Here is a 71609-nt window from a genome sequence, read left to right as displayed (position 1 = left end):
ATGTTGCCCTCCAGATGTTCTTGGACCACAGCTCCCATTAGCTCCAGGCTGTATAGCCAGTGGTCAGGGATGATGGGAGTTGTAGTCTAACAATCAATCAATCAATCTTTATTACGGTCCAGAGACCCAACAAATCGTTACAAAGCAATGCACAATTCAGACAGCCTACCTCCAGGTTAAACAAGCATTTTGTTCAGACTTGAAGATAGGGATCGTTGGTTCTTGCAATGTCTAACAACATCTGGAGGGCCACAGGTTCCCCACCCTTTTCTAAATTATGCACCCATGTGCTGTAGATGGCATCGCCTTGGAAATGGCATCTCAACAGGGTTTCCAACAAGCAGGGAAAGGGTCATAGCATTTACATTCCCCAGAGGATGGGAAGGGCCATAGCTCAAGGCAGAGCAGCCATAACTCTATAATAGAGCACCGGCTTTGCATTCAAATGGTCCCAAACTCTATCCCTTAAGGTTGTATAGAATTCAGAAAGATCTTGCAGTCCAGGCAGCACCTTGATGACAATCTACCAAGGGCCCAGTGTCCCTCTATCACGACTGCCCCTCTTCCTCCCCATGGTGGAACTGATTCATTCCTCCATCCATGACACTCTTCAGCATTGTCATGTCTTCCTCTCTCTGCCCCCTTTTGTGTGGGAACCTTCTGTCCATCCATCCTTACTTTGATAGCAGACATTTAAAAGATGCAGGAGAGGCAGAATAAGAAGGTGAGAGCAGAGCAATGGTCTATTTAACTGTTTATAACAGTATTCACAGAGTGTATAGAAGCTGTGGTTTGGCCAGACTCCCTCCTAAGGAAGAATTTCATATGGTCTGGAACACAAGGGTGTTGGCAGGAAGGTTCCCCCTATCCCTGAATGGCATCACTGATTAAACCAGGGTTAGTCAACACCACCATATTGGCTAACTCTGGTTTAATCAGTGGTGCCATTCAGGGATGGGGGAATCTTCCTGCCAACACCCTTGTGTTTCAGACTGTGCTTGCTAGGGCTGATGGGGGAGTTGTATTCCAGCAACCCCTGGAGGGTACCACATTGGCTACCCCTGGATTAAGGTTTGTTGAAATTCATAAACCGAGTTTGTGAGTGTGTGTGTGTGTGTGCATTTGCATGCATGCATGTGACAGAGTCTATTCTTTAGAGTCATTTTCTTGATTGAACTAATTTACCTTGAAGGTTAATGTATTCTAAACTAATTCAGAGATTAATAACTGCTTAAAGATATATGAAAGACATTTTGATGTATACGAGACTAGTGTCATAACCTATTTTATTATCTCTGCAATGACTTTGGGAGTTCATCTGATGAGATTTAGGAGGAAATTTGATTGCATGATATTCAGAATGACAGGTGCATAGAAGGAAGCATTTTCTCCCCTCTCGCTTTTAATCCTAGATTCTCGCTCCTGTTAGTATCGAGAGTGAAGAGGTAATTCTATTTGCTTATATTACATTTTCTACTGAATAAAATTTGTTTATTCACAAGAGGACAAATGCTCTCTCTCTTCAAGGATTTCAATTATTATTATTTTCTGCAGGATGTTTACAGAAGTCAAACCAACAATCGCAAGTACTAAAAAGGGAAAGTGAATTCTCCATCTTGAGGTTGGTGTGACAATGACAGGTCTTTGGCCCACTGTGTGCATGTTTGTATTGAGTTAGCAGGGATGGTGAATACATAGGAACATACTGATCCCCACTGAATTTGTGTCACAATTTGTTCGGAGACAACTTGAACACACAATGCCTCCTTAGATAGAGTCATCAAGTCCTATTGACTCCAAAATCAGGCCAAACTGAGATTTGTGGCTTTGAGAGATGTGTGAGCAGTCACCTGGCTGCCCTCTGCTTCAATGAAATACAAACTTCACGGGTTGCAAACTTGAGACATTTTTGTTCAGCAGGGTTGGGGGACTAGTCCAAAAGGAAAGGGTTAAAGACTCCATGTCCCAACTCATTGCCCTGATGAGACTCATATCAAAAAGAGGGGTGGACCATCAGAAGACTAACAATGAATCTCTCAGAATTCCAGTCTATTCTCCCTTCCAGTTCTCTTCCAGGTAAACAGAAGAGTGCTTTTTGTTCCTAGTCACCTGAAAAAACTGAGCCAACAACTGCTTTGATTGAGGTTGAGTCCCACAGCTCCCATCATCTCTGACTATATTGCCCATGGTGACTGGTGCTGATTGGAGTTGTGGTCCCCGGCATCTGGAGAGCACTGCATTGGCTACTCTTGTGATGGGAGATGAAGGATGTAAATCAAATTAGTCAGTGGATAGCTGCAAACCCACATATATAGGCAGGAGGGCCTGGGAAAAACAGCTGTTTATGATGAGGTCCACCTCCAGTCAGTAGAGTGTGAAACTCGTAATCTCATGGTCTTGGGTTAGAATCCCATGCTGGGCAAAAGATTTCTGCATTGCAAGGGGTTGGAGTAGATGGTTCTCATTGTCCCTTCCAACTCTACAATTCTATGATTCTATGATTCAGTCCAACACCACCTGCCTGACTTTGGTACACTGTGATATGTTTCTGGTCACCAAATGTATTTGGGCTCAGTATGAATTTTCCCTCTCAGATGAGCATATTGGTTTAGGGCAGGGATGGGAGACCTGCAGCCCTCCAGATACTGTTGGGCTCCAACTCCCATCAGTCCCAATAAGCATGACCGATGGTCCAGGATGATGCATGCTGTGGTCTCACAACATCTGGAAGGCCACAGGTTCCCCATCTCTGGTCAAGGGCCTGAAGGGGTGCAGGGGAGTCTTTAGCATATGCGCTGCCGGGGTGCAAAGATCCACCCAGCACCCTCAAGTCTGACAAGTGCCACCGCTGGTGCGGCGCGTCTTTGATAAATGAGCACACAAAGTTGAAAGTCCTTTGGTGAAACTGTAGGTATACAACTCAGTAATACCTGCGTATATATGTATTTTGTTTTTCTAGCTTGATCAAAATTATTTAATATTTCATAACAGGTAGATAGTTAAGAGCTCAGGCGGCAGGCGCCCCCCAGAATTCAGCGCCCGGGTGCCCCGCACCCCTTGCACCCCTGGGTAAAGACGGCCCTGAAAGGGTGTTTGGTTTGGTTTTGCCTACACCACATTCTTCAGGATAAGTTATTAGGTTTGGCAGGATACTTGAGTATAAGCAGAGGCCATGCAAGTTAAAGAGGAAAAGTGGGAGACAAACAAAGGGAGGCACTTTCGGAGAAGAAGTTGAGTACCCTCACATCTACTCATTGAGGCTGCAAGGCTTAGAAAAAGAGTTCCACTCAAGGCCTGTCTGGCTCATCATCAACATGAGGGGGATGTTGCAGGGGGAATTCCCCCAGGAAGCACTGGCTTGGTGGGGAACAACTATTTCAGGGTAATGACAGGGGCAGCCTCTCTCTTTTTTGGAAATAAAATGGCCCTTTGTGCATAGAATTACACAGGAAGTGATGTGCACCATTTTTAAAAGCAATTTGAACCTGTGCTGTCGAGGTGCCATCCTTTGAAGCTGCTCCAAGCAGATTTACACTATTAAAGCAAGGGAGGGAGGGAGACAGAACAGCTCTCCATAGACCTTGTAAGTGCTGCTCTGTGGTATATGGGGTTGGCCCCAGAACTATCTTTTTTAAAATCCACAAAGAAGAAGGACAGGGTATACTTTAAGATGTCCACATGTGGAAACAGTACAGAAGAGACTGGGGCAGATTTATCTGTCCACAGCCTAGACATGTACTCACCAGTTTTGCATCTGAAGGCTGATCTTTCTTCTATTGAATGTAGGTCTTGGTGCTTAGTTTTCTGATTTTGCTTAAGCAAGCACATCAATAGGTTATGTGTATGTTCCTTAGAAGAATATTTATGTGAGCTCATGATCCAATGCCTTTAACCGTACATTACAATTATTAGGTCTTCCTGTAAAGTTTCTTCAAGGAAACTTACACTACGAGTTTCTCAAGGCCAGGTGAAGACCTCTCTCTTCTCCCAGGCTTTTTAAAATGCCACGGTTGCTGGTTTGTAAGTACTGCATGCTTACTGACTTTAAGCTGTTCTGTGGTATTATGCTGATTTATATAAATTTTGTGCTGGTGTTGCTTTTCTACGATGCGTGATTTTAGCACTGTTGGTTGTGTTAGCAGTCTATTGATTTTAAATTTTTGAACTTCTCAGAGGACACAGTTGACTGGGTGGCATAGAAATGCCTAACTAAATATGTAAGAACCCCACAAAATGTCTTGTATCTTCATTACTGGGGTCGGGTGCAATCTTGTCTAGGGTTCGCCTTACAGGTCAAGCTTTCTCCCAGACCTGTGAACCGTGACCTTCTATAGATGTAGATGCCACAATTGTAGCAGTCATTGGAGCAGGGCAGCAGCACTTACCTGACCTTCCACAGAATCATAAAATCATAGAGTTGAAAGAGACCCTGAGGGTCATCTCGTCCAACCCTCTGCAATGCAGGAATCTGAGCTAAAGCATCCATGCCAGATGGCCATCCAACCTCTGCTTAAAAGCCTCCAAGGAGGGAGAGTCCATAACCTCCTGAGTTTGAGTTCTACTCCTCAGAGCAGGAGAAAACAAGCTTGCTCCCTCTTCCATGTGACAGACCTTAAGATATTTGAAGATGCCGATCATGTCTCTTCCCAGTCTTCTCTTTTCCAGGCTAAACATACCCAGGTCCTTCAAGCGCTCCTTGTATGGCTTGGTTTCCAAACCCTTGACCATCATTGGGGTGGACAAGGTGATGGCTAGGTCAGTGTGGTGCAAACACGCTGATGGGGGTGCTGGATTGAATCTACTGGTGTGTTTTCACCATGTTTACCTCACCCCTTTCCCTGCTGGTAAGCCGCAGTGGTGATTGTACCTGGGGTACAATTGCCTTAGCAATTGTAACTGTGTTGTAGATGCACAGGGAACCTTTTGCATGGAAAGCATGTTGTCAGCTACTAAGTTATGGCATCTATTAGCTCTGAGCTGATCTCAAGCCCTGACAACATCCACTGCCTGCTGTCATGAATCTTTCCAGATGAGAAAGTCTAAACTCAACCATTGTTACACTTTTGCACTGCACTGCAGAGGACTTCAAGACCCACACAGTAACCTTTCCTTAATGCAGAGCTGGGCTTCTGTCTAGGACACAAATGCCAATGATCACACCACAATAATGAATGTCAGAATTGCCTGGGTATCTGGTGTCAGCCCAGAAGCATGAATAACAATTTGCATTCTTTTGACTCATAAATGTGTTTTGGTGCAGCTGAGCTGTCAGGGTTAATTTATGTGTTTTCCCCCTGACAAGTTCTCATTTGCAGACTAGTTTACAGTGGTTCTGCTTAAGGAGGAAGCAGGATGATCACCATTTATTTTCTGAGCATGCGGCTGAAAAATTGCCAGGGTATAGGAAGACTGCTTCTCTGTCACAAGAAATTAAGCTGCGTTAAGGCTTCCAATTTTGTTGGTCATCTGAGCTTAGTTTTTATTGAAGCTTACATACACACCGTTGGAGAATTTGAGACCCGTTCTCAGAGAATATTTGGCAAAATGTCTCCACCCTCAACTTCTGCAAATGGTGCGGAGAATTTTGAGCAGAACCATGGATACAACCCAGAATGCAAAATAATATTCGAAAAGGAAGCAATATTTTGGAGGAAAAGGTCAGTCCTCTTCTTTTCACCCACTGATCCCTGCATACACCATTAGGAATGAAAGGTTGTATTCATCGCTGCCATGCCACTCACACATCCAATGTCTGCTTGCAGAAAGGAACATCCCCATCCTCTCCTTTGCAACCCTCTCTCTCCCCATAAAGTTGGCTCTAGGGGTTGGGGACCACCCTGAGCAGACTTGGAGAGGGGGAACACACTTGGAGAGGAGGGGAAGGGAAAGTTCTTTGTGTTAGCAAAATGCCTCTTGCACAGCATTGCATACAACACTATCAATATTCTGAGCCAAAATTTCTCAGAAGGTGTTCTGAGCCATTTCAGTTTTTGTCCCCCCTCAAAATGGCTGGAGAATTCTGCCTCTCTAGAGGATGTTTGGCAAAATGTTCCCCTCCAATTTAACGTGCAAATGTGGAGAGTTTGGGGGAGTCCATTTTCACTCATTCCTGAAATGAAAACCTGAAATTCTCATGAGGTTTTCCTGCAGGTTTCCTATGAACACGCTGCTTGGTACCATTAATTTCCAAACGGAACAGTGTCTGGCCCCAAAGCCCTTGAACGTATTTCCCTGTAACTTGGCAGGCTTCATCCACCCTGGACATTTGTGTAAGAGCTGAATCCGAGCCAAACTGACAATTCCCCCTTTCTTCAAAGAAGTTGGATGCCAAACTACTTTGCACATTCTAAACCATCACACTAGGTCTCCCAGTGTAACCGATGCACAACAGAGATGAGTCTTTTCAAATTTATCTATAGCCCTTGTGAGTTTCTGTATATTATAAGCATGTGGGAGGCACATGTCTCGTCCACTCTTGACCAGCATCTCAAGGTCTTCAGGGGACCTGTAAGCAGGTAGCAGCTGGTTCAGCAGCACAGGTGGGCCTGTGTTGCTGACCTGGCTTCCTCGCGCCATGCACCACTGCCAGCTACTGAGAGATCCAAGGCAGCAGGGAGCTTGGGGTGGTGCAAACACAGTATCTGGAGCAAAAATTGCCATTACTTCATGTAAGGATGTTTGTCTGATGATGCTTACAAACCTTCTCAGAGTCAGGACCTCACAGGGCCCCTGGCTTCAAGAAGACTTGTATCCACAGTGAGACAAACATCCTTACAAGTCCTTGTTGCTGAATGTAGCAAGGCTAATGGCCGGAAAGACCTTGAACCTCCTACTCCTTTTCGAAAAGTGGATCTTATAATGAAAGACGGAGATGCAAAGGGCATCTTGTGCTCAGCATGGCATTGTGTATGCAAAATCTTCACAGAGAAGGCTGGAAACAAAATGACTGCATGGCAGACACAGAAGGAAGCACTATTATGCGCTGCGCAACATGGAACGAGATAGGCTTTCAGACATCCACACAATTAAAGTAAACAAGACTAAAAATAACCCCAGAGAGGGAAACAAATTGAGCAGAGAATATGATTATATCTAATTTCCATGGACTTCATGTCATCTTGCACTCTCAGTGTTGCTGCCGTTTCAGCGGAATAATAACTATGTTGTTCCTGTCTAATCATTTGTTTCTCCTGTCCCAAGGAACAAATTGAAGCAGGAATAAAATGGGGCTGGGAATGGAAATGATTCGAGTCTTCTCGCCAAATCAACTGCCCAGGTCAGACTGAGGATGTGGGCTACTGTGACCAAATCTAGGCATGTTCTGTAGCCCAGAGATGCTTAATACCGTGGGATGGTGCAGAGAAAGTAGATAGAGATGTGTTTTTCTCCCTCTCTCAAATGAAGCTAGGTGTCAGGAGATTCAGGGCAGATGAAAGGAAGTAATTTTCCATGTGGCACATAGTGACGCCATCAAATTAAATTGCTTTGAGTGGGAACTAAGCATAAGAAGATGGGTCAAGGCCAGTGGTCCATTCATTCCAGCATCCTGTTCTTACAGTGGCCAACAGATGCCTGCGGAAAACACACAAGAACATCCTGAACGCAACAACACTCTCCCCTCCTGCAATTTCCAGAAACTGGTATTCAGAAGCATTACGACCTCTGACTATGGAGAATAAAGGTATCAATGGCTTCTAGTCATATTACCTCCGTGAATCAGTCAATGGGGAACAAAGTGAGAGAAGACTATCACTATTCCTTACAAATCCCAGAGTTCCCTGTGAAGAGGAATTGATGGTTAAACCACTCAGGGAATTGTAGCTCCAGGAGGTGGAGCATAGGGGCCTCCTGGCAACTTTCAGCACCCTTAACAAACTACAGCTCCCAGAATTCTTTGTGGAAAACAGGGCCATCTTACCCATAGGTGCTAGGGGTGCAGGGGACCCGGGCACCGGGCTCTCAGGGGCACCAGGCCGAGAGTCTGGGGCCTGAGATTTGAGTCCAGAGAAGAGCCCGCCAATTGGTCAGAGCCCCACAGCAGGCTCTTCTGCTGCAAGTTTGGGGGCGACAGAGCCAGCAAAATGCTGAGGCAGCCAGTCGGCTCCGCCCTCCTGCACGCCTGGGACTGGGCAGCCGGGGTGGGCGCTGGGCGGATCTTTGCACCCCGGCACCGCATATGCTTAAGACAGCCCTGGGGGGAAAGCCATGACTGTAAAAAACAATCTGATAAAAGCACAATAAAATTATGTTTATGGAAATTCTGCCTTACAGAGTCCTCTGTGTTTCCCGGTCTCTGATGGTCTGCTTCTCCTATAAGCATTCAGTGAATGAGTGGCATGCATCTCTGGCTTCTGCAGATTTGAGAGATTTGAGGTGTAGCAGGGAGGAGAGTGGGCAGCACAGCAAAGTTGGGCTCGAGCTGGTGAGGAGCCCTTCTGAGTACCTTGCCTTTGGCCAGTTCCTGTGCTGCTCTACTACTGCTAACCAGGTGTGGCTGGAGGTATTTAAGCAGAGGATGAATGGCCATCTGTCAGGGATGCCATAGTTGCATCCTACATGAAGCCAGTCTATCAGCTGGATCACCTCCAGGTTCCCTTAGAGGTTAAAAAAACCCCTATGTAATACTTCATAGCTCCATGGATGAGTGGCATTTTGAGAATTCCCCCCACCCCAATAGTCTACAGATTTAGTTATTTCCTAAAAGGGAAAGCGGAGAGCCTTGAAAGCAAGTTGCGGATGATCAACACAAATTGAATTTCAGATGAGAAATCATGAACATTCGCTTCCGGACTTTACTCTTTGAGGAACGCTCCCCTAATCAGGGGGGAACTGATCGATAGCATCCGAAGCAGTGTGCCATGTAGCATCTAAACACAACCTAAATATTGGATATTTGCAAGGAAACAGAGAGGAAGGAATGAGGGGGCAATTTAGCCACTCATCCTGAATAATTAACCTACCGGAGAAAAATCACGCTTGTTTTCTCACAGCCAATTTGTGACTCCAAATGTACCCGGTAAACTGTGCCCCATGAATTATTTATCGAGTTCTGATAGAAGGCTTTAAGCAAGGAAGCTCTCCTTCATCTGTGTCCGTCGAATCGAGATGCGCTAATGAAACGGCTTGTTGTTTTGGAAAGCCGCTCCCCTGAAGGTAGGAATAACCTTTAGTGGCCCCTGTCGAGTGCCGAACAAAGCATGCCTCCTCCATCCCTTTTGTTTCGCTAGAGTTGGAGATACTTCATTTTGCCTTGGATCTGGGCCAAGGTCTGGGGAAGAGCTGTTATGGGGTTGCCATTCAACATAGCAGCCCTGCAGGATGAATTCTTTCTCTCTCCACTCAAATGTGTACTCCAGCTTACCTCATTTCTGCCGAGACCATATAACACTGGTCCTGAAAGATCTTCATTGGCTGCCAGTATGTTTCCGAGCACAATTCAAAGTTTTGGTGCTGACCTTTAAAGCAAAGCCCTAAACGGCCTCGGTCCAGTATACCTGAAGGAGCATCTCCACCCCCATCATTCAGCCCAGACACTGAGGTCTGGCACCAAGGGGCTTCTGGCGGTTCTCTCACTGCGAAAAGTGAGGTTACAAGGAACCAGGCAGAGGGCCTTTTCGGTAGTTGCGCATACCCAGTGGAACGCCCTCCCAACAGATGTCAAGAAAATAAACAACTACCTGATTTTAGAAAACACCTGAAGGCAGCCATGTTTAGGGAAGCTTTTAATGTTTGATGTTTTATCATGTTTTCAATATTCTGTTGGGAGCTGCCCAGAGTGGCTGGGGATGCCCAGCCAGATGGGCGGGGTATAAGTAATCAATTGTTGTTGTTGTTGTTGTTGTTGTTGTTGTTGTTGTTGTCTCCTTATGCTGTGCGCTCCTGTGGTACATAACTGACTGCCAAGCGAGGGCAGTGGGACACAGTGCAATGGTGTCAGAACATTGGGCCGCTTCAGAACTAAGGGTGGGGAAGAAATTGGATTTGGTGCGCATCTGAAGAAGAATCTACCCAAGTCACACTTTCCAGAATAATATGCAAACTGAAACACAGCCAGCCATCAAAATTTACACTCCTCCAAGATTTGCAATGCAGCTCTCCACCCAAGTAGAGTATACAAAAATGCATACATTAAGGAAAATGGCAAACATGCATTATACTCGGGGAATCAGCTTGCAAAAATGGGTTATATTTTGTCCAAACTGCACGTAAAAATGTGTTAGGAGAAATTTGCACTAAAATGCTGGAGAACTTTCATGAGGATTAAAAAACCAACCAACAACAATAGTGCAAATTGCTGCAGAAACATGAAGATCTGGAATAAAAGGCTGGAAAAAGTAGAAACTGAGAAAACTGTTGGAATGTTGCATGTGAGAGTCAACTGCATGCCAGCAAATTCAGGTCATGCAATTGCAGTGGATTTGGTGTTTTTACACAACAAAACCACTTCCTAATTATTTTTACTCAGCGGCAAAGCAAAAAAAAACAAGCCCACACACTTCACCAAGGGTAAATGTGCCACAAGCCACACACAAGCCTTTTCCAAACACAGGGAGAGAGAGAGAAAGAGAGAGAGAGTCTGTGCTTCCAACTGCAAAAATTGAATAACAATATATTCCAGGCTTCTGGTTCCAAATGCTTGATGGCACAGCTAGTTACTATGAGATTTTCCATATTTCAGTGAAACGGGGTGGTCCCAGGGACCAATGAAACAGCTTTCTTATTTTTCATTTTATTTCTTCACTGTGTTCTTCCAAATGTGCCAAATTAAAAGATCTGGAATCCACAGCCTGATAAATATATGATGTTGCTGCTTGTTAGCACAACTCTCTCTTAATTTATTATTACATTGAGATCAAGCAGCTGTTAGCAGTGCTTAGCACCAATTTTGCATGCATTGGAAGGAGACGTCCATCATCCAGTGGCAGTTTGCATCTACTTGGCGCGCTATTTTCAGACTTGCACAGTCCCTTTTTTCAGGCGGTATGCCAAGCCATTGCATGTAGTTAAAAGAGAGAGAGAACACCCCACAACTGCTCACATCCACCTTAAATTCATCATTTTTTAAAAAAAAAAAGTTAAAGGAGCCCTGACAGTTAAGTCCAGTCACGAACGACTCTGGGGTTGCGGTGCTCATCTCGCTTTACTGGCTGAGGGAGCCGACGTTTGTCCACAGACAGTTTTTCCGGGTCATGTGGCCAGCGTGACTAAGCCACTTCTGGAGAAACCAGAGCCGCGCACAGAAACTCCGTTTACCTTCCTGCCAGAGCGGTACCTATTTATCTACTTGCACTTGACGTGCTTTCGAACTGCTAGGTTGGCAGGAACTGGGACCGAGCAATGGGAGCTCACCCCGTCGCGGGGATTCGAACCGCCAACCTTCCGATCGGCTCAGTGGTTTAGACCACAGCGCCACCCGCGTCCCTAATAAATTCATCACTGCCACTGGCTAAAAGCTTCCTTGCTGCCTAATTTTCCAATCATTCTGTCCGAAGTGACAAACATCCAATCAACATGCACAAATTGGATGTCCCTTTATGTCAGGAGCATAAATTTAGCTTCAATTGCTAGTGTTGGACACCGGATGACATCAGGACACCTATTTACATCTGTTTGATGATTTTGCACACTTAGCTCTCCTACTTAAAAAAGAGAGCCATGCCAGGCATTGGAGCCACACCCTCCGGCAAGAGCTGAAATGGTGAGGAGGGCTATAAGAAGGTAACAGCCCCTGCTGAATTAGACCAAAGCCTTATCTAGACCACCTTTCGGTTTCCCAGAATGGCCAACTAGATTATGACGACGATGACAATCAGTTGGATTTCTTACCTGCCCTTCACCATAAGGTCCCAGGGCAGATTAACAATATAAACATACAATATTAAAATCAATTAAATCCGAAGGACAACTGAAATAGATCCTGCAAGCCTTTGCAAAGAAACTTAATACCTCAAGGTTGGAAGGATAAATACCCACCTTTGCTCCTCAGTGCTCTGAAGATCTTGCTCCTTTCTATGTTCAGATGTGTATCTTATGCGTGTCCATCTCATATCAATATCTGTTTGGACCAATGGAGTGCTTATATTAATTTATACCCTTAGGTCAGGGTTGATGGGTTAGCTTTATTGTTAATGTAAGCTGACGCTGTTTCTTTTGGTTACATTTCCTTTTTTTAAAAATGAAAATCAGTTAAAACAACTTACAATTTGAATGGGGTAGATACCAAGATGATAGATAGACAGACAGATTAGACAGCTAGATCCTGGGCGTCAAAGGCCAGGATAAAGAGATGCATGTTCAGCATATACATATGGGAATCTCACAGGTAAGGCATGAGTGAAACAGCCTTCTCCAGTCCCAATGACTGGTGTGCTGGAGGTCCCACCTATCTATCACGACTAGTTGCCATTGAGACCATTATCCTCCATGAATTTGTCTAATCCCATTTTAAAGCCATATAAATTGGTGACCATCACCACCACTTAGGTCATTGTTAGGTCAAATCCCATTGTTTGTAACCATACACTGTGTAAAGCAGTGCTTTCTCTTCGCTGGTTCAAAAATCACTCCGGAGGATAATGCAGGACAGAATTGCTAGCTATGCAGTTAAAGACTGTGTTTGGCTCTCTGTTCACACATTCATCTAGTGCCAATAATCTAGTGTCTAGTGTACCCAAGAGATTCTAAAGCATGTGTGAAGTAGGCCTTTGTACCCACTGAAAGTTTCTGCCTTTTGAAAACATACGTCCAAAGTTTCTCCCTTCCGTACAAAACTTTTAATTGTGTTATTGGGCAGCAGAGATTGAAGAAACACAACCCAGAATCAAAGTGCACATCTTATTAGTTTACCCCCGAGTGCTAATTTTAAAACAGGCCAATATTGAGCCTGCTGTCTTTGTCCACCACTTTTCAAGCATTGCCTTTGCATGTGGCGCTTAATAAGCCTTCTTTGGCACCAGCTTATTGCCCTGGTGTTTCCAAAGACAATTATGTTGTGTTGTTCAATGATTAAAGAAAAGGTCTCTGCTGGTTACTGACTTCTTGCTTCTGCAAGTGGGTGAACTACAAGCGCGCGCGCACACGCACACAAGGAGAACAATAAGTTACCTGAACTATTTTGAGATATGAACTCACATACACATAATGAAGTCCAAACTACATGTGGCATGAGGCCCCCATGATAAGATCTCTCAACAAATTTCTTTGGTTAAAAATAGCCAGAGGAGGAGGGGGCGAATTTGATCAGAGCACAAAGTGGTGTTTCATTTTTATTTTTCTCAAAGGAGACCAGGGTGGCAAACACTTACATGATATAAAGTACAATTACAAACAAACCATATTGAAAACATTTAAAATCTGTTGGTGGTAAAACAAACCTTACCTACAGCTCATGGTTTGCCTGCAATGAGATAAACCATGAGCAAAAGATTGGATGTATCACTAAGCCGAACCATGACTTAGCTCACAGCAGCATGGCAGCGGCAAGATTGGAAGAGGAGCAAAACAGCCACAATCTTCTCTCCAGCAAGCCATAATACATTTGCTCATTCGTGCTGAACCATAGTTTGGCATAGGGTTATGTGCACAAATTGGGTCACTGTCAGAGCGGCCAAAGCTGCTTCTTCCTGCCATTTTCACTTCCATCAGCCCATCCTTGTCTTGCCGAGACAGTAAAGACCAGGTCAAAAACATGCAAGGAGGCTGTAAGCAAATGTTTCTGCACTTTCCTAGTGGTCCAAAGGACTAATATGAGCCAGCCACAACAGCAAATAGATTGCTGAACCTCAACTGGAGAGACTGGAGTTCCAAGTCTCAACCTAGTGGTGCAGGGCCCCACTCAGCAGAATAAGCAGAAGGGTCCCCAAGCACATGAGCTGCCTTACCTTCTGAAGTACCTTCTGAAGATCAAGCCTAGGATCTAAAATTACCTATCTGCACCACCAGCTCAGCCAAGAAAGTGGCCTTGGGTCAGACACTACCTCTCAGCCAAACCTACTCATCACCGGGTTCTTGGGAGGCAAGAGTGGGTGGAATGAGAGCTCCCTGGAGAAAGGACAGCCTACTACATGAGTCTCTCATTTCCTGTCTGATAGCTCAGTCAGTAGAGCATGAGACCTTTAATCTCAGGGAAGTGGGTTTGAGCCCAATGGGCAAAAAGATTCTTGCATTCCAGGGGATTGGACTAGATAGCCCTAGGGCTCCCTTCCAACTCTACAATCCTGATTCAGCTGACAGAATGGTTTGAAGGCACACGACGCAGCTCAGAGCCTGCCAAGATGTTCGCTAGTGAAGAACACTAACAAAGTAAATGGCACTCTGCTCTGTTCTTCCCTGTTTGCCTCTTGGCTTTTGAAAATCGGGTTTGGAGCCGACTGAAATAATCTGAACCACTTTCTGTTGTAGGGGCAAGATAAGTATGTGATGTTCTGCTGCAGAGGTGAGCTAGAATCCAAGAGCAGATGGAAAGCCCTGCTGGTGGCACAGAAGTCAATTATTCTGCTTCCCATTGTGACCAACCGGTTAACCCCAGGAAATCCACAAAGACGACATGAGGGAAATTACGCTCTCCTGCTATCACTCCCTAGAAGCAGGTAGTCAGTGGCTTCCTGAACATGAAGGTTCCATATCACCCTCTTGAGTAACAGGCATTGACAGACCACCTCTCCAGTAATTTATCTAGCCCAAGCCCCTCTTCCTGCTGAAATGAATTTGTGGTTCTTTGGCAAATACGGCAATTTATTCTGTGGAAATCTCTTTGCCCTGTTCTCTGCCTAGAGATAGCTGGCATTCTAGTGCCATCTTCTGGGCAGTCAATAATAGCAGTTTGCTTCATTAGCCACAAAGGCACAGAAGACTTCTCAGGGTATGTTTTTCTCGTATACAAATGTTCTGGGATTTTCTACGCTTATGCTAGGCACTTTACATGTGGTTTTGAACATCATGAAAAAAGACTGCTCCGTCCCCCATCCCCCCCCCCTTGTGCTTTACTTAAAGACTGTAGAGGCCTTGCTTTTCCATTTTTAAATGGCACCTGGTAAATCAATAGCCATGGTGTAAAAGTACCATAAGTGATAGGGAAGAACTATTTGACCCTACATTTTTATAACACCAATGCTGGATGTTGCAATGCAATTAACACATTGAAGACAGGAGATTCAGCGCAATTATTAATGGAAAAAATGCACTTAGGGGTGTTTATTCTAAGTGCTAAGATATTCTCTGGTGGCAACCAGGTATCCATAGGACTTCATTGTCTCAGTCTTCACAACCAGCATAGTACGTCAGTGTTATGAGCCCCATATTGTAAACGAAACCCTAAGATCAGTTTATCCTAAGCTCACAGGCAAGATGACATTTGAGCTGCCTGCCTCCTGGGTCACAGCTCGGTCCCTCTGCCTCTATATTCCCATTACCATTAAATTGAAGGTGTTCAAAAATAATGATTGCCAGAAAGAAGACTGATCATTGAGTCTACAGAGTGATTTCACACCATCCCCTTGTTATACTACATTATTTTTGGAAGGACATTTTAAGCACAAGACGCAATAAGTTTGTTTGACTTTTATTATCATTTCAATAAGCCTTTAAGCACCCAACCTTGATAATGCACCTGCGGAATTTGGATTTATTCACTTAACATATATAAATAATGATACATTTGCAAAATAAGAATGCCGTCTTTAAATACATGAAACAGACAAGTGAATGCATTTTTCCTGAAAACGAACAAATATGTGGGGCTTCTCAAAAGAGCAGAATAATTAGTACAAAAACAAAATACTATTTCTACAATATTTAATTATCATCTGCCTCAAGATTTATATTGTTGCCGAACTTTGCATAAAGCTGGACTTTGAGGTCTGATAATACTCTCTGGATGGATTCTACTCGCGACTCCAAAGCGCCAATTTCTTCCTGCAGGTTTTTCTGAGAAAAAGAAGAAGAAAAAGTAACAACCCCAAACAAATCATAAAAAACCACAACTGCCTAACATCCAGTTCTCAGAAGAAATCTATAGATTTTCTACAGGACCAGCTATTATAAATGACAAGACACTGTAAACAAGCTTTTTGGAAACACGTTAATCAGGATTAGGGGTTCAGAATATTATTATTTTTGTAAAAATCAGAATCAGAGGGAAAGCTTCCTAATCTGTCCGAGCATAGACTCTAGAGCTTTTTAGAATAAAGCAGAAGAAAGATCTGTGCAGCTGCTTGGAAAACAGGATCAGATTGGATAGAATGGGAAACTGTGGCTTAACAAACTCCAGGAGTCTGGAATTAAGGCATGAGTCAGGAGGGAGAATGGAAGAAAGTGGTACGCATTACTGATCTAATAAACAATGGTTTGTAAGACCAAGACTGATGCATTTCAAGTGATCCTAAATGAAATCTGATGAGCTTCATGGAAATCAGTGTCAGCCAGTTTTGACCACTATTCTAATTATAACTTTTTTCAAGATGGGGAGAACATAGCTGGTTGTATCCAGAGTTAATCAAATTGGGAGCTGCAAAAGCTGCCTTCCCCATCCTCTCCGGCCCATGGCAAACCCCAGCCTCCACAAAATTTGGGGGAATTCACCTTCCTGCACCACAGCCCACCTCCATGAGCAGGTCCCCCAGCCCCAGTGGAGTATTTTCAAAGATAAGGAGGCTCCGGGGGGGGGCGGGAATGTGTGTGGGAAAGTCAGCTTCCACCAGCATCATTAGGCACGCTTAACTCTGGATCCAATCCAGTGAGTTTTATACTTAAAGCAGGAGCATATAGATTAATGATAAATAAGAAGGCAAATGTATCAATGTCCCACTGAAAGGTATACATACTGAGGTGTTAAGGACTGGAGTTCAGGGCCACTAAGTTTTTCCAAATCCTGCAAACCTAGTTTTCCATAAGGTGGTAAACCTGTGTGTATGAACAGTACCACTTTAAACTGCAAATGGGGGCTCCCAATAATGATCTTACATGTGAAAATATTGCCTCTCCCAGCCTTACCAGGAGATGTCAGGGAACAAACCCGGGACCTTCTGCATGCAAAACAGATGTTCTAATGTGGAGCTATGTCCCTTCCACCTTTGCAATGGAGTAATACATTCAAGATGCCAGCTTAACACCTCAGTGACGACTAGGCTCACAACCTCTAGTATCAGTACTGGGGGAAATGGCTTATCAGGTGCCAGGGAACAGGGCTGGCAACCGGTTGGAGGGGCCCTGCCCCATCCACCTCAGCATCTGCCTGCTGGGCCTTTCAGATAGCCTTACCAAGCAGTGGCATGGGTAGGCATTACTGGAGAAATGAAGATGGCAGGCTGCTGCAGCCTCGCCCCAGCTTGTGGCTTCACTTCACAGCACCAGACTGAGCACTACCAGCCTACTGCCCTAGTGAAAATGGGTAAAGAAAAAAGAAAGAGACACCGGCAACCAGTGTCAGCCCAGAGGGCCCTCCAGAGCACATGAGCCCTGGCATTTCATAGGAAGTTGCCATACACTATGACAGACCATTGACCCATCTACCTTTATGCTGTCAATACTGACTGGTAGCAATTCAGACAGGGCTCTCTCCCAGTCCTACCTGAAGATGCCAGAGACTGAATCTGGGACCTGCATGCAAAACTGATGCTGTGCTACTGAGCTGGATGCATGTCAGCTTCTGACACCAGGCCCAACTTCCTATAAGGCAGCTCCCCATCTTGCTATATTGGTGGGGCAGTATGGGGGCAAACCGGCCTGTTAATATGGATGCTGTGTCTGTCCTATGCACAAAACCTACACAGCAGAAATGTTTAATACTACAGTATTTAATATTATTTAGTATAGTAACAAACAGAGAGAAGAGAAGAGAGAGGGAAAGAGAGAGAAGACTCTTATCAGGTTTTTATCTGCCAGACTCAATGATGCTTCACACACAAATATTTTTTTCTGTATCACTGAGAGGACCCACAGAAGATCCACAAGGAATAAGCACGAACCTTTGCTTCCTCCAGCATCTCTTCTGTTTCTTCCTGTGGGTGGCTAATGAAGACATCTCCGATTTGATAAGGTATCAGTAGTGAATCGTCGTCAAGCATCATGAGGTCATCACATGCATCTTGCAAGTTCTGAAGCTGTTTCTGTGATCAAGAGATCAGTAACTCTCCCATCCAGTTACTAGTAACATACTAAAAACTGTAACCTAGTAATTTTAGCATGCCTGAAGAGTTGTGTACATAAATATATGTGCTTCCTAGTGAACACCAGAAAACATTAATCACAACTTTGATTTTTTTATTTGACTACTATGCATTTTCAGTTACCCAGTTTGACTTGCACTGTGCCTATTCATTCTGCTACCAACGTTAAATAAACAATGCATTTCCAAATAAGTGTGGAAAAATATAAAATTTCCCACTTCACATCACTGGAAGTTCCACTCAGTTAAATGGGACCTTCTACACAGCTGGGCGTTCATACAGTGAACAGATTCCCATCCAGAGGCTTTATAGTAAGGGTACCTTTTTATCCTCTATTTCTTCTTTCAGTTCTGTAATTCTGCTGGTGTTTCTTGCGAACTTGTTAATTTTCTGTTGATCCTCAAAGGTAACATTGACATCTTCTGCTGCCTGGAAAAGACCAGCAGAAACAGGGAGAGCTCAATACACATAACACACAAGACAATCATATGAGTTTTCAATCCAATTATGGAACACAGTGTGCTCACCATTAAAGTTTCTGCTTTAGATTAGCTAGTCAACATATCCACATTTTACCAGCATTATTTTCCAAAGGATTTCAAACCAGCTGGCTACATAAACTCAACAGAAGCAAGACCAGGAAGGAAACAAAAGCACATTAACAAGGAGCACGAGGACATTTGCAGACAAACACCTTGGGACATTAGCATAGACAAAGTGACCATAGGTAACACCTGAGATCACAAAGGAGCCAGTGTAGTATGCTTACTACACTGTATGCTTACTACTACTACAGTGTATGCTTACTACACTGTATGCTTTCTACACTGTATGCTTACTACTACTACAGTGTATGCTTACTACACTGGCTCCTTTGTGATCCCAGGTGTTACCTATGGTCACTTTGTCTATGCTAATGTCCCAAGGTGTTTGTCTGCAAATGTCCTCATGCTCCTTGTTAATGTGCTTTTGTTTCCTTCCTGGTCTTGCTTCTGTTGAGTTGTACTAGTGTTGTACTAGGTTCTGAGAGACCCAAGTTCAAATCCAGATTTGGACGTAAAGTTCACTGGGTGGCCTTGAGTCAATCACTGTCTCTCGAACAGTATTGTTGTGTGAGAGAGAACCACACACACTGCACACTGCCTTGAGTGCCTTGGAAATGGATGTAACATTGGAACCTGACACAAGTAATAAATGTGAAAAGTTAGTCTTGGCTAAGTTAGGCTGCATAGATTTCAAAAGGGACAAAATTAAACTAACTTTGTCTGGATCCAACCGTAGTAAACAGATAAAATAAACAATGCCCTATGGTTTATAATGGGGTGTGTGCATTTTTCTCCCTCAGTGCCCTTTGCATAATTGTACAGTAATCAAGATGTTCAATGCTGTCACATGTAGATTGAATTGACACGACAGATTTCTATGTATTAACTGCATGTATCAATCGGCTTACCAATGCAAGGATACGTCTTTTCAACTCTTATTTACTGTGAATGGTCACTGCTAATAATATAATTAGAACTGTCTATACTCTTCTGCTGTCAAACCTAGACAGCATCTTAAAAAGAGACATCACCTTGCAAACAAAGGTCCATATAGTTAAAGCTATGGTTTTCCCAGTAGTGATGTATGGAAGTGAGAGCTGGACCATCAAGAAGGCTGATCGCCGAAGAATTGATGCTTTTGAATTATGGTGCTGGAAGAGACTCTTGAGAGTCCCATGGACTGCAAGAAGATCAAACGCATCGATTCTTAAGGAAATCAGCCCTGAGTGCTCACTGGAAGGACAGATCCTGAAACTGAGGCTCCAATACTTTGGCCACCTCATGAGAAGAGAAGACTCCCTGGAAAAGACCCTGATGTTGGGAAAGATGGAGGGCACAAGGAGAAGGGGACGACAGAGGATGAGATGGTTGGATAGTGTTCTCGAAGCTACCAGCATGAGTTGACCAAACTGCAGGAGGCAGTGGAAGACAGAAGTGCCTGGCGTGCTCTGGTCCATGGGGTCACGAAGAGTCGGACACGACTAAACGACTGAACAACAACATACTTTTCTGCATTGCATGTCTGTCTGATCGTACCAAATCCCAACACACGCACACACACACACACAAAATGTACCCACAACTCAGGAAAACACTTCCTGTATCTGAAGTGGACTGTAGCCTGCATGCCATAATAAATGTGTTGAGCCTTTTGTTGTTTTTGCAGCAAGAGACTAACATAGGTGCCCCTCCAGAAAGCCCTTCAAATGCACAAAACACACACCACCCAACACTCAACAAGTATGTCCAAAAGGCCAGATTCTTTGTAGGGTGAACACCAGCCTGCTTGTACACTCCAACTTGGGAGCAATTCCTGTTAAATTTATTGAGACTTTCTTCCAAGGAAAAATGCACAGGATGAAGCAGCGAGTCTTACAACGGGATCTGTTTGTATGTACCAAAGAACAGATTTAGCTAAAGCAAGTTTAGCAACATTTACTATCTGGATAGATGGATAAAGGTAAGGTTCTGTACTAAGGCAGGAAGAACCAGCTCCACAAATATATGATGGGAAACAGCTAGAGTGCTAACAGTACACGTGAAAAGGACCTAGAAGGCTTTATGGACCACAAGGTTAACATGAGTCAATAGTGTGATGCAGCAGCAAAAAAAGCTAATGCTATTCTAGGCTGCATATAAGTATAGCGTCCCAATCAAGGGAAGTAATAGAACCACTCTATTCTGCCTTGGTCAGACCACACTTGGAATACTGTGTCCAATTCCGGGCACCACAATTTAAGAAAGATGTTGACAAGCTGGAATGTTTCCAACTAGTGGCTCCTTAATTTAAATGTTGTGAGGGTCCTATGCCCTTTTGAAATGTGTTTTTTGGGGGGGGGGAGGAGGAGGTTGTTTTTATTTTGATTGTGTATTTTGTGGTTTTATATTTTGATTTTATTCTGCGAACCGCCCTGAGATCTCTAGGTATAGGGCGGTATATAAATTAAATTAATCAATAATTTAATAATAAATTGCAGAGGAGGGCAAAAAGAGCCTGAAAAACCAAGCATTATGAGGAACGGTTGAAGGAGCTGGGCATGTTTAGCCTGAAAAAGAGGAGACTGAGAGGAAATACCCATCTTCAGATATCTCAAGGGCTGCCACATAGGAGGCGGGAGCAGGCTTGTTTCCTCCTGCTCCGGACGGTAGGACTCGAACCCATGGCTTCAGGTTGCAAAAAAGGGAGATTCCGACTCAAACACCAGGAAAAACTTTCTGGTAGGAAGAGCTATTCAGCAGTGGAACCGTCTCCTTCAGGAGGTGGCGGACTCTCCTTCCTTGGAGGTTTGTAAGCAGAGGTTGGGTGGCCATGGATGCTTTAGCTGAGATTCCCGCCTCGTAGGGGGTTGGGCTAGATGACCCCCGGGTGTACCCTCCGACTCTAAGCTTTTATGGTTCTGTTTGGCCTCGGGCCAAAGGTCGTTATTTTGGGGGGGGAGAGAGGCTGAGTCCCGAGGCTTCCCGGTCCCGCCGCCTCGCCTGGCCCCCCTCAGCCTCCCTTCACAAGGCAAAGGCCACAACCAGAGGCGCCTCCGTAGCCGCCACAACCTCTCCCTCCCCGGCCTCCCTTCAGCAGCTCACTCACCGCTTTCTTCATGGTGGCCGCCATCTTGGGGACTGAACTACGTCCTCTCCTCTGGAGGGGGAGACGGCTCCCCCACTCGGCTCTCCTCCAACCCGGTTTTTGTTTTGTTTCTCTCCCCTGAGGAAAAATTAAAACATACCCCGGGGTTATTTTGTTCCCTCGAAGGGAATTTCGCTCCCTCTTCTCAAGCTTATCAGAGGGTACCACCCCCCTCTCTGCGGCAGATGTTGGTATCGCCCGGCTTCAAAGGAGAGTCGGAGGGAGGAGGCGAATGCCGGTTGGCCGGCAAAAATCGAAGAGGGAAAGCGCATGCGCCCAATAGGTCCGGTTGCCGCGCGCGGCGAGAGCCAGCAGGTGGCAGAGCGGACACGGGGAAGGGTTTGGGCTTTTGCAGGTTGGGGCGGGAATCTGCCGCGCTCCAGATGTTGCTCCCAGCATCCCTGACCTTGGGCCATCCTGGCAGGGGTTGATGGGACTTGGTGGTCCCGCAGCATCAGCCCCTCTTGGGACAGATCTTTTTCTGATTTAAATTAAATTTCTAGATGTGCATCTGCTGGAGGAGACTCTCGAGAGTCCCATGGACTGCAAGAAGATCAAACCTCTCCATTCTGAAGGAAATCAGCCCTGAGTGCTCACTAGAAGGACAGATCCTGAAGCTGAGGCTCCAATACTTTGGCCACCTCATGAGAAGAGAAGACTCCCTGGAACAGACCCTGATGTTGGGAAAGATCACAAGGAGAAGGGGATGACAGAGGACGAGATGGTTGGACAGTGTTCTCGAAGCTACCAGCATGAGTTTGACCAAACTGCGGGAGGCAGTGGAAGACAGGAGTGCCTGGTGTGCTCTGGTCCATGGGGTCATGAAGAGGCGGACACGACTAAACAACAACAACAAAGATGTGCATCTAAATTAATGTCACCGTGTAGCATGCACAACACTTTTTGTGCAACACTTGTATGTCTTCTCACATCCTCTGTGTTGGTGGCAAAATTCTTTCTTTTGGGGGGGGTCACAGACACATTGTTTATTTTATTTATTCGCTTTATTCAGTGGTCAGTGGTCTGTGATACCTAGCTGAGATTGAAGGTCATTGAACTCAGCAGGCCTTTATTATTTTAAAAAAACAAACAAACATGCACAAGTTTGAGCTATGAATCAATAAAAATGCAGAATCAAAATACTAAAACAAGCTACAGAGAAGTGCAATTATAGGGAGAGAAAAGGTTTGTTAAGCGAAAGATGAAAACGCTGCTGTTCCCTATAGGTGAGAATGCAACAAGAGATCTATGTAGCTGGAGTGAAGCCACTTGCTTCAATTGCGGGAACTTCCAGATTTCCTGACTTGCTTATACGTAGAAAAAAATCCCTAGTTTTCCTTTTTGCTGTAGAGATCTGCAAGTTGCAACCTGGCCCTCTGTCCCCTATGAAGATATTAATTAAACATAACAATTGTCTTTATATAATAATGAATGGTGCTCCCTCCACAATTTTGGTGGGGGTAATAACTCTCTAATCCAGTTTCGACATTCACTTTGTTTTACCAACTAGTTCTGTATTCCATAATACAAGAAAAAATCACGTCAAGCAATAACATTTCACAAAGGCAGCTGCGAGAGACATGTTGTGCCACCAAGCCGTGTTTTCCTCTCATATGAGCCTCAAGCTTTAGGGGAGGGGGAGGGGAGACAAGGTGTGGCTCTGGCTGTGCTGGATGAGCTCACAGCCTTGGCACGGACTTTAGAGCAAATTGGGGAGATCAAAGCATTCTTTCGCAGCAGCATTTCCCTTAACTTGGATGGAGTCCAGATATCTGCACCCCTTTGGCATTGCATACCTTTGCTGGCTACCTCTTTTAGACTCAGTGCCAATGCCCAAATAAACACTGTGGATAGAGACCATGAAACACATGCAGCTGGCTCCTTAATACTCATAAGGAGAGCTCTGCTGGATCACACCGAAGGCCCATCCAGTCCAGTATCCTGTTCTTACAATGGCCAACCAGATGTCTGCAGGAAGCCCATACGTATGGACCCAAGTGCAGTAGGGTTTTTCCCACTTATGATTTCAAGAAACTGGCATTCAGAAGTGTACTGCCTCCAACAGCAAGCTCTGGTGTTAAGAGGATCTGGTTTAGACTTTTCCGGTTTGTCAGGAAACAAGGTCTTTGCAAAATGAATGAAGATAATGAATTCCATGACTAGGAAACATTCCATGGATGGGGATTCACTGTCCGAATTAATTCCATTTCAAAGAGAGACTGGGCGTATTTCTTTGACTTCATTATGCCCACACGTTCACCCAGGAGGGCGACGCCTGGGAAAATATAAACAGTTGCTCCACCAGAGAACTTTGTGTTCTCCCAGCCTCAGTGATGTGGAAAAAAAATGGGCCAGCAATTTGACCGGAGTTGCAGAACCAGTATTTTGCCTCATTTTGATAATTTTGTGTTATGTTGAATTACACTGGCTTTTAGTAATGTTTTGAAACAACTGGGTTTTTTTAGAGATTCTTGCGGCATCTTTTCGTATAATCTTCCATTGTACTTTATAATGTGTTCCACATGCGACATGTAAACCAATTTAGGAAGATTTTTTTTCTTGAAAAGCCATATGCAAATGCATTTGAATAAACAAGGTAGTAGCAGCTATGGAACTCAGTAGGATTTACTCATGGTAGGGCACCTGCCTCATATGCAAAAGACCCCTGGTTCAGTCCCTGGCACCTCAAGGTACAGACCCCCTGCATGAAACCCTGGAAAACTGCTGCCGGTCAGTGTAGACAATACTAGATGGTCTGCTTCCATATAAAGCAGCTTCCTATGTTCCTAATACACTGTGATACTGTGATGCTGTTCCTTTAGGTAAAGGGAACCCTGACCATTAGGTCCAGTTGTGACCAACTCTGGGGTTGCGGCGCTCATCTCGCTTTATTGGCCGAGGGAGCTGGCGTACGGCTTCCAGGTCGTGTGGCCAGCATGACTAAGCCGCTTCTGGCGAACCAGAGCAGCGCACATAAATGCCGTTTACCTTCCCACTGGAGTGGTACTTATTTATCTACTTGCACTTTGACGTGCTTTTGAACTGCTAGGTTGGCAGGAACAGGGACCAAGCCACGGGAGCTCACCCCATCACAGGGATTCGAACCAATCGGCAAGTCCTAGGCTCTGTGGTTTAACCCACAGCGCCACCCACGTCCCTGTTCTTTTACTCAATAGCAATAAATGCCTTTTTGAAAGTGTGTCTAACATTCTAACCACCAGGCCACACCAGCTGGTCACAAATAGGCAACAGCCGGAGCTCATTAAGTCTAGGAGAACTGCAAAGGGAGAGCAGAAAAACAGGTTGCTGAGTCCAACAGCTGGTCCTGCTTTGACTTTTCCAAGGTGACTTTCTGCCCTCGGATGATGACATGTGTTACAAAAGAGCAGCATGGCCAAGCTTCTTTGTAGGTGGCCTGATGAACATTGTTCTCTGTTTTCCCCAGCAGGAAACCCCACATACCATTGTGGCTAGAGTCTTATTGCACTTGGAGCAGGAACACCAGAGGGTCAAACCAAAGGGCCAGAGTAAAATGTGAAGATTAATGTGTAGGCAAACAGGAGAGCTTCCACACTGCACAACAGAGGAATCCAAAGCAGCAGTTGCACTAGTGGAAATTCATTGCTCAGCAGATCCCACCATCTATTGTGCAACAAAATTGCCAGCAAGCTGTGCAAAAACATTTCACCAGCAGGACAAACATACCACCAAGTGGCTTCATCTTACTGCTACCTTGGCTACAACCACTGTAGTACTGTGCCAAAACTTGTACAGTGGTACCTCGGGTTACATACGCTTCGGGTTACATACGTTTCAGGTTATAGACTCCGCTAACCCAGAAATAGTACCTCGGATTAAGAACTTTGCTTCAGGATGAGAACAGAAATCGTGCTCTGGCGGCGCAGCGGTAGCAGGAGGCCCCATTAGCTAAAGTGGTGCTTCAGGTTAAGAACAGTTTCAGGTTAAGAATGGACCTCCGGAACGAATTAAGTACTTAACCCGAGGTACCACTGTACAGTGGTTCCTCGGGTTACAGACGCTTCAGGTTACAGACTCTGCTAGCCCAGAAATAGTACCTCAGATTAAGAACTTTGCCTCAGGATGAGAACAGAAATTGCACGGTGGCGGCACAGCAGCAGCAGTGGGAGGCCCCATTAGCTAAAGTGGTACCTCAGGTTAAGAACAGTTTCAGGCATCCTGATCAAATTTGCAGATGACACCAAACTGGGAGGGGTGGCTAACACCCCAGAGGACAGGAACACACTTCAAAACGACCTTGACAGATTAGAGAACTGGGCCAAAACAAACAAGATGAATTTTAACAGGGAGAAATGTAAAGTATTGCACTTGGGCAAAAAAAATGAGAGGCACAAATACAAGATGGGTGACACCTGGCTTGAGAGCACTACATGTGAAAAGGATCTAGGAGTCTTGGTTGACCACAAACTTGACATGAGCCAACAGTGTGACGCGGCAGCTAAAAAAGCCAATGCAATTCTGGGCTGCATCAATAGGAGTATAGCATCTAGATCAAGGGAAGTAATAGTGCCACTGTATTCTGCTCTGGTCAGACCTCACCTGGAGTACTGTGTCCAGTTCTGGGCACCACAGTTCAAGAAGGACATTGACAAACTGGAACGTGTCCAGAGGAGGGCAACCAAAATGGTCAAAGGCCTGGAAACGATGCCTTATGAGGAACGGCTAAGGGAGCTGGGCATGTTTAGCCTGGAGAAGAGGAGGTTAAGGGGTGATATGATAGCCATGTTCAAATATATAAAAGGATGTCACATAGAGGAGGGAGAAAGGTTGTTTTCTGCTGCTCCAGAGAAGCGGACACGGAGCAATGGATCCAAACTACAAGAAAGAAGATTCCACCTAAACATTAGGAAGAACTTCCTGACAGTAAGAGCTGTTCGACAGTGGAATTTGCTGCCAAGGAGTGTGGTGGAGTCTCCTTCTTTGGAGGTCTTTAAGCAGAGGCTTGACAACCATATGTCAGGAGTGCTCTGATGGTGTTTCCTGCTTGGCAGGGGGTTGGACTCGATGGCCCTTGTGGTCTCTTCCAACTCTATGATTCTATGATTCTATGATTCTAGGTTAAGAACGGACCTACAGAACAAATTAAGTTCTTAACCCGAGGTACCACTGCATTCCAATTTCTTGAAAGTGTTTTTTTCCCTAAGAAAAAGGATTCAATTTTTCTCTCTCCTTCTCAGGGCACTTAAGAATATCTTTGGAATGTATGTGGGTGCAGACTTTCCAGATTCCCTTCTTCTTGTTGGCTCAGCCTGGTGTGTGTGTTTGTTTGTGTGTGTGTGTGTGTGTGTGTGTGTTTCCTTCCAGTAAACATTTCCCCTACACTCTCCAGCCTCCCTGGCTGCTGACACTTCCAAATGCCCCCCTCCGGAGTTTAACTGAGGAGCAGGCACCCAGGAAGGCTGCAGAGTGCAGGTGGAACAATTTGTAGCATTAGTGAAATCACAACTATAGGTATTCCTCAACCACGTGAGGGTATTTCTTCCTCTCCTTTGGTAACATTCTAATGCAATTTCACTAACTGATGAAATACGGTCTGAACTTAATTACAGGAGGGTTGAGGTTTTTTTTAGCAAATGACTACAATTCACACCTCTGATATACTTAATAGTTTTTAAAAAACAACAACAACGTTTTGCAAAGGTGAGTGAGTTGCTTCCTCTTCTCCAAAGGGAATTACCCTAGGTGGGTTCTTTCTCCCAGAGACCCAATGACTTCCACATATGAATAATCCCTGCTATGTCTGAGTCAAAAAGAATTTCAGATAAAAGTGAGGGGGGGTTGTTGTGAAGGCTAGGATGGCTTTACAGCTTGACAAAGAACTCTTTCCCCCGCATGCACAGGCAAGACTGGTCCTGGGTACGTGTTGCTGAGACGGAGACTTATTTTAACTCCCTGGCCTTTAAAAGTGAAAGCCATGTCCTTGGCACAATCAGATGAACTCTCTGAACTCGCTGTCCTTTACTGCAAGGAGGCGGCTGGCTGCTTTGAAGTTGTGTGGGATGCCTTCCTGGTTTTTCTGCTTCTTTCCACAAATGTGAACAATGTCATGCTTGCATAACAATAGAATCATCGCAGTGGCAACACCGCAAAATCCAACACAATCAAGGGTCCCTTAAGAAGGCGAATGCAGCTGCATTTCATAGTTGGTGTTGCTCATGCATTCTTGCTAAGTCATCCTTACAGCTAACCTCCTTGAGGATATATGGTTATGGAGGAATTACTATTTATTTCACAGACAACTGAAGGCAGCCCTGTTCAGAAAGCTTTTCTTTTTTAATTACTTTTTTATTCAAAATTAAAACAAAACATATTATCCAGAAACATCTCATCCTTATTTTCCCCCTTTTTTCCTCCCTCCCACGCCCTCCCCCCACAGAACCCCCCCACCCCCCCACCCCCCAACTTCCCTCAGTTCCAGTCTTTGATTTCTCTAAAAATGCTGTTTTCTGCATGTTACACAGTTGTATAGATCCTCAAGCTATTTAAGTAATAATTATCAATAAAAAGTTTGTGAATGTTAATTCAAAACCAGCCAAGGAGTCCAGTTCGCTTTGTTGCGTCTTCAAATACTTTGTAAAGGGTTCCCATTCATCCTTAAAGTCACAGTTATCCTTGTCCCGTATGTCGGTTTTGCCAGTTCTGCATAGTCCATCAATTTTTCTTGCCATGATTCTTTAGTTGGGGTTTCTTCAGTCTTCCATTCTGGTGCTATTAAAACTCTCACGGCCTGTTTCAGGAAGCTTTTAATGCTTGATTCACACACACCCACACACCCACACACCCACCCACCCACACACCCCACACTGTTTTTGTTGGAAGCCACACAGAGTGGCTGCGGCAACCCAGTCAGATGCATAGAGTATTATCATCATCATCATCATTATCATTATTAGTGTTAGAGAAAGAACAACTATTTGTTTACCACCACACTTCAATCATATTCTGAAATGACAGAAGGGTATTTTCTGAGCCAGCTTCCTGGTTATGTATTTGGGACTAGCACCCAAAGGTGCTGAGACTAGCTCCAGGGCCCATTTAGATTGGCGTTTTATTGCAGGTGTATTCTGCAACATGTTCTTGATACGGTAGCAGAGCTTTCATGGTGGATTTATTCTGCTTTAGTTTTGTTCTGCAATGTTTCCCCAGCGCTACCACATTATTGCTGTCCAAAGGGGCCATATAGCACAAGTAAAATGGGACAAAAATAAACCAGAACATTTCCAGCATGATGTGAAGGAATTTGAGCAGGAAGTTGCAGGCTACACACTGTTCGGAAAGGAAGCAGTGTGACCACCCCGAACCTTTTGCAAGTGCAAACGGTATTGACAGCAGAATTGCATCATGGACACAAATAATCATGAATGCATAACAAAGACCCCCCCCCATACACACACACATTCCACATCCCAGAGCTGATGACTAGTAGTTGAATCAGGCTCCATCTGCACTATACATTTAAAGCAGTATTATACCACTTTAAACATTATGGCATTCCCCAAAGAATTCTGGGAACTGTAGTTTGGCAAGGCTGCTGAGAGTTGCTGGGAGACCATTCCCAGAGTCCTCTGGGAAAAGGGATTCTACTTTGGGAATGGTAGCTCTGGGGGGGGGGGAGCAGGGGGAATCTCCTAACAACTTTTAGTGCGCTGTCACAAGTTACAGTTCCCAGAATTCTTTTGGAGAAGCCATGATGTTTGAAGTGGCATGACACTGCTTTAAATCATAGCTGTCAGCTTTTCCCTTTTCTTGCGAGGAATCCTATTCAGAATAAGGGAATTTCCCTTAAAAAAAGGAAAACGTTGACAGCTATGCTTTAAATGTATGGCGTGAATGTGGCCAATGTTATCGCATTATCAGTGAATAGAGGGACACTCTTTTTTTAAAATAGAGGGACACTCTTGCAGGACAAAAGAAAAAAGAAAAGAAAACCCCCAAACATTTGTGGGATGAAAATTTACAGGATTTCTGCAGGAAGGAACTGGGCATGCACTGGTTAGAAATGAAGCAGTACATGTGCTTTGAAACTTTTGCAGCTGCAAACAGTATTGAAAGGAAGATCACATATAGCTGCCCCGTCGTGAACACAAATCATCACGTGGGCACAATTTAACAAAAGATTTTTGAGCGGGTGGGGGAGGGGGCCTTGTCTGTTCTCTCAGTATTGACCCTACTAGAGTAACTAGAAATGTGTCCCCTTTGCAAAGTTCCCTCCCCCCCCCCATCTTTTCCTTCTTATTTCATCACTTAAGCAAACTCCCTGGGGCTTGAGCGGGAGACCAAATGCTGGTAAGGGCTTCTGATGTGCTCTAATTGGAGGCTGGGCCCTCTGAAGGGATAAGTGGTGCAATCATCCCCGCCCCCCCCCCACCCTGTGGCAATATGTGCACTCCGTAATCCAAACCATTCCTGAGGAGGGAGAATTGCAGCTGGGCTGGGAATGGAAAAGACAGGCAGGATCCAAGGCAAAGAGTCTGTCCAAAGAGCCTCCTTGGCCCGACTCATCTAATCTTTAACATCAATGCACAAGAATGGAGATATCTAACCTGGTGCTTAGAGGGCACAGAGTTCAATCAACGGTGGCCCAAGAGTTTGAATTAACTGTCATTAAGACTGCAGGAAAATGGAGTGTGTGTGTGTGTGTGAGAGAGAGAGAGAGAGAGAGAGAGAGGGAGGGAGGGAGGGAGGGAGGGAGGGAGAGAGACTTCTGCAGGAATCCCAAAAGTTGGGGAAGAGGCATTTCAAAATGTCTGATCCATTGATAAAGCTTTAGAGCAGACCTTGGCTGAAAGCATACAGGTGGGAGAGGCGACAGGCTGGCAGAGATAACAAAGAGACAGAAATCTGGGTGGACGAGGAGTATTGAAGATCATGACCCCAATAACCGAATCCTGAATAACAGAACCAAGTGAAGAGACTTGCACTCTCCCTGCAACTTGCCCAGAGGAGACTGATATGTGAGCCCACACAGAACTCAGTAAAGAACTAATCTAAAGCCTGCAAGTGGTTTCTCACAATGAAACACAGTGGTCGTGGTTCTTTACGGATTCATGGAAAGATTTTTTGACAGGCAAGCAAGCACGCCTAGATTTTGCAGATGAGCCTGGCTCAGGAACAGATCCACTGGAAATGGGAGTTCAGGCTCAATATAGACCTAGCCTGGATGGATTTTTCAGCAGAGGCAGGTGTTATCAATTGGACCTTTTAAGCAGGAACGTGTGACTGGGCTGGCTGGTTGCCAGATCCCCACACCCCCATCCCCAGTTACTATAAATACCTTACTAGTTTAACCTGCCTGCCTGCAGGCCTTCCCCTGGGACCCACTGCTCAATTCTTTTTTACACTACCTGTCTGTTATTTTAATCTTGAAAGAGGTAATTAAAAGTCTGGTGACATCTCGTGTGCCATCTCTTTTAACTGACTGGTGAATTTGGAAGGAGGATTTCCCAAAGATGTTGTTCCTCCTTGACAAGGAGGCAAGGTGCACAGCGGTGGCAAAGCAGATGGTGGCGACAAGATCAAGGTGGCAGTGCCAGTTGGCAGCGGCAGATCAAGACAGCCTCAAGTGGCAAAACGGGACACGCCACCCCTGGGTGAAGAAGATACCTAGATGTCCTCATAAGAGCAAAATCCATACAAAGTGTAGGCAATTCAAAATGCTGTTTCTTGCTATTGCTTGCTATGCCAACAGAGTTACAAAAGCAAGCAAGCAATAGATTTTGTACAAATAAATAAATACAGTGGTACCTCGGGTTAAGTACTTAATTCGTTGAGGTCCGTTCTTAACCTGAAACTGTTCTTAATCTGAAGTACCACTTTAGCTAATGGGGCCTCCCGCTGCTGCCAGAGCACGATTTCTGTTCTCATCCTGAAGCAAAGTTCTTAACCTGAGGTACTATTTCTGGGTTAGCGGAGTGTGTAACCTGAAGCGTATGTAACCTGAAGCGTATGTAACCCGAGGTACCACTGTAGTGGCCTTGGTCAGCATTTGATTTCTAGTAATATTAATGTGCAATTTGAAGTCCATCTAGAATCATAGAAATGTAGAGTTGGAAAGGACCTTGTGAGTCATCTAGTCCAGCCCTCTGCAATGCAGAAATCACAGCTGAAGCCTCACTGACAGATAGCCACCTAACTTTTGTTTAAAAACCTCAAATGAAGTTGAGTGTGCTACCATTCAAACAGTTCTAACTATTAGAAAGTTCTTCCTAATGCTTTGTTGGAATCTCCTTTTTCATACCTTCTTCTTCTTTTTTTAAAATAATTTTTATTAAGTTTCCCATTTTAACAATCCAATCAAATCACATTGAATGTTCCAAATTATACAAATACAAATCAAATAGTCCAAATATTCTGCCTAAATTATATTTTTTTTGTTGGGATTTCCCATGCTTCAAGTTCAGGGGGGCTCTGATCATCTAATCTCCTTTTTCGTACCTTCGGGAGCAGCAGAAAACAAGCTTGCTCCATCTTCCATGTGACAGCCCTTCAGATATTTGAAGATGGTTATTGTATAATCTCTCATCTGCAAACCCCTTCTTCATGTGTCGGGTGGGTTCAGCAATTACCCAGAAGTGAAGTGCACTCTGTACCTGCTCAGAGGCATGTCCCTCCCATCTTCCACCACGTCAGAGCTGAGCCGCAATGTTGCCAGGTGAAAACCCTGGCACAGGTTATATTTCAGGCATGGCATTCACTTAGCTCTGGGAATAAGGGGCTTAGCAGTGTGAGAGGAGGAAGGGACGCAAAGTCTGCCTTCTATCCACACACACACTTTTCCCGAGGTCAGCCTTGTGCATTCACTCTTTTTTGCTTGCTCTCAAAGGAAGGTGGAAGAACGGGAACAAACTGCACCCCAGGGCAGTTTCTCAGCATCAGCAGAGCCCATAGCTCTGAGTTCAGCAGTGTCTCAAAGGCTGGAAGGTTACTTGCTTATCGTTAGTTTATTGTCTTTCTCAACAGCTCCAATTACTCACTTGGTGGTGAAAGATTGACAAAGTCATCTCTGTGTTTCACTTAGAACAGCACTGGAAAGGGGCGTATAGTCCGTCAAAATCTGTTGTAAACCATGCTCAGTGCCACTTTTATCGAAGCACAAGTTGCACATGTGGTCCTGAATGACATCCACATAGATCACTTTCCTGGTGTGTGTGCCACATCATTCGATACATCGCACCAGGAAGGGGGCTTGAACACAAAGAATTCACATTCCAGTATCTTGCTGCAGGTAACACTTATTTTTACTAATCCAAGCTCTCTAACTGTACCTGTGTATGTGTGGTACTGCAGCAAAATGTTGCAGTGTGGACTGCTTCTGTTCAGCCACTCCATTCCATCCCCGTTTTTCATTTTACTCTTTTCCAGCCGTCAGGTAGCATTCTGTGTCAACTCAGCATGCTCATTCCTTGCCGAGCTGCTTTTGTGGTTTCCCCTCCTCAGGATTTCTCCACACACAAATACCACCTAAGCATGTGGATATCTCTCGCTTGTTTGTGGGTAGCCCTGTTCTGGCTACATATATGACAGCACATCAGGGGAATGATGATAAATTTCTGGAGATGCACCAAGGATACTTCCAGTTCATCAGCCTCAGCATTTGACATCTCGAGAATTTCAGTGTTTGTGTTTTAAGGACCAAAACAGACACAATGTTGGGAATTCATAACTGGGTCTCTTGGTGTTTTCATCACCTCACTTTGTAAAGCAGATCAGAGATTTGATCGGGGCACCGAATAGGTTCAACCAACTTCTCCCTCATGCCACTTCTCCAGTTTAAATTATTCTGTTTCCTACAGTCTCAAACCGACTCAGGATTCCTCATGGCTGTACAGTGGTACCTCGGGTTAAGAACTTAATTCATTCTGGAGGTCCATTCTTAACCTGAAACTGTTCTTAACCTGAGGTACCACTTTAGCTAATGGGGCCTCCTGCTGCCGCCGCGCCGCCACCACACAATTTCTGTTCTCATCCTGAAGCAAAGTTCTTAACCCGAGGTACTATTTCTGGGTTAGTGGAGTCTGTAACCTGAAGCGTCTGTAACCCGAGGTACCACTGTATTTACACAGCAACCACCACCAGCCAAACAACCAATCAACCTTGCATGTTAAATGCATTCAGTTAACTCTATGAAGCTTGGAAATAGAATTGTTTACTGCATTTATTCCCTTTCCCCCAAGGAGCTGAAGATGGCAATAGATGCAGGGCTGTCTTAAACATATGCGGCACTGGGGTGCAAAGATCCGCCTGCCCCCCCCCCCAGTTGGCCAGTCCCAGGTGCACAGGTGGGCGGAGCCAGCCGGCCACCTCAGCGTCGTCTCGCTGCTCGGTCGCAAAGCCGCCCACAGCCTCTCTTTAACACCATGTGGTGCAAATAATTCATAGCGTTGAAGCATTTGAGATGGAAGGATTTGAAGAGTGCATAGCTGAATACTTGGGCAGAGCCAGCTGAAATGAAGTTCTTTCTCTGAAAGGATCCAAAGGTTGGGGAATTATGTAAGAGACTTTACAAAGAGCTTAGCGAGATCTATTTTTGCATTGCGAACCTACCTTAGCCACACTTCATACAAGTCCTGAACATATCAGTTTTTGGGGGCTCTTGTGTTTGCTTACTGATAAAAAGGCTATGCGGTGCACTCCCTATTGCAACATTTATGACTCAAAAGGGCTTCTCACAAAGGCTATCTGACTAAGCCCTTGCTTAGTGTGCATTGGAGGAAGGAGCGGGGAATAGAAACATTCCTACACCTTTCGGTTTTTCTAGCTGGATTCTGCTCCTGTTGAAGGCAACCTCCTTGTTTTGCCACTCTGCCGAGCTGATTTTCAAGTCAAAGTCCTTCTTAGAAAGAAGGTGTGCTTATCTTCTTCATTTATCGGCTTATATTAACACCTAGCTTTCCTCTGGTGGAGCTTGCTGTAACAAATACGAGTCTTCTCCCTCCTCCCACGTCGTTCCCTCACAACAACCCTGTGAGGTTGGTTTGGTTGAAAGGTATGGGATGCCTGGCCTGTGCAATGCATCCACTTCCAGTGGCACACAGGTATCAAGCGGAAGCAGGTCACTTCAGAGGTACTTGGGGCCTCCACCCAAAGTCAGGATCTCCCAGAGGCCTGTGGGTGAGAACAGAGTGCTGGGCTAGATATGGGCTATTGGCTTGGTCCAGCAGGTTCTTAATCATCATCATCATCATCATCATCATCATTTATTTATACCCCGCCAATCTGGCTGGGTTTCCCCAGCCACTCTGGGTGGCTTCCAACAAAATATTAAAATACAATAGACTGTCAAACATTAAAAGCTTTCCTAAACCGGGCTGCCTTCAGATGTCTTCTAAAAGTCTGGTAGTTGTTTTTCTCTTTGACATCTGGTGGGAGGGCGTTCCACAGGGAGGGCGCCACTACCGAGAAGGCCCTCTACCTGGTTCCCTGTAACTTGGCTTCTCGCAGCGAGGGAACCACCAGAAGGCCCTCAGTGCTGGACCTCAGTGTCTGGGCAGAACGATGGGGGTGGATATGCTCCTTCAGGTATACTGATCCGAGGCTGTTTAGGGCTTTAAAGGTCAGCACCAACACTTTGAATTGTGCCTGGAAACGTACTGGGAGCCAATGTAGCGTAGGTCTTTCAAGACTGGTGTTATGTGGTCTTGGCGGCCGCTCCCAGTCACCAGTCTAGCTGCCGCATTCTGAATTAGTTGTAGTTTCCGGGTCACCTTCAAAGCTATCTTCCCAAAGTGGCTCTTCCCAAAGTGGTTTGAAGTGAAGCTGGATGGTCCCAAAGCTTTGGATTTACTTTTTGAAAATACCAGGACAGCCATCATAGCTCTAGTGCAGGCCTTTGAGCCTAATACTATGTAGGACAACTGCTATTGCCATCTCTGTATGAAGATAGCTGTCAAAGGAGGAAAATGAAGGCTGAAAATTCAGAACTGCCTGGGGAGGGGGATGAGAGAAGCCTCCCTTTCCCCGCAAGGACACTTAGAGCAACAGGGTCCCTGCTCAGGGCTACGCTTTGCTCCACCCCAGTGACTTTCAGAACTTCAGCTTCCTCATGTGTGCTTTCATAAAACCTACCACGTAGTTATTCAGTGGGAGAATCAGAAGCAAGACTTTGCTGAGAGATAAGAGGATCTGCCCATTTTGGCTTCTCATCCATCGTTCCATTTTGAAGTTCAGATCTTTGCATTCCCACACCAGCCTGCACTTATTATTTTAAACAAGTCCCTCATGAAAATTCATCAGCATTTTTGTGCAAATCCCTCCTACTATATAACCTGTCCGTATGCAATTTTGCTGAAGGTGCAGAGCAATTTTCCCTTAACGCAATGCATCTCTCTTGGTTGTTTTTACTAAGTTCTTTTAAATTGCTTTTAATATTCTGCTTTAATTGGTGTAACCCACGCTGGGACCTTAGGGCAAAAGGTGGGTATTAATTATAATAAAATAAATAAACAAACACATGAATACATACATAATTGCATTTTAATGTACACTTTATGCGAACATATGCATCTTTGTACACATGACTTGTCTGAAGGACTACACTGCAAAATTCAAGGGAATATGAATCCTAAAGCATGGCTGACTGAACCGGTCATGCTCCCCTAAATCCACCTCTGGTGACATGCTAGAAGTTTATAAAACTATACAGTGGTACCTTGGGTTACAGACACTTCAGGTTACAGACTCCGCTAACCCAGAAATAGTACCTCAGGTTAAGAACTTTGCTTCAGGATGAGAACAGAAATAGTGCCTTGGCAGCAGGAGGCCCTATTAGCTCAAGTGGTACCTCAGGTTAAGAACAGTTCCAGGTTAAGAATGGACCTCCAGAACGAATTAAGTTCTTAACCCGAGGTACCACTATACATGGCATGGAGAAAGCAGACAGAGCAAAGCTTTTCCCCCTCCCTCTCTCATAATAGCACTAGAACTCCATTGAAGTGGAGTTTTGGAAGCTTCGATACAGATAAAAGAAACTGCCTCTCCACACTGAGCATAGTTAAGCTATGGAACTCTCTTTCACAGGAGCCAGGGATGGCCAGCAATTTGGATGGCTTTAAAAGAGGATGGGACCAAGTCATGCACAAGGCTATTCTCTGCCTCCAGAGTCTGAGGCAGTAATGCTTCTGAATGGCAGCTGCTGGGAAAACCCAGGAGGGGAGAGGGCTCTTGTGCTCAGGTCCTGCTTACGAGTTTCCCACAGGCATCTGGATGTCCACTGTGATGTCCACTGCTCCAGCCGGCTCTTCTTACGTTAACTGAGCTAGGGTGGCAGACTTCCCATATTGCAGATTTTGCAGGCTGTTCCAAGTATGAGATATTGGAGCAACGTTTTATCTGCCAAAGCCAGAGGTTTCTAGATGCACACTCCGTCCAGGCAGGTAAGAGGCATTATAAGGACACAATCTATCCAGGCAGCAGCAGCAGCGAGGACTGTGGCCTGATGAGAGAGGCATGGTCTGTGGGCGAGATAAACAGACCTGAGTTTTCCCATCCCTGCTCTCAAAACTCAAAACAAATCTGCCCCAACGTGAACCTGTGCCAATTCTCAGTTCAGTACAAGCAAGTTAATAATGCAGATGCAAAATCAGTTCAAGTGATGTGAGAGGCCCGGGTTGTTTCGAGATCTCAAGGCAATGTTGGAACATGCTTTTCAACGAAAGGTTATAGCTAGCATCGCAGCTCTGTTCAGCAAGCAGGATAGCCCTGTTTAATTACCAGCGAAATTGCAGTTACCCAGTGAGATGATGATACCGATCTTTAATTAGTTATAGTTTTGATGGAAATCTCTACAGGTTTCAAATACTAGTGGTTTGCCTTTTCATGCTGCAAATGGATAGAGGATTCTTTCAGTGCCTCTCCAAACAAAAATAACTTTGGTTTGCATAAAGAAAGCATTGCTGTGTTATTTCTTGCCTCGCCACACACAGACACAAAAGCCTAGCTGATTCAAAAGGGAGGAATAGCTCCTTCATGTAAGGCCAACATCCTGCTTGACTTGAGAGAGTGATAGAGACCAAAGTAGATCTCAAATGTACCCTTCATATTTTAGGGCATGTTTTTGTCTGCTGGTTTAGTCTGGCATTTATTTGTATTGCCATCCTGTTTATGGGTGAAAACAGGCATGGGCACAGGAGATCTGTGATCATATTTTCCATTTTCAGGAAAGGCAATTGCAGAGGAGTCAAATTCTGATTTCATCAGCAGTGTTGGGTGTTAAAATTCTGTCCCCTGTGCTCTTTCCCCATCTTAATCACACAGAAATGTATCCACATGTGAACACTCACAAATCTGCCATCAAAACTTCAGCAGAAAACAACCTGTGCTATTATTCTCCACCCTCCCTAAGAGCAAATTCTAGCAGCAAATTCAGGGAAGTGAGCTTGATCAAGGAACCAGCTGCAATTAAAATTGGAGTGCCTCTCTTCACACACCCCAAGTTGCTTTAAATTAAGAAATATAGGGAAATATTTTTGACTCTAAGGCAAAAGGGCCAGGTCTATCCCACTACATCCATCAGACTACACACTGTAACACACCAAATGTAGTGCTTCAATTTCCAATAAACAACCCAAGTGTGCCTTGGAAGTCGCTGCCCATAAATGGCTACCATCCATATGGGCTATGTTCCAGCTCTGCTGTTGAATACCAGTGCCTGAATACCAGTTATTACAAACTGCAGGTGGGCAGAATGCTATTGTGTTCATGTCCTGCTTGAACATGCATCTGGTTAAACACTGTGAGGACAGGATCCTGAACTAGATGGACTATTCACTTGAACCAGCAGGCTCTTTTTATGATCTATAGACATTATACAGGTGTCCTGGCTATGTGGTTTTAGATGCTAGATTTCTGTAATTAATTAAAGCAAACCTACCCTCCCACTCAACCACAGTTTACTTACCTATGTTGGTTTTCTTGAATTTTTACTAATTTTATGTGTTTTGAGGATGGGTTTCATTGGTTTTCTTGAGTGTTTCCTGGATTTTAGTTGCTCAGTCTACAATCTTAATACAGTGGTACCTCAGGTTAAGTACTTTATTTGTTCCGGAGGTCCGTTCTTAACCTGAAACTGTTCTTAACCTGAAGCACCACTTTAGCTAATGAGGCCTCCTACTGCTGCTGCGCCACCGGAGCACGATTTCTGTTCTCATCCTGAAGCAAAGTTCTTAACCTGAGGTACTATTTCTGGGTTAGCGGAGTCTGTAACCTGAAGTGTATGTAACCCGAAGTGTATGTAACCCGAGGTCCCACTGTATGTACATGTTGCGAATAAGTGGCTTATAAATCTCTCAACATAATTTTAAAAATATTGTATGTCTGAGGTTACCTACAGGTACTTTCACTTGCTGACAATTAAAGATGTAGACAAAGTATACAACGCAGCACTTTAATGTTTATTCCATTCATGCATTATTCCATTCATCCCAATGCAATGTGAATGAAGCCAGGGAGTCTGGTGGACTGGTGATGGAAATGTTGCTGCCACGTGTCCTGCAAAGAGGCCGTATCCCACCCTCGTCACAGCCCTCCAAACATTATCAGTCCATGTCCACCCATCAATGAGAGGACTGCCTTCTTCCATAGCAAGCTCTTGGAGACTGCTGTGGATGGCCCTGCCTTCAGACATTCAGTGGGTGGCTCAGCACAGCGACACAAGGGAAGTTTCTCAAAAGAGATGTTCACCTTGCTCTGTTCTGGGCAAAGTCCAAGTTATTTGGCAGTTTCTCCTTTCTTACTTGGTTTTGAAAGCCACTTAGTTGGTTTCTGCAGCACGGGTGATTAATTTATATTTATTTTTATGGGATTCCAAATAACAATAACAGTATAGGTAAAGGAGCCCTGGGCGGTTAAGTCCAGTCAAAGGGGTTGCGGTGCGCATCTCGCTTTCAGGCCGAGGGAGCTGGCGTTTGTCCACAGGTAGCTTTCTGTGTCATGTGGCTAGCATGACTAAACTGCTTCTGGTGCAACGAAACACCGTGACAGAAACCAGAGCGCATGGAAACGCAGTTTACCTTCCTGCCACAGTGGTACCTATTTATCTATTTGCACTGGTGTGCTTTTGAACTGCTAGGTCAGCAGGAGCTGGGACAGAGCAACGGGAGCTCACCCTGTCGTGCGGATTTGAATTGCCGACCTTTCAATAGGCAAGCCCAAGGGCTTAGTGATTTAGACCACAGCGCCATCCACGTCCTGCTGATGATGTAATAATATGGCCCTATAAGGATACCAATCTACCGCATATTCATTAAAGTAAAATGCAAATATGTGTTAATATGCTGCACTGATCTCTATTTCTGGATTTGCCAATTTGCATTCCTTTGTTTGTAGATTTTACAAAGCTATGTGCCTACCGATCTGATCTTTTTGAAAATGATGGGGGGGTAATTATGGCTGTAGTCTAATACACATTCACCTGGGAGCACACATAGATGAAATTAATAGGACTACTAAATATGCCTAGGATTGCACTGGAAATGAGGCCAACCCCACCTGCATGTTTTGAAATATACAGTATTTATTTAGCGGCATCAGGGAGTGGAGAGTGGCCAAGATTTTTCAAGCAATCATCTCTGATCCTGCAAAACCATATTGTTCTGGGTGTTCTAAAGTTCATCAACCAATCTGCCCCCCCCCTTTTTGCTGGAAATTGAACATGTGTTTGTCCTACACATGGGAAGGATCTGAAGATGGACAAGGAATGGCTGTTATGTCTGAAACGTTTATTGTGACCTTTACAAAAAACAAAATAGGAGGCAATGATTAAGTACTTAACGAAGGGAGTAGCAGATGTCTTGACTTCCTCGCCTGTGGGTTACATCACAACCACAGGGCTGGAATCAAATCTCCTTTTCCATTCCAGAAACTTCAAAAACAGCTTATGAAAACGGGGAGTGGCATGCATCTTAGCAGGAAACTTCTGCCTCAGGCCAGTCCTGTACTTCCTGATGTAACAACTACATTCTCATTCAGACTTCTTTATATTTATTCCAGCATTTCAGCAAGGAGGCAGCCCCTGGTGTGGAAGGAAAGAATTGGTCTGCTGCCTATAAACTATAAATCTCTCTCCCCCACCCCCAACTCGGAAGCATGTAATGAGCCACTAAACTTTAATAACAAACAACATGCAAATGGCAATAACAAACAAATGCCAATTGCCATGTGCAAACTGTTAATGAATATGACTAAGCTGTGGGCCTTTTTTAAATTCACCTCGCCTCTGCACCTGCCTCAAAACTGTGGCAGAGAGGGACTCACTACTGAAGACAAATCTCAGGCACTAGGAACAACCTAGATGGGATGCCATTCATGTTATCTGGACGTGTGAGCGGATAGCTTTTTAAAAAGTAAATTTCAGGCATGGGATATGAGCCAAATCCAGCACACTGAAAAGGGGAGAGGGGTTCACTGTGGTCTAAACTTTTATCTGGACAGGGGCTTCATGTATATTTACTAGACGTCCAGGTAAGAGTGCATAGGGTTTCAGTCTAGGATAAAACAATCTGATGGTCGATTACCAGTAAGTAAATTCCATTGAAACCAGCGTGACATACTTCTGTGTAAAAATTTACAGGATTGGGCCTAAGTCCTTGAGACCACGCACCAATATCATTTACCCCCCACCCCACTGAGCGCTAACAGCAACTGGGGGAGAGGGGGTTTCGTTTAGGGAATTTTAAACCTATCCCGCTCAGCGCCGCTGTCCCAATCAAAATGGTGCAAACTCCGCGGCGCGTACTTTCTTATAGAATGAAATCGGTGCGCGATGCGACGCCACAGGTTACTCCGTGATATGTGCAAACTCCATTCGGACTCCTCTTTCGCCTTTTTTTCCTTTTTTTTAAAGCTGGCGCGCCACGAGCACAACCTCGCCTCCCAATTTCTACCTGGCTCTGGAACTGACGGTGCAATCCTACGCCTACTTACCTGAGAGCAAGTCCGACTGAACTCAATGGGACTTACTCCTGAGCCTAGGACAGTCCTAGTAGCGCAAAGATCGGAGGCTCAGTCAAAAGGAAGGGAAAACTCTGGGCAAGAAGGCCGGGATAGTGGGGGGTGGGGAAGGTGCCGAAAGACAAGGATCTCGCCGAGGGCATCCCGAGCCGTTTTAGCCTCGCGGAGAGGCTTCCCCGGCTGCCTTCGTCCTGCATCCACCGCGCGGGAGGGAGGCGAGAGCGGGTGGGTCGGGATTTCGCCTGGAAAGTCACCTGATCCTCCTCGCAACCCGCCAGCCCCGCCGCGGCTTCCCCCGAGGGCCGGCCCCTCCCCGCGCCCTGCTCTCCTCCCCTCCCTTCCCATTGGCCCCGGAGGAGAGTCCGGCGTCCGGCCCCAGAGGTTTATAAAAGCCGCGCTCCCACCCGTCGATGGGACCTTCTAACACCTGGAGCCGGCGCGCAATTACAGTATCCCCTCGCGTTTAGTGGTTCTTTCTTTGTCTGTCTCTCTAGTTTTTTCCTCTTGCCTGGAAGGAGTTAGATCTCTTGAGAACAAGCAGCCCGCCGCAACCACAGCCCCGACGGCCGATCGCGAAGTCCTCCCCCGAGGCTAGGTTGCGCCCGGGGAGACTCGGCTTCTGCGCAGATCGCCGCATCGTTGCGCAGCGCGATCCTGTGGCTTAAAGCGCGCGGCTGTTAGCGGGGTCGGCACTTTCCTGCGCGACCCTCCTAGTGCTGCTACTCCGTCGGGCTAGGAGCCCGCCTCTTTTTTCCTCCCCACCTGCATTTAAATTCAACTTGCTGCATCCGGATCCCGCCAGTCTGCGCCCCCGAAGTTTTACCAGCTTCCTTCCGCGCGCAGCTTTTAAGGTTAGATCCAGCCTGTGGCCAAATCCCACCGAGCGCCGGAGGTCAGGTTAGATCCCTCCGCTAGAGAGAGAGACCCCGACGTGGTCGTGTGTGTCTCGATCCACTTGCGGCGAGCTCGATTCCTTCGGGCTGCCTCCCTCGGACCATTCCGGGCATCATGAGCGCCCCCTTAAAGCGAGCCCCGCTGCTGGGCTCCCTCGTGAAGCGGCGAGGCCCTGGCAGCGCGCCCGCCCCTCCGCAGCAGCAGCAGCTGCTGCCCACCTCGTCGGTGTGCGCCTTGCAGCCCAAGGAGGAGATGCCCGTCTGCCCCAGGCAGGCGCCCCACGCGCTTTCCGCGCTGCCTGGCCCCACCAAGTGGCCTCTGATGGGCAGCCTCTTGGACATTCTCTGGAAAGGGGGCCTCAAGAGACAGCACGAGACGCTGGTGAGTAACTTCTGTGAGCCTCCACCACCAATCTTTACAGGTCCTATGGCACAAACCACCTGGGGGATTCCTTGGGTTCGAAATCCTTTTGGCACAGCCCCTAACACAGCCCAAGGCAGCCCCATAACTCAGTGCTCCAACGGAGGAAGCCACAAGTTTAGTCCTGAGCATCTCAAGTAAAAACTTGGGTCTCCAGTGGCATAGCTGGGAAGTCTTGACCTAGGGTGCTTCCAGACTACCTGCTTGTTGAGCATTCATTATTATTTGTTTGCATGGTGCATGGTGCGTGTGTGTGTCAAATATATTGCGTGAAATTGTGTTCCCCCGCAATTTCCAGTGCAGTCGCTCATCCCTTTCCTTATCCTTTGGGGGAAATTGGTTGCACCAGACTTGAAGTATGTGATTGAATCCTGCCTGAAAATAGCCGTAATCTGGAAGCGTCCCTTGATGGATAGACCGGGGATACAAAACATGTGGCTTGGGACCAGTTGCTGTTCTAGAGTAAGGTTACCAGACATCCGCGTTTCCCAGGGACAGTCTCCGGATTTACAAATCAGTCTCCATACAAAATCCATTGAAGTTGAAAAGTGTCCCCGGATTCATTGAAAAAAATCTGGTAACCTTATTCTAGAGGGGAGTGATGCTGGCTTGCAGGTGCTTTTTCCTCTACTCTCATAGTCACCTGGGGTGAATCTCTGTAAGTGCACACTTGCATGTGCAACTTGGATCCACAGTGGCTCTCCTCTTTACCCTCCATTTCCTTCTCCCTTTGGTTGCAGGCTGATTACCACCGCAAGTTTGGCAAGATCTTCCGCATGAAACTCGGGGCTTTTGATTCGGTGCACATCGGTGCGCCCTGCTTGCTCGAGGCCCTCTACAGAAAAGAGAGTGCCTACCCACAGCGCCTTGAGATCAAGCCTTGGAAAGCCTACCGGGACTACCGTAAAGAGGGCTATGGTCTGCTTATCCTGTGAGTTAGGATTGAGTTAGGAGTTAGGATAGTGAGTGGCATGCATAGCTGGGGGCAGAGCCAGTGGGCAATGAAGGAAGGCACTCACAGCATCCTGCTGAAATCACTAAGCGTCACAAAACTGCCTATGATTCTAATGGCTTGGCTCGGAGTTCCAAGTGATGTTAATAACAGCATGGTTTTCTCGTGCTTATAAATTTAGCTGGGGGAAAACCGCATTGATCAAGACCGAATCAAACAACTGCTTTAATTTGCTTAATTTGTTTTTTGAGTTTGATTTTAAAAACCCACAAGAACTTCTCTACCTCTCCTCAGCTATTTGTGCTGTGTGTGAATGTTGTTAAATAGAAGGTTGTCCACAGAAACTAAATGCCCATTCTGGCCTATGGAGGTTTTACATTCATATTGTGAAAATAGTTCGGCATAAGCCATTTCAGAGCATCTTCTGTGTACAATCTGGTGCACTGTCAGCATCAAGCTGCATGTTATTCTGGGAGATCTCTGACTCCTCCTCTCCAAAATGCTTTTTAATAATAATAATAATAATAATAATAATAATAATAATAATAATTAATAATAGTAAGCTTTAGGAAAATCAACCAGTCTGGTCACAGCTCTGGGACTGGGAGAAGAGTCTGTGTTATTTTTTTCTGCTTTAATATGTTTCCCCTCAGCAGAAAAAATTACGGGAGAAAAAAAATAGGTATGGCAGGTGAAGCACTTTGAGATACAATGCACTATCTTGCTAATGCCACCATCTTTCAAATCAGAAGGGGAATAGAGAATGTGGGGAACATTCTGTAAAACTGATTTTGAGCGTCACTTTTGAAAACTACCCAGGAAGTGATGCTTTTAAGCATAAGGCCATTTTTTACACTGTCAGATTCATTTTCTAACCTTCCTTGGCATATTTTAGCATTTATCTGTAAATTGCTCAAACCTAGTATTTGCTCAAGGCACATCCAGCTAATATACTGCTTTTAGATTTCAGCCATCAGCATTTTCTGACATTTCACATTAATCTACACACAGTGCTAACTTAAGTAGAAAATGTCAGCATTTGCAGCGTGTCTGGAATCTAGTATAGTAGACATGAGTAAATGAGGATCTCTTTTAACTTTTCTCTTTTTCATTCGCACAGAGAAGGAAAAGACTGGCAGCGAGTAAGAAGTGCATTTCAGAAGAAATTAATGAAGCCCACAGAAATTATGAAGCTGGACACCAAAATCAATGAGGTATTCATAAGGACTTATGCTTTTGTCTTCTAAGTTGTTACGGCTTTAATTCAATAGCCACTGAACACTGTAAGGCTTACTTCTGCATAGATATGCATAGGATTAAACTGTAAAGCATCATGAAATCCAGTTTGGGTCTGATCCAGGCACAGATGTAATTGAATATTTTGAGCTACCTTGTTTGTGAATGGACTCATTTAGAAGAGGGAGTTAAGAAACAATCCCTGCAAAAATCTCAACTCTTTCACACACATAAAACCCTGCATGTAAAAACCTAGTATATCAAATAGAGGGCTATACTAGGGCTTTCTCCCTGATATGCCAAGTTTCTATATTCAGGGTGAGCTTTTATATGGAGTAATGTGTGCAAAATGCAATCCCCCACTTTCAGTTCCAATGGTTGAGTCCAGGAAGGACTATACACTTGATTTTGATGAATGCATGGCTCTGCAGTCAATCAGTTCCACAAGTTATGCGTCCATCTCTGCCTTTGGTATTGGCTGTGAATGGATTCAGGTAATCAGACAAATGTTGGTTGCCAAGTAATGAGATTTTGTTTGCCAGTCTATAGAATCCAGTGTTCATTGGACCCTTTCAGTCTCACTTGGTTTTTTCCCCAGCACATGGCAACTGAAGTTGTTGGTGCTCATGATGGGAGCAGCACTGAACTGACTGGTCAACTAAGTTTTATCTATTGAAATTAGTGAACCTAACATAGCCATGTTTATTAATTTCCTTGGGTCTACTCTGATTAATACTTAGTTGAATATCACCCACTGACTCCAATTTGGAGGCTGCCAGAGAAATCCCCCTATTCTCTGTAGATGTGCACCTATGATTTTGCAGGACTCATTAAATCCCAGTTTATTTGCCCACCCCAGGCAGAAACAAGTTGATTTTTTTAAACTTTTATTGATACATGCAATACTTACAAACACAAACCAGAACACTAAACAAACTTATTATACATAGATACATACGCCTCTCAACTTAGATTACAAAAAAGAAAACAAACATACAAACTAATCATACAGACATAAATCTTGACTTCCCTCCACCTATATGTGGAGGGAAGTTTCTGTTTCTTTTCTTCCTTTCGCTGTGTTACCAATATTATGAAACAAGTTAACAGGAGTTAGTTGAGACGTTACACTTGGAAGCGTCTTTACCTGCTCTTGTAAACAAATCACAACAAAGATGCATTAATCATTTGCCCACTGCTGTGAGATATTCTCCAATAGCAGCTGATGTACATCAACCTTTACAGACGTGAGGTGGAGCTAGTGAGTTGACTAGTGATACAAGAACAAAGAATTCTCAGAGTGGTCTTCAAACCAATCAGAACTAACAAAATGGAGTTTTTATAAGTCATATCTGTGGAGCTTTATTTTCAGCTTAGAAGGGGGAGAAATAACACATTCCTGTACTACGGAATGTGTGTGTGTGTGTGTGTGTGTGTGTGTGTGTGTATGTGCACGCACGCATGTATGTGCATAGCAAAAGAGTGTTTGTAAAAATAATGACCTGTGCATATTTTGCTTTTCACCAATATTCCAAATTTAATTCCCTTTTTAGGTTCTAGATGATTTTATGCATCGGATAGACACACTTTGTAACAAGAATGGAGAAATAGAAGATTTGTATTCTGAACTGAACAAATGGTCATTTGAAAGTAAGTTTCCCTTTAGCCTGGGGTAGGTAACAAAAGCACAAGGCATGCTGCCACTCTTCCTCTTTTCCATCTTCCTTTCATCGTGTGAACTACAGTGACTGATAGTTTGCAGTCACTGGAATTTCCCCCCCATATGGGGTAGATCCAAATTACATATTTGTGACTTTAAGCCCAGGCATAGGCAAACTCAGCCCTCCAGATGTTTTGGGACTACAACTCCCATCCCCCCTAGCTAACAGGACTAGTGGTCAGGGATGATGGGAATTGTAGACTCAAAACATCTGGAGGGCTGAGTTTGCCTATGCCTGCTTTAAGCCTAAAGCCTGCCTTCAAGGATCACACTGGGCTCGGCCTGATGTAAGTAAGCTTCTTTTTGTTACTTTAAATAAGATTGTGGCGTCTTTATTCTTTTAAGAGGGATAAAAAGGGAACTTACCAGGAACATACAATTCAATACTAAATTGTATGATAGTGAGAGGCCTACACAAGCCTGCAACCAGCTATCTGCTGTGCTGTGTAAAGGGGAATGCACTCTGCTAAGTAAAGGAACTTGCTAACGCAAGTTAGGAAGGATCTTAATAAACAATATATCCTCTCTTGCCTTCCTGAACATTCCCACACTGCTACCCCAGCCATGTTGAACACATGAGTAGGTTCATTTGATTTCCCCCCCTAGTGTTCACGGCAGACTAGGGAAAGAATCACTCTATATCGGAGGAAGGAAGAGTACATGAGTTTGAGTTCTGGCTGGGTGTGTAATGTCAAATGATGGTTTGGCATTGCATCTGAAATAAACCATAGTGCAGAGTGTGGCTGAACTCTTTGTTCCTCATCCCCAAACAAAATGAACTTTGTATGTGCAATTTGCTTGTCTATACCTCTTGTTGCTATGGGCTTTCCCTTCGCACCCCTTCTTCAGTTATATATAAGGATATAAGTTATCTTCAGACAAGTATCTGTGAGGCTCTTTTTTCTTTTGCTTCTGCTATAAGATGCCCTGATGGCAGTGCATCGATCCTTACGGCTTTCTTTTCTATGATAGGTATTTGTCTGGTACTGTACGGGAAGAGATTTGGACTCCTGCAGCAGGACACTGGAGATGAAGGCCTGAACTTTATCAAAGCCGTAAAAACGGTATGAAAAAATGACATGCTGAACATTTTAGCCATTTGATGGACAGCAGTGTAGGAAGTTGCCTGATGTAGCAGTGGTACACATAACTCTGAATAGTCTGTGCTAGCCCTCTCCCAATCTAGTGTCCTTTGTACTTCAACTCTCACCAGTTCGGTGGGATGCAAATGCGCTGGTGGAGCCAATCCAGCACTTCTGCCAGCCCATTTGCCATGCCCCTCCCCTTTCCCCTCTGCTGTGGAAACTCAGCCAAGTGGAGGTCAGGTAAGGAGTGCAGTCTTTCTCCATCAAGGTTGGGGGATGCTGGTACAGTCGAACCTCTGTTTACATAACCCTCTGGTTATGTACACTTCGGGATGTGCACGCAACAAACCCAGAAGTATTTTACTGGGTTTCACCCCACATGCATGCACAGAAGCGGCCCTCGGGTTGCAAAAAACTTGGGATCCAACCGGACCTCCGGAATGGATCCCATCCACAACTGGAGGTACCACTGTATAGACCGACTGAAAGCAGATCTCCAGGGTTTTGGACGGGAGTATTTTCCTACTCCTGCCTGGAAATTATGGGAACTCTGCATGCAAAACATGCTCTACCACTGTCATCGTAGTTGTGATGGTCTCTAGAAAATAGTGGTTTTCTTAAGTAATTTTTGGCATGAATGGACCACTCATGGGAATGCACGATTGAGTAAAGGGTCTTTTATATCTAGAAGGAGCATGAGTAAAGATGCTTAGGAGCTGCAGGAATTCTATTGACCCAGCCCTTCTATGCATTGCACAGAAATAGTACTTGGTGCTCAGTAGGATGGCTATGTTTTGCCTCCTCTGTTGGAGGCAGTATATGTCTCTGAATGCTGGCTGCTGGGAATTGCAAGTGGGAGAGTGCTGTTGCACCCAGGGGTCCAGCTTTTAGGCTTCTTGTGGACATTTGGCTGGCCACCAAAAACAGGAAGCTAGACCAGATGGTCTTCCAGGCTATTTCAGCAGGGCTCTTAACCAGATGCCTAGGAAACGCTTAAAGCAGGACCTGGGTGTGCTCTCCTCACTTGCAATTCCCAGAGATTGGTATTCCGAGGCATACTATCTCCAACAGTGAAGGCAGACCATCCAGTACCAGGACTGGTAGGCATTGATAGCCTTGTCCATGAACTGGTCGCATCCTCTTTCAAAGCCGTTCACTTCTCTGCTGCAATCACAGGTTTGATTCCTGCTCTTCTTTGTTTTAGTGCACATTTTGTTTCATTTTAATAATGCAGTTCATCTCTTCGTTGCCATTTTGCAGATGATGAGTACATTTGGGAAGATGATGGTGACCCCCGTTGAGCTCCACAAAAGCCTGAATACTAAAGTTTGGCAGGCTCACACAAAGGCGTGGGACAATATCTTTAAGACAGGTAGCTGAACACACCTTGTGGTAGTGGCAGTATCTTGTGAAATAAGCTTTGCATCTTACAATTTAGCAACTGTACTGCACTTGACCTGAAAGTTAATTTATCAATTACTCTCGATATACATTTGAATTATCCTCTGTGGAGCACATGGCAGCATACCTGGAGTTAGCGCGTGTTATTTTTCACAACAACCCTGTGAGGTTGGTCAGACTAAAATATAGTCATTTGCCCAAGCTTCCCCATTAAGCTCCATGGCTGAACCAATAATTAAAACCAGGTGTCCCTGGTCTGACTTTAGTGCCCTCCCTCCTAACCCCCCCCCAAAAAAAACCTGGCTTGCCAGAGTGGCTGTTTAGCTTCTTGTTATTTATGCCACTATAAAATATGAAACTGAAATTGGTTATGGGGAGATATCAGGCTTGAGGGATCTAATTTCTTCTTTGCAAGAACCATGCGATCTACCAATTGGAGCCAGGTGCAAAAGAAATATACTCAAAGTAATGAATGCCGAGCCCAGGAATTTGTGTTTTTTCAGTACTAGAACTGAGTAGACCTCACAGTCCTTCCACACACAAAATCACTCCTGGGTGTGAAGCATTCCTTATTTTGGAGGTATCACTTAGGATGGGGAGAAGGGCATCCTTTTGTTGCTCCCATAGTTGGGAGCCTGAGATCTTTGGTGATCTACAACAGCCCCATCTTCTGCCCACCCCTAGCTAATTGGGTCGCTCGAGTTCACCACGGAAGCCTCAAAAGCTCTGGTAGAATAGACCAGTGCATAAAGCAACTTCAGATTGCTTGGCTCTCTTCTCTCAAACAGCTGGCTCTCTGTTCTTCAGGCATTTCATAAGTGTATGGTGCAAGCTTCCTCTGAAGGAGCTCAGGGTAGCATTTCTGTAGCCTCCCAACGACCCTGTGAGGTTGGTTAAGCTATGAGAGAGTAGCCTGCCTAAGATCAAACCAGAGAGTTGAATGGTTTTCCCATATCTAAAATTCTTCCCCTTGCTCCCTTTTGCAAACAGAGTGGGAGGTGCAGTATTTAAAACTTTAGGCAGTGGCTAGCATGTTTGAATGATCCTCTCTGTTAAGTTGTGGGTGAACATATCAGACGACACAGCGATTCTTCAAACAGCTCTTGTTTATTCACAGGCCAGGACAGAACTGAACTGAAGGGTTCAGTCAGCCTGCTTATATAGAGCTCCAGTACAACGTTACTGTAACAACTTTCTAAAACTATCCAATCACTGAACGTCACTTTCGACCCCTTATTTGCATAACTATCTACAGTATCCCCCTGCTGGCCCAGGGTGATAACTTCAGTAAATAACACTCTCTATAATACAATGCAATAAAAGCCTGCACATAGAAAACTATTCAACGATTGTCCTCGACACCTAGTTTTCTGTGAGCAAGGAATTTCTGAAACGGAGGAACATTGCAACTTTTGAGGCCTATAAGCATTGCTTTTGTTTGCTCAGTACTTCCTCTCTTCCCTCCCACAGTGAAATGCTCTATTGACAGCAGGCTGCAGAAACACTCTGCCAACCCCAGTGAGGATTTCCTCTGTGACATTTACTTTGGGAGTCAGCTTTCAAAGAAGGAGCTCTATGCTGCCATCACGGAACTCCAGATTGCTGGAGTTGAAACGGTAAATCCTAGCTTGCTTCTCTGCATTCGTGGCAAGGATCCTCTTAACGGTCACCCAGCTAAAAAGATGATAGTCTCCTCTTTCCTGTGACCCATTTTCCTCATTTGAATTCCTCCCTCCTTGTTCTTACTGATTATCATCACCATCATTTCCATTTAATAGGTTGCAATCCTGTTCCTCCCCTGAACAATGCCTTAACATCTGCTAAGTCTCCCCTAGATTGTGCCAAGTTGTTTTTGATGCAACTTTTCAAAAATCTAAATACAGAAGGCCTAATGCAGGGATAGGGACATGGGTGGTGCTGTGGGTTAAACCACAGAGCCTTGGGCTTGCCAATCAGAAGGTCGGCAGTTCGAATCCCTACAGGGTGAGCTCCCATTGCTCGGTCCCTGCTCCTGCACAACCTCAAAGTGCAAGTAGATAAATAGGTACCGCTCTGGCGGGAAGGTAAACGGTGTTTCCGTGCGCTGCTCTGGTTCGCCAGAAGCGGCTTAGTCATGCTGGCCACATGACCCGGAAGCTGTACGCTGGCTCCCTCAGCCAATAAAGCGAGATGAGCGCCGCAACCCCAGAGTCGGCCACGACTGGACCTAATGGTCAGGGATCCCTTTACTTTTAATGCAGGGATGGAGAACCTGTGGCCCTTCAGTTTCTGGTACTGCAGCTTTCATCAGCCTCAGCTGGCATCGCCAATGGTCATGGTAGATGAGAGTTGGTTAGGTAACATATACAGTGGTACCTTGGGTTAAGAACTTAATTCGTTCTGGAGGTCCGTTCTTAACCTGAAACTGTTCTTAACCTGAGGTACCACTTTAGCTAATGGGGCCTGCTGCCGCACCACCGCCGCATGATTTCTGTTCTCATCCTGTAGCAAAGTTCTTATCCTGAGGTACTATTTCTGGGTTAGCAGTGTCTGTAACCTGAAGCATCTGTAACCTGAAGTGTCTGTAACCCAAGGTACCACTGTAGTGTGTCACTGATATCTCATTCCTCTCCTGATGTTTCTAAATGCCTTTTGTACTACAGTGGTACCTTGGTTCTCAAACGGCTTAGTTGCCGAACAAATTGGCTCCCGAACGCCGCAAACCCAGAAGTGTTCCAGTTTGCAGACATTTTTCGGAAGCCGAACATCCAACGCAGCTTCCGATTGAGTGCAGGAAGCTCCTGCAGCCAACTGAAAGCTGCGCCTTGGTTTTTGAACGGTTTCAGGAGTCGAACGGACTTCCAGAACGGAGTAAGTTCAAGAACCAAGGTTCCACTGTACTAAGAATCCTGGTGGTCTGAATAATAATAATAATAATAATAATAATAATATTTATATACCGCCCTATGCCTGCAGGTCTCCTAGGCTAGGGCAGAGCTCAGTTTTGAAACGTAAAGAAGCCAGCTGCAGATAATGCATATAAATATTCTCCCATTGTGAAAGGCTTCATGATGTTGTTGTTGTAGCAGCTCCTTACTCATGTTAACGTAGCAGTCCTGAGTGAGCTCAGTCAGTCTCTCTTACCGTTTTGCAGACAGCCAACAGTCTGCTCTGGGCTCTCTACAACATCTCCTGCAACCCTCACGTCCAGACAAAGCTACTTGAGGAAATACAGGTTGTGGTCTCTGCTGAAGAGACCCCAAATGCTGAACATCTGAAGAAGATGCCCTATTTAAAGGCATGCCTGAAAGAATCTATGAGGTAAATTTCCTGGCCTAGTATGAAAATAAACGGCCTCTCTTTTCTTTGGCTACACCCATTTAAAGCATTTCGAACAGGCGAAATTGACAGGGAAGATCAGAAACCAGGAAGATCAAGTATTTTTTAAAGACTGGAGTGAATTTATTTAAAAGACCACTGTAAACAGTTAAAACCATTGGCGGGGTTGTAATGACACTTGTAATGTGGAATTAACCATGGATATATAACAGATGGATAATGGTATAAGATGCGAAAATGTAATCTTAAATATGGAATCCATGGAGGGAGGGGGAAGGAGGTTCGAAGGTTCAAAAGACCCTTTTATTTCAATGTTTGAAATGGTTAATGTTTAAATGTATAAAATTGTGTAAAACCAATAAAAAAAGTATTTAAAAAGTTAAGCATTTTGAACAGTTATGACTTCCTCTAAAGAATCTTGGGAACTGTAGTTTGTGAAGGGCGCTGAGAGAACAAACTACAGTTCTCAGGATCCGGCTCCTGGTAGATCTGTCTTTCGATCATAGTAAAAAATGTGCTTCGTTTTTTTGCTGTAGGTTAACTCCGTCTGTGCCGTTTACCACTCGGACCCTGGACCAAGAAATGGTCCTTGGAGACTACGCTCTTCCTAAAGGGGTGAGTTGCATTTTCCAGCAGCAAAATTAACTTCAGATGCATTTGCAGCCCTATAATAATAGTTTATTATTTTTATTGCTATTCATAAAAGCACTGGGCACCCTGGTACATTTGTGATGGTTTCTTCTATGTGAGTGTGGGGAAAATTGATCAATTCAGCAAAGGACTTCCCCTGTCTAAGCTGTCATGTACTGTGCTTTATACGTGGTATGAGTGTAGAATTGCAGCTGCAAAGTCACTTTTCTAACACATTGTACTCTTGAAAGAGCTACTTTTCGGAGTGCACAGTTAAGTCACTCCAATGGAATTTGAGCACCGTAAGGTGTAATCAATTATTGCGACAACGTGAGATGTATAGGGGGAAACAGAGTGTGTCTAGCTGGCTTGACATGTTGCTTTGCAGTGCAGGTTAGTTGACTTAATTTATGAAAGAAGTTCCTGCGATCAAGCTTGCCTGGAAAACACACCCTCTCCAGGCGTCGCACATTTTCTTCTGACATAGCTCTTATGCCTTTAATACTGACAGGCAAAAACGCTCATCCAGACCTGCCTCACCACTTTCCCCCAAGGAAACCTAATCTTTTCTACTGAATCAGAGCCAACGACAATCGAGTTTTCTCTGGATTGACGTTTGCTCAATTTATCACTTAAAGAGCAGGTTTTCTGAGGGAAAGCTGTGGGCAGCCACTTGGACCCATGCTTTCTAAGCACAGGGCAAGCTCAAGTCTGGATGAGCCTTCAGTGCAGCTTCCCCCCCTCCATATGAAAATATGCAGCAGAATTTCTGACTGTTCCGCTATTAAAGGTATGGGCTTGAAAATTTGGGTGCAGACAGAAGCCTGATGAAATCTGGATCAAACTAAGCTTTACTCACATTGCACCTTGTTTGCTTGGTTTTTTTTAAAAAAAGTACGCTTAGCCTTTAAAACACTCACAGGCAAGAGAATATTATCTATTTTCTACTCTGAATTGGCTCTGAAGGCAATTTCACTGAAAAGATTAAGGCTTCATCTGCTTTCTTCCATTTTGAAACCCCTGCCTGGAAATAAATCCCAACTTGAAGTTTGTTTGGGGCTTCTTATAAAAAAATTTTAACGTCTCCTGGCTGTTGCTCCATGCTTTTCTCACTTGCCTTGGAAGCACAACAGCCTTTGATGCGACATCATGGTTCTGTCAGAGAAAACAGCTTTTCCTTTTTACTGCAGCCCTTTTTTCCATTAGCAACACAAGGCTTGATGTTCCGTCTTTAGAAAAACTGCACCCGGCTGACCTTCACTCCCCTCTCTCACTCGCCCCATGCTGTTTTCCATGTTTACAGACGGTGTTGATGATCAACAGCCATTCTCTGGGATGCAACGAAGAATACTTCAATGACTGGACTCAGTTTAAGCCAGAGCGTTGGCTCCAGAAGAACATAAATCCTTTTGCTCATGTTCCATTTGGGATTGGAAAAAGGATGTGCATCGGACGCCGCCTGGCAGAGCTACAGCTTCAATTAGCTCTCTGTTGGGTAAGATGTTTGCAATTACATCTTCCCACCCTCCTTCAAATAGCAGTCACATTGTGTGTGTGTAGGGCTGAGTAGGTAAAAATTTACTTATGCCACAGCCTTCATCACAAGACCCTAAGGTGTGTTCCATACATCAAATCCTATTGGTTGTATCCTGCTAAGTTTCACATGGAATAAACCCATTGAAATTATCGGACCTAAGTAAGTCGTATGCAATTAGCATTGAATAAAGGTAAAGGTACCCCTGACCCTTAGGTCCAGTCACGGACGACTCTGGGGTTGTGGCGCACATCTCACTCTATAAGCCGAGGGAGCCGGCGTACAGCTTCCAGGTCATGTGGCCAGCATGACTAAGCTGCTTCTGGCAAACCAGAGCAGTGCACGGAAATGCCGTTTACCTTCCCGCCAGAGTGGTAATTATTTATCTACTTGCACTTTGACGTGCTTTCAAACTGCTAGGTGGGCAGGAGTAGGGACCGAGCAACGGGAGCTCACCCTGTCTCAGGGATTCGAACCACTGACCTTCTGATCGGCAAGCCCTAGGCTCTGTGGTTTAGACCACAGTGCCACCCTAGCATTGAATACACCCATATAAAAGAAGTGGGTAGAACTGTTAGGTGCCCCCACTCCCCTGGGCCATGTGAACAGGTGGGAGGGGCTGCTCACCTGTCAGTCATCACAGCGAGGGGTTAGCCACCCATGCTAAACTTGGGATGGATCATAGCCTTGACATTGTGAGTAGCAAGGCTGTGCCTTGACTTTGAAGCTCATTTTTGAGGGTGAGCTGGCAGATTCCGAGGATTGTCCCTGGCTCAGACAAACCCTTCGTTACAAGTTGGGATGAGTTCGTTCCCACAGGTGCTCACTAGGCTGAGTTTGAGCAGCCCGGGTTTGATTCCTTCTGTCTTTGTGTTGCAGCTTATAAGGAAGTATCAGATTGTAGCGACCGATGACAAGCCGGTGGAAACGCTGCACTTGGGAATCCTCATCCCCCATCGAGAAGTTCCCATTGCATTCAGAAGGCGATAAAGGTAAATGAAGCTGGAGCTCTGTGGCCAGGCTGGTCCCAGAAAATGGCGCCTTAATGGACTCTCTTCTTGGCCCACTTCATATAGGGTTGCCATATTGAAAGTGAAAATCTGGACAAGTTGTTGAGCACATGTTGGGGGGGGGGGTTGTTGTGCTATTTAAAGTTTTGCTGTACATTCCAATTTTCCCAGACATTTGGCCAATTTCTGCCCAGACACTGCTTGTGACTGCATTATTCCGGCTATGTCTGGGAAATTCCGGGTGTATGGCAACCCTACATAATTCATATTTCTGAAAGTTAGGCAGTGCCTGAGTTTTACAGAGCTTCCTGAAGAGTTATGGTAGATTCAGAAATGTGTTTCTGCTTTTCAGGAGACATTGGCCCAATAAGAGCTTTTTTCTTGTCCGCTCCATCTGTTCCTGAACACTGAAAACACCACCATGCCATAATTTGCTGCAACGTTAAACAGTGAAACTATGAAATGAGCAGAACTGGCTTTTTATTTAACTATCATCCTAGAGCCAGGATGGGGAAACACTTGGCCAACTGACAATACTCAGAGCAGCAAGGGCTCCTGGCTGATTCTAGCCTCTATATATTTTCAGAGCAAGTTTCTAGCCCTCGTTTTTGCAGAGCAAATCGGGAAGAACAGAAGGAAGCCAGGAGACAGCTACCATCCAGCCTACATTTCAAAAGTGTGCACAAACCATGTTAACCACATGATAAATTTTCTAATATGGCTTGTGCAAGATCTACCTCTAAATACCATCGGTGGACTACTAAGATAATTGATTACTTTGACCATGTAAATGTGTAAATGTTCTTTTCTCTCTTCCCCTTTCCCTCAGATACTTTTTGAAGGAAGACAGTTGCTTGAGTGCTGCCTTTTCTGAAGACAACCCCCTTGAATGCTTGGCACCCAACCTCCTTCAGCAACCAGGGGCTAAGCATGTTTTGACCTATGTGCTGTTGATGGAAGAGAGATCAAGGAGCATCTGAAGTTAGCTTTGACCTTGCTTTGGGGGCAGATCTGTCAAACCATGCACCTAAGTAATATTTTGAATACTGCAATGAAAACTAACAAGGACCAGCCTTTATTTTAAAAGGTACAAACTGAGAAAACAGCAAAAAGACTGGTGCGAGACAATGGATCTTTTCATGCAGCCCTGACCAAAATCCATTTCTGTTCACCTGCCCGTGTGAAATCTGCTGGTCGTGGCTCGGTACAGCCTTCCTGTTAGATGTTTTTAGGATCAACTGGCCAAGGGTGGATGAAATGATACAGTGAGTTCAGTGCTGAGGTGTGTAGAGGGATGAAAATTTTGCTGTTTCTGACATCCTGCAGGAATTGTGTAGGTTTTTTAAAGTGAGGATTTCTGTCTGCTGCAGGTCTCGTTTAGCATACCTCCTTTTACAAAGGAATGTTGTGATAAGGAGAAAGAATCACTCCAAGAGGGTCCTGGTGTTTATATTTTTTAAAATACTTTTTTTAAAAAAGGGGAGAAAAACTGCACTAAATCCATTTCCCTTTATATATCTGTTAAAACTCAGAGCCTTGCTGCAGTAGCCGTGAAACTTTTGCCATTATATGATTTTGATAAAAACACACAAGTGCTGTATTTGGAAAAAAACAAAGTACCATACCTCTGCTGATGGTTCACACTGCAGAAAATGTGGGCTGATTCAGGCTAGGTCTGCCTGGAAAATCCTCATAAGCTCTACATAGTTCTTCATGCTCATGAACAGACCATTACAGGGAATCCAGTGCTCTGATGCTCTGGATAACAACTTGACAGGACTGGTGGGGTGTGCACAGGCCTACAGAACTGCTCTAGTTTTTAAAAATGCACTTGTCCACTTCAGGGCTTGAACTTATGGGTTGAAGAGACTAATTCAGCACAGTCAGGCCTGCATAAGGCATGACTCACACAGCACCCCAGTAATGTACTGGAACCCACCAGGGGCTGCCTAGAATGCTTTGGGGGGGTGTTTGCATAATGTGGGTAATGTGTGAAGCACCTTCGCTGCCGAAATAAGTGGCTGGTGGGTGTTTCGCTTTTTTCACGCAGTGCATGAATGAATGAACTCACAAAAATTTGCTGCTGCAAGGCAATGTGATGGGCTGTAGCTTGGATGGCTCTGAAGTGGGATTGGACATTGTCATCTGTATGGTTGTATGTAGCCTCCCGGGTTCAGAGGCACAATTGGTTCTCAATTCCAGCTGCAGGGAGCAACGATAGGTGAGGAAGTGTTGGGAACAAGTTGCTGCTCTACATGGACCATTGCTCTGATCCAGTGCAGGTGATGTGGTGGTCTTGTATTCAGCTTAGAGAGGCTCAGAGACACATTTCAGCATCATGATCTGCAGTAGCATATGAGCATTATTGTTCATGTTTTCACCCATTCCTGAATAATATGCGCACAGCTTCCTTGTTGGAAGGTTTTTTTACATGAATTTTTGTGTTTTTTATATTTTAAACATTTTTTATATAACAAAGATCCTTGTACACTTTGGAGAACTGTCAACAGATGCTGATTTATTGTACAGAATTGCTATTTTTTTCAGTGTTTGGAATGTCTCTTGTTGATACCTAAACACATGCTTTTTTGTAATAAAAAAGAATTTCCAGATATGATGCCTCTGCTTGTATCGAACACGTCGTCCAGTATCGTTTTAGAAAGTCACCTACATTCTTTGTGAGTTGCTCATCATATTTTGCCACCAGCTCAGAAGGGAAAAAAATCCAAGCTCTATGTGCTGGGCCTGGGGGTAACTCATGAAACACGGTCCAGGACCGGCCCACAATCCGAAGGTTCCACTAGGAGTCAGTCCAACAGGGCCAAGGCAGGACACGAGGCAGGGAATGAGGCAAGGACAGGTACAGGATCTCAGGCAGGATCTAGCATACAGCAATGTTGCTCCCGCAACCTGGTGCAGGGTCTGACAGCCTTTTATCTTTGTCGTGGTAGCAGCCGGTCCTGATCCCCCAGCGACTCACCTCCCTGTTTCGCCCGGAGGCAAGCACTCCTCCTGCGAGTACTCAGGTCTCTCCTTCTTTCAGACCTCAGTCTCTGCAGTTCGGGAGACGTCGTGGGTTACTAGACCCAGGGGCCACCTCAGCCTCCCCTGACTCTTCCGGTAGTAGAGCAGCTGTAAGTGATGGCCCAGCTGGAGGCAACGAGGTAATCCCAGCATCTGGAGCCAGGGCAGGCTCAGGCCCCTGACTTGGCCCAGCTGGTGTTTGTTGCAGGGGAACCTGTGCAGACTGGGACTCTTCAGGATCAGGCCCCAGACTTGGTTCAGATGATGCCTGGGGCAAAGGATCCGGTGCTGCCTGAGACTCCTCTGGTTCCGAGCCCGAGTCCCAGGCCATCACACTCTAGTGTCTAAGAGCTCAAAAGAACTTTACTCAGAACTTTACTTGTACCATGGCTTAAGAGATCACCTGCAAGTCCATGAGGAACTATCAACCTGTTGAACCCACTGGTGGCTGATTAGTGCAAGGATTGCTGATCTTGAGAGTTTACAGTAGATATTTAAAATGTAAGGAAGAGACAAAATCTCTGTGTGATACCTGAAGCACCACAAGCAATATATTTTTTAACTACAAAGAAAGCTAAATTCCACATTAGGAAGAACTAGTAGGATCTGCAATCAAATGTTGCTGTGTAGCCTCTTCATCTAGCAGGTGTGCTCCTATTCAGTCAACCCTGCTCGCCTCCAAAATAGTACAAGATGTAAGGAACTCAAGAAGGGACACACACACACACACAAAATAACATTTTTCATTTCCAGCTATACGAGTATTATTTCACTACTGAGCATGCTCACTCTTCTAGGGTTGTTTGTGGAGTATTTTCACCAGTAAGGGTCATTAAAAAGAGATGGCGAAGAGCTCTGAAAAAGACCTCTCCAATGGAGTGAAGGGGCAGTAAAATGACAAATGCAATTCAATGTAAGCAAGTGCAAAGTGATACATGTCTTTGCAAACAAACAAAGAAACAAACCACCCACCTACCGTATTTTTTGCTCTATAAGACTCACTTTTTCCCTTCTAAAAGGTAAGGGGAAATGTGTGTGCGTCTTATGGAGCAAATGCAGGCTGCGCAGCTATCACAGAAGCCAGAACAGCGAGAGGGATTGCTGCTTTCACTGCGCAGCGATCCCTCTTGCTGTTCTGGCTTCTGAGATTCAGAATATTTTTTTTCTTGTATTCCTCCTCCAAAAACTTGGTGCGTCTTGTGGTCTGGTGCGTCTTATAGAGCGAAAAATACGGTAATTTCACATATAGGCTCCTGGGCTCTGAACAGGTGGTGATTTGGGGATGTAGTGCACAGTTGATGAAGAGGTCAGCCTCATGTGTGACAGCTCTAAAAGGCAAATTCCATGCTAGGGATCACCAGGAAAGGAATTGAAAGTAAAACTGTGCACTAGTCACCTTGCCTCAAAAAGGATACAGTGGTACCTCGCAAGACGAATGCCTTGGAAGACAAAAAACTCACAAGACGAAAGAGTTTTTCGTTTTTTGAGTTGCTTCGCAAGACGAATTTCCCTATGGGCTTGCTTCGCAAGATGAAAACGTCTTGCGAGTTTGTTTCCTTTTTCTTAAAACCGCTTGAAGAGGTGCAGTTGCGACTTGACCGTGCTTCGCAAGACGAAAAGACTCGCAAGACGAAAAGACTCGCGGAACGAATGAATTTCGTCTTGCGAGGCACCACTGTACTGCAGAGCTGGAAAAGGCTCAGAAAAGGGCTACCAAAATGATCAATGACTCCTCTATGAAGAAAAGTGGGTGGCATTTGGGACTTCTTAGTTAAGGGGAAAGGTGGGTAAGAGACCACATGATGGAAGTACATAAAATTATGTGTGGCATGGAGGAAGTTCATAGAGAAAGGTTTTTCTCCCTGTCTTATAACCCTAGAACTCATGGACATTCAATGGAGCTGAATGTTGGAAGATTTTGGACAGATAAGAGAAAGGGCTTCTTCATGCAACACGTAGTTAAGCTATGGAACTCTCTCCCACTGGAGCCAGGGATGGCCAGCAATTTGGATGGCTTTAAAAGAGGATGGGACAAAGTCATGGACAAGGCTATTCTCTGCCTCCAGAGTCTGAGGCAGTAATGCTTCTGGGAACCCCAGGAGGACAGAGGGCTCTTGTGCTCAGGTTCTGCTTGCAGGTTTCCCACATGCATCTGGGTGTCCACTGCGAGATCAGGATGCCACCCTGTTCTAGCCAGCTCTTCTTACATTAACCAAGTAGGGTGGCAGACTTCCCATATTGCAGATTTTGCAGGCTGTTCCAAGTATGAGGAATTAGAGCAATATTTTATCTGCACAGTGCGGCATTCATCCTTCCACAAAGCCTATATATCAATGCATTATGACAACTTGTGGCAGCTGAAATTACAATCTATTTTACATAAGACCTTTATCTCAGGTGCATAAATCCTACAGTCTGAATTCCCAAAGCACACACTCTTGAGTTATAGGTATATACACGCCTCACTTTCTGGGACTATCGCCTACTCAACTGCAATACTGCAAGATGTTTGGCACAAAAGCCAAGTTGCTGACACAATAAGACAGATAAACAACTATATTGTAGATCTTACACGTCACCAGCTTGGCTTTTACATTTGTAAAATCAGCATCCAAACTGAAATAGTCCTCAGGCAATTCAGAACAAACCTGTTAAGCTTGCCTTTAGGTTTTTGTTTTTGCTTCACGGACAACAATATATAGCATGAACTTTGGTGGTCTACATTGAAATGCAACTCCCTTTTAAAATATTTGCATGTTTTTGAATCATTTTGCTATGCTTTTCTGCATCAGTCAATATGTAAGCTAGTTTGTAAAAAAAGTGGTTTTAAACCAATAGTCATATTTGTCTTGTGTTTTGCTTTTCAAACTATATAAATTAAAATTATTTTTCAATACAACACATTTTTCCAGAATGATTGATTGATTGACACCTGCCTTTTTCTCTGATGGGGCTCAAAACGACCTAGGGATAAAAATGGAAATAGGGACGTCCGAAGGAAAAAGAAAAAAATCCAGGATCAAAGCAGAAACCAGAACAGCTTCTGTAAATCTGGGACTGTGCTTGGAAAATAAGGACGCTTGAAGGGTCTGTAAATGGCACTCTCATGCTTTCCCTGGAGCTGCACTCATGGGCAGTCTTTTCTCTCCTCCTTTCCTTCTTTCCCTTCCTGCCTCTCAAGGATCATTTTTCAGTTGTCTTCCCAACTTCAGAGCACTGCCAGAGGCAGTATGCCTCTGAATACCAGATACTGGGAATGGCAAGAGCTGTTGTGTTAATGTTCTGCTGGTGGGCTTCTCATAGGGATCTGGGTGGCCATGGTGAAAACAGGATTCTGGACTAGATATGCCTTTCGCCTGGCCCAGCTAGGCTGCTCTTTTTTCTTTTTTCTACTTTATTTAATCATTTTTTCAATACAAACAACAACCGCAAAAGACACATACAACAAAAACCATAACAACACTAATAACACAATTTGACAATTCAGATTTGAATACTGATATACCTACACCTTTTTAACAATATTTCCCCACCTCTCCTCCCCCTACTTCCCACCACTGTCTGCCTTATAGCTTAAATATTCCTTCCAGATTTCTTCATATTTATCCATTCTTAATTTGCGTCGACATGCAATTCGTTCATATGTAACTAGTCTGTCCATATTATCAATCCATGGGCTCAATGGAATCTTTTTGCGGCTCTTCCAATTCATCAAAACAAGTTTTTTTTGCTTCTAATATGGCACGGTACATCCATTTTTTCTTAAGTTCTCCTGAAATAAATTGTGGGACCTTCCGGTTCTGCAAAAGAGGTACTTGAAAGGGTTTCACTTGCAGGTGGTTCTGATTACTGGAATCTGATTACGAGACGGAAGGCTAATTCATGCATTTCCCCCCCTGTGATGCGTGCCACAGGCAACCTCCTCCACTTCCCTTCTCTCCCCCGATAGACTCAGTCAGATGCTGCTGCATTCATGACAAATCAGCGAGAAACTGATCTAAAAAAGATTAGCCTACAACAGAAATGTGTGCCAGAGCGTGGGTGGTGCTAAGCACGACTTTGCGGACAAATGAATTCCAGACTTTTCAACAAGTGTTACGAAACTGAACTCACGTCCTCTTTGCCTAATTCCTGCTTTTGCATTGTTTCGAAGAGTATGAAGCCCTTAGAAGCACGGAGTGGGAATTAACTGTTCTCGGGCCATGTGTGTGACACGAAGAGGAAGAAGCTCTAAAAGGGGGCGTCGGGGACACATGAAAAAGGTTTATGGACTTTACAGGACACTGCTAAAGGGGCATTGTTCTACAACAGTGCCATGGCATATGCACGCAATTTATACCTGCAGGTACCTTAAGGCAAATTAAAGTGGCAGTGGCTGGGGTTTCTTGGTCCCTGTGCTTTGTCCGGGCCATCCCCTAACAAGAACTGGGTCTTTTTCACTGAAATCAAGTAGGGTTTTTACTAGTGCTAAATTGTTTATGCAAGCTCAGATTCTCTTGCTCCTTGTTAATAAGACTAGCACTTTTATTCTCCTTCTAAAAAGCCTTGATTTGAACCTCCATTTTACTGATAAATATCCTGTGAATAGGTTGTTGCGGGACAACTCTATAGGATGTTCTGGCAACCTTAATTGCAAACATAATTTGATCAGGGTGAATTGAAACGACATGAGCAGGTAATAATAATAATAATAATAATAATAATAATAATAATAATAATAATTTATTTATACCCCACCCATCTGGTTGGGCTTCCCTAGCCACTCTGGGCGGCTTCCAACAAAGTTTAAAAATACATTAAAATGTCACACATTAAGAACTTCCCTAAACAGGGCTGCCTTCAGACGTCTTTTAAAAGTCTGGTAGTTGTTGTTCTCTTTGACATCTGGTGGGAGGGCGTTCCACAGGGCGGGTGCCACCACCGAGAATGCCCTCTGCATGGTTCTCTGTAACTTGGCTTCTCACAGTGAGGGAACCGCTAGAAGGCCCTCGGCGCTGGACCTCAGTGTCCAGGTAGAAGGATGGGGGTTGAAATATACTCAGAGTCGCAAAGTGATTTCATGCTCTTTATTCAGCTCATAGTGGTGAGGAGGAATGAATGAAAGTCCCCTCAAAGTATCTGCTTTATATACATTATTTACACAATGGGCTGCACATGATTGGCTAATTCCGGAATTCTACTGTAAGCCAATCAGGTTGTGGATTCACTTCTATCTGGAGCATGATTGGGTAGTTCCTGCCAACCAATCATACTGCTGCATTGTTCTAGGACCAATCAGACTGCTGCATTCTGAATCCTATTGTTCTAGGACCAATCAGACTGCTGCCTTTTGGATCCTATTGTTCTAGGACCAATCAGACTGCTGCAGTTTGGATCCTATTCAACTCAGTACATAACAGGGGTGGAGAAGTTGATTGTTTCAAGGGACCTTGGACATATGCCTTTGAATTACTTCATTCGCCTGTCATGACAGGTAGTAGAATGGTCTTCTTCCCAGAAATTAACTTTATCCAAAGGTCATTAGTTTGTTTATTAGTAGCTGGTGGACATCAATCCACCATTTTGTTCACTATCTCAGAATGGTAGGAGGATGGATTCCCCTCCCCTCCCCATACACACACACATTGCTTGCAATTACAACAGAGGTGGAGGAATGTTTATAGTCTTCTCTTGTGGTTGCATGCTACTGGTAGGTGGGGCGAAAAGCAAAATATTCTTTCTCCTATGCAGTATTATTTCTTTATTTAAAAGACTTATATACCACTTAACATTTAGGAATTCCAAAAGAGTGCAGTTGAGATTCCAGCATTTAGTTGCTATTCCTGCATTGCTGCGGGTTGGACTATATGATCTGTGGAATCTCTTCCAATTCTACAATTCTATGCATCTATTTTAAATAAATAAATAATAACATTACAGTAAAATGCAATTTCCACAGCAACCAACAAGACACACACCAGTATCCTTAGCCAGGAAATTCTTGGGTGAGCAAAAAGTTCTCCAGCATATGCTAAAGGTATGGAATAGATGGTGCGTGTCTTGTTTCTAACATAATGTTATATTTTGTACAGTACCTCTGGACAGACTAGCCATGTAAAAGCCAGATCTGCACACAAACACACAACATATTGAACTCGCATCTTTCTATCCAGGCAAGCAAGAAGCATTATCAGAGCTCAATGGTGCATTCCAGCCAGGCAAAAGCACTTTAGAAGTGTTTGCAGGAGGTCTGATACGGCATATGGCTTGGAGTAAGGATAGAGTCTCAAGGGCCAGGGCCAGAGGGCTGAATCTGAAAGATAGGAAAGCATTGTCATCAGAAGGGAGATCAGAATCCCATGCTTGGCACATGTCCATGGGCTTCTGTAGGATTTTCAGGCTTCTCTTCCACCTAAATTCACTTGAGCCAAGGTTGACAAGGGTTGAAATTTACAAGCAATCTGCCTTGGAAACATGGCTCATATGAACAGACCCAGCCAGCAATCCCCTATGGAAGGCAAGCAAACCTCCTTGTGTAATCCAAAATACGTTTAGCTTCTAGAGATATTCTCAAAACAACAGCAGAGAGGAATGCAGTTGATTACCTGAGAAAATTACCCTTTGCTTTCTTGGGCATGTTCCTGCTGGCAAGTTAGAACAGTTTGGCACTTAATTGTTAAACGTGTCCACTGAACTCAAAGTGGTTCCTATGGATGGAAATGAAGTAGAGGAGGCGGCAAGTCACGTGCCGAGGGCAGAAAATTAGCAGCATATGATTGCTTGGTAGCTGGTTTCCAGCTGGCAGAGGTACAGCCGTGCCATCAGGATTTGGGCTGGAGATGGCATGTCCCCCCCCCCTTCTGTAAATGTGAGAACCTGCAGGTCTGAATGCAGAGCCAAGGAGGCTCATACGTGCCAATGATATGGATTTTGTTTTTGTCAGAGCTGTGAGTGTGAAAGAGTTGCACCACACAGCAATCGAGTCTGCTGCATGTATGCTGCTATTACATCCGTGCTTCCCACACAGCAAACACATGCAGCAAGACATGAACACTTAAGTATCCATGTGCATACATCATGGAGTCCCAACCAAAACAGGACTTCCAGTTGAATGCATATGCCAGTTTAAAACACACACAGCCCATGGTTCATACCAGGCCATATGCCTTGGCATGAATGCACACGTGTGGCTTCCCAATGGGCAGATCATGGCTGCTGCTTCTCTCAGCCATCCTGTTCCCACACCACATTGGGCTAAGCCAGGCATAGGCAAACTCTGGCCTTCCAGATGTTTGGGACTATAATTCCCATCATCCCGAGCTAACAGGACCAGTGGCCAGGGATGATGGGAATTGTAGTCCCAAACATTTGGAGGACCAGAGTTTGCCTATGCCTGGGTTAAGCTATGGTTTGGCTTAGCATGACCAAGGTTCATGGTTCGTCTCACTCCAGACAATCGCAAGCTGTAGTCAAGGTTTGTTTTTTGTTTGTTTGGAGGGTTGTCAGGGACTGGGCAGAGGAGGAATGGTGGAGACCGTCTCCCCAGCCTGACCCTTCCAGAGAAAAAGAAGACAGTTCAGAATTACAACAGGAGTTTGAGGGTGATCACAGCTCAGAGGCAGATGAGGGCAAAGTTGGGAAATAATGGAAGAGGAGGAGTAGGCAGAGCTGGAACAGCTCGCTGACATGTTATCACTAGAAAGCATTCCAGACCCACCATCTCCCAGAACCCGGCGAGCCTTAAAAATAGGAGAACAAAGGGCCCAGAAAGAAAGGGCCCTCAGCACCAACCGTAGAAGGGATGATGAATGAGGAAGTGGGAGAGAAGGGAAGAGGAGATTTACTAGGTGCAACGATATTATTCTGAGAGGCCACATTCCCAAACCTCTCTGTGTGAATATTGAATAAAAGCAGGTGGTAAGGACTTTCCCTTCTCTTGTGCATTCCTGGCAACCTGCCATGGGGGGTTGTCCCTCTGCTGCCTGGCAAGGGTTCAGACACCATGCTAAGTAGAAGGGCAAAAGATTCCAGGTTCAATCCTTGGAGTTTTCTGCTAAAATGATTTAAGATAGCAGATCTGGGAAATACTCTTGGCTTTGAACCTGGAGAAGACAACACTTAATTAGACATAGTTCAGACAGAGGCAGTCCAATGTCTGGCTTGGTGTCTTAGGATGACATCATTGGGTATTTGTGACCAGCTGTGGCCCCACTACAGTGGTACCTCTGGTTGCGAACGGGATCCGTTCCGGAGGCCCGTTCGCAACATGAAAAGAGCGCAACGGGTTGCGATTTGCCTCTTCTGCACATGATGTCATTTTGCGCTTCTGCGCATGTGCGAGCGGCGAAACCCGGAAGTAACCCTTTCTGGTACTTCCGGGTCACTGCGGGACATAACCTGAAAGAATGTAACATGAAGCGGACGCAACATGAGGTGTGACTGTACTGACTGCTAGAGTCTCCTGAACCTGATGACTGCTCTTGTTGCTGCTGTAGCCTCCTTGCCTGTTCTGACTCAGAGGAAGAGCAATGAAAGTAAACAGAAGGCACGGCAAGCAATGAGAGTGAACAGAAGGAGCAGGAACTGCTGTCACCTGTAAAATTGTTTGTCCTTTCCAGGCACACCAGCTCCCCAGGGCTGTGAGTGCCCTGGCCCCCACAATAATTTAAATGAGGGGGCAGGGCACCCACAAACTCCACACGCACGCTGTGGGGGCATGTGCACACAAAATCATCATGTCCCCCTGGTGTGCATGTGTGTCCCAATGAACAGCACGTGCCCCAGGCACCCCTGGTGGTGGGTGCAAGTTGGTGCCACTGGTCCTTTCTCTCTGGGTATTGGTTGATTGAGCCCAGAGGCAGAGGATGTGTGTGTGTGTGGCAACTGCAAGGAGGCAGTGAGAGGCTCACTGAGTGTATCTTGCCTGAAAGTTTCCCCAAACCTGAATCCAGCACTGACCAATGGCCTGACTCAAAACTGAGAATGGATGGCAACACTCAGCTTTTGCATAATATGTTCCCACATTATAAAAGAAGCTATGTGGTGAACATTTGGTTAGCTTGCATTGTTCTCTGATTATCTCAGGGCACTTTTCCCTCTTGTGTTTCTTTTGTTTTTGCTGCCCTTATAATCATGCAAAACACTGTGTATTTATGGTAGCTTCTTACATAATACCCCCCCCAACAGAAATGAATCACCCAAAAAGATTTCACCTATGTGCCTTGCAATTGCACATGCTCATCTATATGTATACTTGCAAATTTTCTATAAATAATTACTAGAGTATAAATGCAATAAATTGTGTCACTGTGGAAAATTCTGTGACCTGGTGCTCTGCTCACAGACTCTTGTCCTGCCCAGTCAGGTGCTAATTGTTGATGGGAAATTTTAAGGGCTCTGTCCTCCCTTCTTGCTGTTTTTTATCCTTAAGTGCGACTTGGGCTGGACAGTCTTTCAAACAGAAACCTATCTTCACTCAAGCAGGACATATGGCTACACTATGAATCCACTATATCTATTTCAAGAAATGCAATGAAGCTTCAAAAGGACATTCCAGAAAGCCAAGGTCTCAGCATGAGCGATCTTGCATGCAGTCACAAAGAAAAACCTGCAGCTTTATTTCTCTCCACTAATTGGACACTTTCTTAAGCCTATTATCAAACCATTATTGGCAGATGCAAGCACAGCCTTACCCATAATGTGTTTGCAAACCGTTGGCACACCAGAAAGGGGCACTTTTAATCATTAAGGGCTAAACCCAGGAGCATGTTGGATTTTCCAGCCCATTAAGAAACATTGCACAACTAGCAGCATTGCGAAATCTCTGAACAACTTTGAAGGATTAAAAACAACAAAGTATATTTGTGCAAAAACAGGGTGAACCTGTAGTTTCTAAAGGCATAGACCAAGTGCATCATATTACCAAATTTAATGCATCAACTGTCTCCACTTCCAAGACAAAGCAGCGGATTTTGATACACTGCAAGCAATTGCTACAAACAACAGTACAGTACAGTACTTACGGGTCTTAGCTGGTTTCCCAAATACTTGTTCATACCACTTATGTCAGGAAGTAACCACATCCCAGACATTCACTGGGCAAAGCGATTTCCAAGATTTTCCTGAACACTCTCCTTTTATCAAAATAAACATGCTTCTGACTGTTTTTACGTTACTAAGACCTGATTCACACAAAAATGCATGTCAATGGTGAGATGACTTCAGTCTTGTGTGGCCTAAATTCTACAGTCATTCTCCACTTCTTAATCCATAGTTTATGAAGCCAAGAAGGGAGAGTCAGGACCAGACATTCTTTCCTGCTTCCTCCCCACCTAACAGCACATAATGGCTTAGGTGAAAAGATTCTGTCAGAGGTGTGCTCTTGGCTTATTTTCCTTGTTTGTTGCCCAACATTAAGTCAGAGTTCCCCAAATATGGGCATAATTCTATCTTAACATAAATCAGCAATTTCACACAAAATCTGGTGTGGAAACAAGGGAGAAAGGAGTGCTTGGTTCCAATGTTCATTTCTGGTTTCGTACACAATGGTTTATGAATCCAGGGGTGATTGTCCAAGCTGGGTCTACTCTTTTAAAAACAAAAACAAAATTGGAATCCTTGTGCACTGATGTATGCTAAATTTTCCAAGAAGGAACACACACTCAGGATCTCTTTTGACAGCTCAGGTATAAATAATAAATTAATTTTTAAAAGCTGCAATCAAATATCCTGAGCATGTCCTTTTGTTTTAGAACACGAGAAGTGACTTGAAGGATCAGACAAGGGTTCGTGTAGCTCAGAATTCTGGGCAAGAATTGAAAAATGTGTTTGGGTGACATTGTGTAAATTCAGAGTTCTCTAATGGGAGTCACATATACCTGGCCATATCCATACAAGCAGGATGTGAGGGCGATCTGGCTGCGACATCTGTCACCCCATTGATCGCCAGGGTTGATTCGGCTGATCTGGCTGGCTAGGCGGGTGTCCCCTTCCTCCCTCACCGCTCCATGTGCGTCCCTCCCGAAGCTGCGCGCTCGGTGGAAGAGGACGACCATCCCAGATAGAAGGAGTGTACCGTTCTTCGGTCAAGGGTATACGATAGCTGCGCTCCCCTGCTAGAACCTCCATACAAGCAAGTGGCTGCTTGATGTGACATTCAGCCAGTGATGATCATCCTGGTTTTCAGGATGGACAACTAAGGGTGGGATGTCACCAAAAGGTGATCCTTCATGTGCATCCTCTGACACACAGTGATCCCCTGTGCTCTTTTTCCTGGGGGGATACAGAGGGATGCATACCCCTAAGCATTTTGTGAATCTCTTGGTATGTCCCACGGAGGACCTTACAGCCTTCAAACAAAAACATCTTGGAGGTCCCAGGCCACAGAGAGGTTAGGCTGGCCTCAACCAGAGCCAGGGCTTTTTCAGCTGTGGCTCCGATCTGGTGGAACGCTCTGTCACAAGACAACTAGGGCCCTGTCGGACTTGACATCTTTCCGCAGGGCCTGCAAGACAGAGCTGTTCCACCTGGCCTTTGGCCAAGGCACAGCCTGACCCCCTCCTTTGGTAATCCTCACAGAACTCTAGCCCAATGGTTACCATTAATCTGATTTGAACTGATTTTATAATGAAATGATTTTAGAATGTTGTATTATTTTACTGTTGTTAGCCGCTCTGAGCCCGGCTGGGGAGGATGGGATATAAATAAATAAATAAATAAATAAATAAAAATTATTATTATTATTATTATTATTATTATTATTATTATTATTATCTTTGTACTTTTGTCCTTTTACTGTATTTCCCCCGATTTGAACTATAAAATGGTGATTTTCTTGAGTCAAAATGAGAATAACCCTAAACATTTTTTTTTAGAAAAAAGGGGGGGAAGCACTGGTGATCCATATCGGTATACCCTGGAATGTCAGCTAATGGGAATCACAAGCAGAGAGAGCTCAGTCGAACTCAGGTTTTCTTTCCAGCTCCCCAGAAGCATCTGGTTGGCCATTGAGAACAGGGTGTTGGACAAGATGGGCCACTGGTCTGATTGAGCAGCACCCACCTTATGTTCTCAACTTAGCATTGCTCTGCGGCAAATAATGTAGGAGAGCATTTTAAAACGACTGTCTGGTTTTATATGATATTCTCTTTTGTTTATGGGCGTCAAGTGATTGAGAAACTTTCTAAGTGATCTATCAACAACTTTCAATTAAGTTTTACTAAATACACATATGATCTAAATCTCAGCGTAGGTTTCAACGGCACCCCTAATCCTCTGGCTCCATGGTCAGAGGCAGTGTGACACTCTATTCCGAACTTAAAAATGGAAAGCGTAATGCTGGTGGTCATCAAAAGAGGTTCAAAGATTCTCTTAAGGCAAATCTTAAAAAATGTAGTATAAACATCAGCAACTGGGAAACACTGGCCTGCGAGTGCTCCAGTTGGAGAACAGCTTTTACCAAAGGTGTCATGGGTTTTGAAGACACTCAAACTCAGGATGAAAGGGAGAAATGTGCTAAAAGGAAGGCATGCTTGGCAAACCCTCACCGTTATCAACTCCCACATGGAAACCTATGTCCTCACTGTGGAAGG

At 44.8% G+C, this 71609-nt stretch overlaps 2 protein-coding genes across 3 annotated transcripts; one reads left to right on the top strand and one right to left on the bottom strand.

Moving 5' to 3' along the window:
- Positions 1-15543: 15543 nt before the first annotated feature.
- On the bottom strand, positions 15544-22008 carry PFDN4 (prefoldin subunit 4). Of its 2 annotated transcripts, none has more exons than XM_053394292.1 (4): positions 21795-22008; positions 18486-18593; positions 17964-18104; positions 15544-15924 (listed from the first exon to the last, which is right to left on the bottom strand). In XM_053394292.1, exons 1-4 carry the CDS (start codon positions 21816-21818, stop codon positions 15793-15795), a joined length of 405 nt encoding a protein of 134 aa, XP_053250267.1. In that variant the 5' UTR covers positions 21819-22008; the 3' UTR covers positions 15544-15792. The 2 variants fall into 2 exon arrangements, with proteins under 2 accessions (XP_053250267.1, XP_053250268.1); XM_053394293.1 differs by lacking the exon at positions 21795-22008 and adding an exon at positions 18692-18819.
- A 20626-nt stretch (positions 22009-42634) lies between these two features.
- LOC128416477 (1,25-dihydroxyvitamin D(3) 24-hydroxylase, mitochondrial) lies at positions 42635-57598 on the top strand. The gene is made up of 12 exons (XM_053394291.1): positions 42635-43091; positions 43871-44061; positions 45203-45296; positions 46872-46968; positions 48011-48102; positions 49384-49495; positions 50995-51140; positions 52658-52824; positions 53379-53457; positions 54776-54967; positions 55886-55998; positions 56846-57598. The coding sequence occupies exons 1-11, from the start codon at positions 42825-42827 to the stop codon at positions 55994-55996; spliced, it is 1548 nt and encodes a 515-aa protein (XP_053250266.1). The 5' UTR covers positions 42635-42824; the 3' UTR covers positions 55997-55998; positions 56846-57598.
- Positions 57599-71609: the final 14011 nt, after the last annotated feature.

This window comes from Podarcis raffonei, chromosome 6 (genome assembly GCF_027172205.1).
Source record: "Podarcis raffonei isolate rPodRaf1 chromosome 6, rPodRaf1.pri, whole genome shotgun sequence".
Classification (NCBI taxonomy): domain Eukaryota; kingdom Metazoa; phylum Chordata; class Lepidosauria; order Squamata; family Lacertidae; genus Podarcis; species Podarcis raffonei.
Note: the sequence above shows the minus strand (reverse complement) of the source record. Positions and strands in the feature narration are given on the sequence as shown.

Excerpts from the sequence above, each read along its gene's own strand:
- LOC128416477 (XM_053394291.1), top strand. The coding sequence starts at position 42,825 with ATGAGCGCCCCCTTAAAGCGAGCCCCGCTGCTGGGCTCCCTCGTGAAG. Across the intron at positions 43,092-43,870 it reads AGAGACAGCACGAGACGCTG|GCTGATTACCACCGCAAGTT; the intron begins GTGAGTAACTTC and ends CTTTGGTTGCAG. Across the intron at positions 52,825-53,378 it reads TGCCTGAAAGAATCTATGAG|GTTAACTCCGTCTGTGCCGT; the intron begins GTAAATTTCCTG and ends TTTTTGCTGTAG.
- PFDN4 (XM_053394292.1), bottom strand. The coding sequence starts at position 21,818 with ATGGCGGCCACCATGAAGAAAGCG. Across the intron at positions 18,594-21,794 it reads CGGCCACCATGAAGAAAGCG|GCAGCAGAAGATGTCAATGT; the intron begins GTGAGTGAGCTG and ends GGTCTTTTCCAG. Across the intron at positions 18,105-18,485 it reads AAGAAATAGAGGATAAAAAG|AAACAGCTTCAGAACTTGCA; the intron begins GTACCCTTACTA and ends TCTTGATCACAG.